The sequence below is a fragment of the Ammodytes marinus genome, assembly GCF_949987685.1.
Source record: "Ammodytes marinus genome assembly, chromosome: 9".
NCBI classification, from domain to species: domain Eukaryota; kingdom Metazoa; phylum Chordata; class Actinopteri; order Uranoscopiformes; family Ammodytidae; genus Ammodytes; species Ammodytes marinus.
In genome coordinates this window covers 23006940-23079028 of record NC_137213.1, presented here as the reverse complement: position 1 = coordinate 23079028, position 72089 = coordinate 23006940, and the positions used below count along the sequence as shown (strand labels likewise).

Genomic DNA, 72089 nt, shown 5'->3' with positions numbered 1-72089 from the left:
CAGCTGTGCCCTCCGCTCTGGCTTTGGGTGGTGAGCCCATGGCGACTGCTGTCGTGATGCAGCTCTTGATGAATTAGCTGAGATCTGGGGGGTTGTCCTGTTAAGGAGCTGTTCTAGGAGCTCTGTCTGACGCCTAGCGGTTTCACTTTGCTGTTTAGCCATCTCCACAAGCTGCTGCATGAGGCTGGTAGGTGGACTGGGTGGGCCTGGGTGTTGCCTCGTGATGCAAGGTTGCTTGACTGGCTTGCTTCACGCCTGGGGGAAAATGTTGCTCTTTCCTTAGCTCCATCTTCATAATCAACCACATAATCTTGAAGGTAGGCAGGCTTCTGGGTCGTCCTGCTGGGGCGAGGGCTAGGAGTTCTTCTGCCGTAATCACTTGTAGGACTTGCCATGGTAACAGCTCTATCCGGCTTGAAGGACCAATTTGTAGATGAGGGAAGGTTTATAGGATAATAGCTGTCACCACGGAGTGTCAATCAAAACACTGGAATACTGCTTTCTTGGTTTGTCCAATGTAATGGCAGATTTATTTAGTTTGTAGGGTTTGGAGCAGTGGCGGCTCGCCCATAGAGGGCGATAGGGCGCCGCCCTCCTTGAGCCATATCAGCAAAAAACGAAAATATAATAATGAATAATAATGATGTTTTTTTTTTTTTTTTGTATTAATAATCATAATTTATGATTTCAATACAGTTTTTACCTGCATCTAAGTCTGAATATCATTGTACAATCAGCGTCTGTGCTCTGTACCGTCACTCTGGGGCGATGTCGGGCTGGTTGAAAATCGCCCCCAGCGCTCTCATAGACATCAATGTAAAACTTTTTTTTTTCAAACTGCAAGCCTCGCAATGCAATCTCTATGGGTTCCGGGGGTGCTCGCCCTAACGTGTTGTCGTCATACGTACAGTAAACAATAAACCAATTACAGTGACTGATACAGTCACATGTCCAGTATGCAGCCCAGAGCGGTCATATTCAAGACCAACACAACTTTATATCAACTCAGGCTAGGCTGGCAAGCTACTTACTTGATCGGACTCGGACTAGGTCTTTCCCAGACAAAATGTAACCATCAAGCAAGTATCTACCAAGATGGATTGGGGGATCTTATAAACGCGGATTTTCACGGGGCTCGTTTGAACGGCTAACGAGGCTAGCAGGATGCTAATGCGCTAACGCTCTGTCCTGCTGCCGCTGCATGATGATATGGACTGTATACTGGCTTTTTATCCATCCTGATGGCAGCACAGAGACCGCATGGATAACTTTGGGTGTCACCCCTATGCATCATCTCTCAGAAAAGGTAAAACAAACATTAAACATCAATCTGCATATACGAGCCAGCGCCGTTCAACAGCTGATCGGCTATTGAACGGCGATCAGCTGTTGATCGTCGTTTAGCTGACAGCTGCTTTCACCGTCCGACATAAACCCGCCTACCAAGTGCTGTAGACAGTAGTAACCCAAACCAATGTGATGATTAGCACTGTTAATGTTGCACATGCTATGCCAGCATCCATTTTTGTCTCCTAACTTTTAAAGGAAGCCTATCTGAGGAGCACACTGGTAGATGACAAGTTATCTGTGATGGCCACAGCCGGATAATTAAATCATTTTAGAGCTAAAATAATTTTATTCAAGAAATTAACTAACTTAATTTCCAAAAATACTGTACAGTGCAATGCTTGTCTAATGTTGCCAGAGTGGTTATGCCAGATGAACAGGAAAAACAAACAGTTAAATGCAATATGACATTGTCATATGCTATCTGATTTAGGTTAATTTTGGGTCATATTTCCCATCATGGCAACAATTGCCCCCCCTGAGATTATTGTCAGGAGCCGCCACTGGTTTGGAGGGTATCTGTATGGGTGTGTGTGTGGTCTACAGAAACAAGGGAAACAAATAATCACGTCATAACCACATTCATAATAACCATACATTTCTATAATGCATGCACACTACAACTAGCATGAAAGTCTAAGTGATTAACATAGGGAAAATGATTATACAATTCAATAACAGGATATGCATTAATGCCAGTAGGCCTTCACATGGGATTAACATAGTTAACAGAAGATGCTAACATTCACCTAACAGCATAAATGCCCCAGTAAAGTACTAGGGAAAAATAACTGACATCTAATACAAACGGCATCAACGACGGTAAGTGCGCGAGGCTCTAAAACGGGACTTTACAACATTCAACAGTTGCTTAGATACTTAACAAAAACATACAAACAACTCAGGTTATCGTCACTTACAAATCTTCAACGACGCACACTTCTTATTGGGGAAAACTCCAAAGTCCAAACTCCGTCCGCAAACACGATCGCTCTGCTGCCTTTCTTTCTCTCCTTTTCTCTCTCTCCTCCTCGGCAGTTAACGGCTCCGCTCCTAATCAATAAGCGCGCGCATGAGCATGCACCGAGCGCATGATCGGCTCATGCCAGTGATATGGCCAGGTCCTTTATAATCGCGGACCCTCTTTAACACCAGTACTCTCAGCTTCACTTTGGGTAAGCCCGAATTCGGTGCAATGCCAAAAATTGCAGTGAAAGGGTTTGGCTTAATTTGATGCTGAAGTACTTCAGAAATCGTTTGAAAAACTGATGTCCAGAACTCAGTCAAGGTGGGACACAACCAGTACATGTGAAAGAGTGATGCCGGTGTGCTCTTACAGCTATCACATGTCGGGTCTACATCGGGGAACATACGAGCTAATTTGGTTTTAGATATGTGGATACGATGTACTACTTTAAATTGCACAAGAGCATGTCGGGCGCACATGGAGGTAGAGTGTATCCGATCCAGGACTGAATCCCACATGTGATCTGTGAAGGCAGAACCTAGGTCCTGCTCCCACAGGGTTCTTATAGCTGCTAATGAGGGGCTATGCAACTTCGAAATAAGGTTGAAAAACACAGAAATTGAGCCTTTTAGTCTTGACAGTTTTTACACCAGTGGGGGGAATTGGAAAGGGTCTGCTTGGCTTCTATTTATACCACAGGGACAGCGAAGTACCACCTGACCCTTGAATTCATGTTAGAGAGGTTTTCAGCATCTCTCAGCTCATTGTTGTGGTTTACTGCCACAACTTTACGTATGGTTAGCTCCCAATGCATTGTTTTTGAAAACAGCATGCAGCTGTTTGGAGCTAAAATGCTCAAATTAATCCAATATACGTTACAGCAAAGTAACACATAGCTCATGTTCAATATACAGTCATGTATTTTTCTTAGTAGTTAAAGTCCTACTTCACCGGTTGGAATATGAAGGTGTATTGAACTCGGAGATCCTATATCTATAAATGTACAAAAAAAAATTAAATCTGATCATCTTAGCCTGAGAAAAGGCAGAAAGAGTGTGTTATGGTCTCACTGTCTAACCCTACATTTTCCTTACTGTGACATCACAGTAAGGGTTAGGATTAACAGGACAGCTGGGCCAAGGGAAGACTAAGGGAAGACTGAGGGAAGAAAAACCTAATTCATTATATTATAATAGTTATTTTATAATGATAGAATGCTGGTTCCGTATGGGTGAAGTATTCCTTTAAGGTGGAGACCAAAAAGCTAAAAAGGAGTGTGAATTTTTGGCTTACACAAGATCATATATTAAATATAAAATAAATATCCTGCATGTGCCATCAAAATGGATTTTTAAAATTGATAGAAAATAGCTAGGTTCCATAACAGAATACTTTTTTTGTTTTATCTCATCAGAGGATTCTGTTGCAATCCTCATTGTGGAGTATTATTCCAACCTCTAGTAAAGTGAATGGTAACAGTAGGGTTGCAGTGTTACTTAATGGATTGAATTTCTTCAGCTGTCATGGAGGAGTTTTTAGGAAACTACTGTTTCCAAAGTCTGAACTGTCACATTCAATTATTAAATCATTGCCCGCAGTGAAACTTGCGTCTAAACCCCAGTGTTCATTTAAAGACACATTCTTCATTGACCTGTTGTTCGGAACAGTTGGAGGTTGAGACAATGGGGTAAGATGTGCAGTGACATGTACACTTGATTTGACACTTACCAGTCTTCCACAAGATGCTGTGTTACATCATGCATAGCATCTCACCGGACTATCCAGTTCAATATATTGGACAGCTTTTCCCCACCACCCACTCCTCACCCATCATCCATAATATATTCTCCTCTCCTGCATCATGTCATGACAGGCTGTGTGTCAGGCATTTAAAGCATGGGGCTCGAGTGTGATCGTGTCAAGATAAACTAAGGGCTGTGGTGGACCCCGCGTATTAAACCTGAGGACGATAAATCTGAATGATCCATGACATTGAACTCATCTGAGCTTCTTCAAAGCCCGGGGCATAATAAGTTGCAGAGCAACAGTGGCCACTTTCCCAAGGTCTGAAGGGAAGGCAACAGTGATGGGGAGGATGGAGGGAGTAAGATGGGCGAGAGTGGAAGAGAAGGAGAAAGGCAGAGCGAATTTCCAATGCGATGGGGGTCCAAAATAAACTTTGGAACACAGTGAAAATGTTTGTGTGACAAAAGCATTTGTGTGGCAGCTGCAGCAAACTCTTCGACACAGCAGTTCATGTTTGATGACCTTTCGTTCCTCGCCTTGCGCCCGCTCACTCTGGTGCTCATTTTGGTCTCCGTCTGTTTGCAATCCCTCGCCTCTGTGATATGTCATCATGTTTTCTGTTCTGACAATATGGCATTGGTTGGTCCCGCATACAAATGTCTACTGTATACACTCTACTTGTTGTGGATTATTCGAATGCAGGGCCTGGTGACACTTTTGCCGTGAGTTACGCAGCCTTTGGGGCCAGCACAATGTCTTGACAATCCCTCAAGCACAGCACCTAGATCTCCATAATCCTCTAGCGTGTAGCAAATGCAAAGATTTCAAGACCTGATTTTGAGACAGTCTGGGAGAGGAAATACAGAGATTTATAGATATATAGAAAATATGAAACCAAAATGAAAATTACAAAAATATACAACCATTCAATACAAGAAAACCAACATTACCTGCATCAACCATGAACTCAAAGTACCTGTACCGTTAAAGTTAGTGTCAATATCAAGTTGGGAGAAATGATAGTGCAGTGAAAGTTGTATCCTGTTTGACTTAAAGCTTTGCTTCTGTCTAAACATTCCTCATTCCTCCTTGCATAAATAACTTTTGTATCGGTTTGTATATGAATAGAAGTTTAGCTGTAGAAAAGCTGTTTGTTATTCAAATGTACTGTGCACTACAGCAGACATCCAGTTGGTCTATCCATCAGATCTGGCTTTAGATCTGGCACAAACCTTTGAACAAAAATTGATGACGATCACTTTCCGACTCAGGTGATCCCCTGACTTTACCTCTGGCGCAACCACTAGACCAATGGTGTGGTGTTCATTGGAATGTCTCGCAACTATCAGATAGATTACCATGAAATTATGTACACATCCATGCACCACTCAGAATGATGTGCAATAACTTTGGTGGTATCTCGACATTACACCATAGCGCCAGCATCAGGTAACTTATTTTTTTTCAAACACTTTTTAACCAAACACCTACCAAACTAATTGCATTTTCTAACAACCTCAGCTGTACTTCAGCGCTAATTAGCAAATGTGATCATGATACAACACACAATTTCTGCAGGGCTTAATATTATTTAATTGGAGTCTGACTGTGGTTGTCCTCTTAACTTAATTTTAGGTTCAAATCTGGATTTGTAAGTGCATATTTGTGCTTCGGGACAGCACAGGAGACCATATTCAATACATCAAACAAGGTAATAATGCAGAATCATAATGCACTGTAATTGGATCTCTAAGTGCACATGAAGGCAGGTCTAAAGGTGGCACTTGAGTTCATGGTAGAATGAACAAAGTCTACAAAAAGAGACTGAAAACTGGTGTCATGGACATGCAGGTTGGAGGTGAACAAACCCCTTTCACTTAATAAGGATGCTATGAACAATTTATACATCTCAGATTGGAGATTGGGATGTAGCCTTGATAGTATTTTATAAAGGCTGCAACAAATACGTGATAAGTCAAACATTAAGTATACCAAGAATGTGCGGCCCTACAGTGCTTTAAGTTAACATTAAATAGTGAAAATCACTCAAAGCACCTTTCAGCAGATTTTTGAGAAGCCAAACAGGGGGATATCTGAAATAGGTCAATATCATTATTTTGTTCATGTGAGATACTACTTATAATCTAGAGTTCCTTAACCACTGTTATTACAGCACCCAGACCCGATATCACAGGAAAAATGCAGTTTCACCAAGTTATTTAGACAGAAGTTCCTTCAGAGGAAGAAGAAGGAATGGAGGAAAAACAGTGATGCCCGTGTCTCGCCCATTTTCATGTTTGCACTGTCTTGTGTGGCAACTTTGCCGAAGTCTCTCTCTCTCTCTCTGTGTGTCTCTCTCTCTGTGTGTGTGTCTCTCTCTCTCTCTCTCTCTCTCCCTCTCTCTCTCTCTCTCTCTCTCTCTTCGGATTTGTTAGAAGGTTTCTCTCTAATTCTTGCTTTCAAAGTTGGTGGATGCTGCCCTACAGCACATTGTGTGCCACAGGATATAGCCGAGTTCCGGGCTGGAGTGTCCACTAGTAGAGAGCAACCCAAGAGGCACGGAGGGCATCAAGAGCTGATCGGTCCAGCAGACTGGTCAACTGAGACGGGGGGAAACCAAAGAAGCGAAAAAGCAATAAGGGAAAAGGGAAGACTATTGGACTTGTTCTTGTTTTATAGGCTTCTGTCAAAGGGGCCGATGTCTGATGTCAATGCCGCAAAACTTTATTACTCCCATACAGTACAGATACCTATTGAATGCTGCTGTATTGAGCTCTGGGTGTTTTGGCATTTTACAGTTTGGTGCAAGGCTTGTTGTGTTTTAAATGAGCAAGTTGTCGCTAGGTTTTTCCATTAGTGTCCTCCTTGAGTTATGGCAGGGCCTGTTTCATGACCCAGAGGCCGTGTGAACAGTGAGGTCAGAGAGTGGATCACTCTTTACTTGCTGTAGTTTGGTCTGGCTTTGCGAGACTACTCTTTCACCAACGGTAGATACAGGGGTTAGTGGGACATTTAAAAACAAAGCCAGAATGAATCGATAATATAAGAAACTACTACAAGGGGTCTTAGGGTGTATTCACACATGGAAAGTCCGTTAGTTCACTTGCTTTGGTCCAGACCAAATAGAATTTGGATTTTTTTGTTTGGTGTGGTCCACTTTCATATTGCCCCTTTTGCAAGTGAACCAGCATTACGAAGCAAAACCACACGTGATCTAAGGTCATTCATTCATTGGACAGACATTCTGGGGTGGAGAGAAGCAGGAAGAACGAAGTAAAAACTGCGAATTTATCATTGATATAATATGGAGTTAAAAATAATAAAAATGCCTACATCTAGCCTATAAATAAAGAAGAAAAAAATCTAATTATTGTTGTTTCATATGTTTATAATATGTAGCCCTATGACAATGCCACGTTATGTGGCTTCTAGCCTACGATGTGAAACATAATTTTTACTGTATTTTTGCTGCTGGACGCGCGACTCGCGTGAAGAATAGGCTCAAACTGAAACACAGCTGATTAAGCTGTGTATCAGCTGGGTGTCAGTTCGGCGCAGTTCAGCACCAAACTGACACGGGGACAGTATTGACGGTCCCGTTGGGAAGAACAATAAAAACACACACTTCATGCAAAGCGCAGCGTGAACCTGTTGGCACTGTAGGCTACGGGAGACGCTCCTCTCCATCTGATCGCTGATCCGCACGCATCATTATCAAATGTAATATTTTCGCTCGGGGCTCCCGGTCAAACCACAACTAATCTTCCTAACAATGGCGACAACAACACTTTCCCATAATGTGAAGCTGATGGCGATTTATTAAAAAAGAAAAGAAAGAAAAGGTGCAGTGCTTCCTGCAATTGGGTCGGATCGAGTCCGGCCAAATTCACACCACAAACGAACTGCAGCAGAGTGCGTTTTGAAGCGCATCGAGACTACCTCTTCAGCTGGGTCTCGGAGCGTTTGTTTGGTCCGCCCCCGAGTGCGATTGCTGTATTCACACCTGTCTGAAAGATGCGCACCGAAGGTGGAAGTGCACCTGAGTTCGTTTCAACCGAACTAAACACAGCATGTGTGAATACACCCTTAATGAATACACTGCATCTGGGTTTCCTATCTGTTCTAAACGTAATAAAGATTGTCTGTGCTGACCGTCTAACCCCATTTGTAGGGAGACCGGGTACAGTTGTAACACGGGACGGATGTAACACCTTGAATTCCTCCAATCAGAAACAAGCTAGAGTGATGAAACTCACTGTGCTCGTGCTCCGTCAGTGTCCCTCCTTTCATTCAAAAGGAGAGCCACATCAGATACTTTAAGACGAAGTTATCAACAAAAGTCTCTTTTTGAGGTAAACAATGTACTTATTTTTCAGACGCACTTTTTTGGATTCTGTCCTCATATCAAATTTCTATGAATCCAAACAAGTATTATTAGAATCACTGTTTTGTAAGCTAAAAGTAAAAATGGCTAACAAGTGTCAAACTAGCATTCAAGCTAGCTCACATGAGATGAAAACATGGTTGGTGATACTGGGACAGTTGTAACACCCTGTTACAATTAACACACAATTAAATAACTTCATCATATACCTGTTTGAGGTAGTGAATCTTGGTCTTCATCTCATGTTTGAGGTTGTGTGTTATAATCATTAAATCAATCTCATGTTTGAGGATGTATGATCTATAATCATTAAAACATTTCTTGCATTGTAATTTGATGGCTTCTTTTTTGTCATGCAGTATGAAAAAAGGTAATGATTACTTAAAAACATGAAATTAATATTCATAATAATATGACTGATCAATAATATATTTAATTTTGAGTATATGATTGATTCATTCTGAATATTTTAGACATGTTACAACTGTCCCTGACATGCGTTACAACTGTCCCTGTATACTGGGACAGTTGTAACAGTAGAGAGCCTGTATTAGAATTAATTTTGCAACCGTTACACATTTCATTAAACCACTTAAATACATTGTTTCAGTAGCTAACAGATTGAAGTTTATAATATAACAAATTGGTTACTCTAGTTTAAATAGTTTTGGATTTATCGCAAAAATTGCAAAAAGTGTTACAACTGTACCTGGTCTCCCTACTTTATCTTCCTGAACATCTCAAAGAATGAAGCCGCCAAGCTGAAATTTAACTAAATACCAACTGTCCAGTCCCGCTGATATTATTTAAATGGGGGTGGTATTCACAACCGAACTCAAGTGTGTTAATTCAACACAATTACAGGTTGCAGCACTGTATATGGGGGACGGTGTCGGAGTAAATGTCACTGTACAGATTGCACGGGTAATTACCCAGTGTGACAAAGGGGGCTTTTTGGTTGGATTACAACAGACCGTGAAGAGGGAGAGGATGTTTAGCATGGGATTCATAACTTCACATCAGCTTGCAAAGTCAAGCGTTGCAGAGGGCACATTTTTACCCGAACAATTAGCAACATTGCTTTGGCACAAAATGCCAGTGTTAGACCTCAAGGATTGTCTTTTAATTAACAGCTAATTGCTGACATTTCGAACCCATGCTTGACTCTCTGGATGGTTCACATTTTGTGAGAGCCTGTGCTGCACTGTGCAAAAGTGGCAGCAGCATACACATACACAGAAAAGAGACTTGAAACTATGTAACATAGATGCAAACCATTCACTAAGGAAGTCATTAGAGCACTCTCTATCTACTTAAAGACAAACCAATTTAAAAAAGAGACACCATATTCTTGATCAGACACATGCCTCATTAAAATAAAAACATGCTGCTCTTTCCCAAAACACTAAAAAGTGGATACATTTAATAGCACTTTCAGACATGTAAAGTATAAGAGAGGCTACTTTACACTGCAGTGTACCTTGTGGTTGGTCCAGATTATGCTTGTTAAGGAGCCAAGGTTCAGTAGGACAGGGTGTGCTATCTGCAAACAAGGACGGCTGCTTCCCCCAGCCTGTGGTAGAATATATGGACACAATGAGGCTAGATGCCTGACACTCATCATGTTTTAGCATTTCGCTGCTTCTCATTCTGCTGGTCTGTAACTGCCATCCCCAGAGTTTATATTGCCAGTGCTGACAGATAGAAAAATTATGATTACATTTCACAGACAGAATCCACCATAACAGAAAATAATTAAGCCATCGGACAATGGAAAATCCACTTAAACTGATTTCCTCTGTGGAAACAAAGCTATTAACATGCCATGTATCCAAACATCTGGACGTATGTGACAGACCAAAGCGATGCAGTTTACACTACGCCTGGAAATCTCATCTTTGACACTGGTGTGATTCAGTCCATTGTGTATGTGGCTAAATGTAGACAATGAGTCAGTGGCTCATTCGTGCCAAATAATTTTTCTTAATTTAAAATAAAATTAGCACAGCTTTTGGAGGCATAATAACATTCTATTTTGACCTGTCAGCATCAGTAACTCACCAAATGCATTTTAATACATTACACTTAGCTGGCACTTTTGTGGTATATGGTCCTGAGCTCATATTTAAATACTGTATTTATGTCTTGAATCAAAAATCAAATCACCAAATCAAATGAATGCTCAAAGCATGGTCCGCGTGTTTATTTACTTCAAAACAGCAATTAAAACGCACCACGGACCAGAATAAACAGTTGATCAGTGGAGACTGCGCTCAGCACCACGGACAGCTCCGTGCATCAATACTTCCACAGCTGCACCGGGAGAGAGAGAGAGAGAGAGAGAGAGAGAGAGAGAGAGAGAGAGAGAGAGAGAGCTCCTACAAGTTTAACTTGGACTTCTTGATCTGTGAGCACAGCGGTATGACTGCAGCGTCGTGCTGCTGCTGCCTTTGAACCACATGACGATTGTCTGTATCTCGTAAAATTCTTTCTGTTGAGGTTCTTTCCCACACCAGCTCGCTCCGCCTCCGCCCCCCCCCCCCCCCTTGCATCCAGACGTCAGCTGGATGGAGAGCGGCCAAAAGTAATTTAAATGCGGACAGAGAGGGAAGGTGTCCGTGTGAGACACAGTAGCGTTTCTGGAAAGAGCTATAGAGTGTATAGACTGCCACACGGTGGAGAACAGACTTACAAAACTTTTTTTTTATTTTTCATTTTATTTCGAGCTCACCCTCCCCCTGATCTGAGACACAAAGTTTTGACTTCCACAAACAAACACACTTTTTTTATTTTTTTCTATTCCACTAGCCTATACCACATTTATGTCTGCCACTTTATAGACTTTTAATCAACACAATGTTGCTGGCTACGAGCTGTATCTTTTCTTTTGTGACATTTTACCACGCACACACATTCAAATAAATGCCAACAACAAGATATTAGCTGCCGCTCAGTGACACCGGACTGCGATGATCGTGTCCAACGTGAGCTTGAGCGGCTGCGCGGGGGTCAACAGCGCTGTGTGTGCCGGCGCCGGGGATGGCTCATACCGGACCACCCTCTCCCCGACAGGTAACGTGCTCGTGGCGGTGTGCCTGGGCTTCATCGGCACTTTCGGACTAATTAACAACCTGCTGGTGCTCGTGCTCTTCTGCCGCTACAAGATGCTGCGCTCGCCCATCAACCTGCTCCTGGTGAACATTTCCATCAGCGACCTGCTTGTGTGCGTACTGGGGACTCCGTTCAGCTTCGCGGCCAGCACACAGGGACGGTGGCTCATAGGAGAAGGGGGATGCGTGTGGTACGGCTTCGCCAACTCCCTCTTTGGTGAGTAGGAATGCAGAATCTAAGAGGTAACGTTGAAAGGTATAGGCTACGTTTTGTTTGTGTGGATAATGTTACATGGGTAAGTCCGTAGACTGCTTAGTAGTCCTATGTTTATGCAATATTTTCATTTCTGGCGTGTTTGTGAGTGACGGCGGTTTTACTGTCTTTGTGGGTCTTTCCCAGTTAGATTGAATTATGTTGTGCATCCTTTCTGCGGTCGAAATTGAGGATTTTGGAAAAGAAAATGAATGAATTTGGTTACGGTGCGTCTTAATGATCATGACAAACTTTCAGAGAAATGCCGTATAGGCTATAGCCCAGATGAATTAAATAACTAGAAAATGATCATTAATTATGCATAAAATCGACATCAGACCTATAATTATATTTGAACAATAAAGCATATACCTTTTTTTTGTCTTTCTTTGTCCTAATGCTGGATGTGGTCGCCTTGCTGTCCGTCATAGGTCGTAGGGTCTTGGTAAAGGTGCAGAATGTCTTATAAATTATAATCTATATATTTGTCGCGGAATACCATGTATACCCAATATTATTTAGGACAGCTAGTGGGGGCCATGTAGAAGATCATAAACTTACAGTGTGCACATCCACTATCACGGTCATTCAAGAAAACTGCACAGGCAGATGCGCAGGTTTTATCCAATTTTGACGAGTTGTAGAAAAAAAAGTCCTGTGTAGCTCTTCGTGATGTCTTTTAGGGGAGATCATTTGGTGTCTGACGCTCCCTCACAGATGCTTAGTCACTTGTTAAAATGCCATTTTCTGAAGACCTCTCACACGCGGGTGATTTAGGTGCTATAAAGCATGCAAACAACACCGGCTGCTACTAAATGGCCGCTAAATGCTTGTTAACATATAGATGAACCGCTGCGCCTGAGGCAAGGGAAGGCTCATAACTGTTCATTTATCTCTGCGGTGCACGGACTGTGAGGTGTGAGGCGACCCTGTTTCTCTCCATGAGCGGGCTACGGAAAATGCATCACCAGCATTGTTACCAGAATAAAGTCCCCCGGGGGAAATGTGTTATGTGAAAGGGGACACTGGTCTACCTTTTTGCTCAGGGGTCCTGATATTGATGCAAATGAGGCACGCATTTACTCAGGTGGAACCAGGCCAGGCATGGATACTGATCCAAAAGAGTACAAGAAAGGAAAAAGCTTAGTGTTCACTATTTGGATGGGCCAGGGGAACTGAAAGTTAATGATGAGTTCTGCACTGAGCATAAATGACCAATATCCATGCCTCCTGATTAAAATGTCGTCAACTATGTGTTTTTGAATCATCAGGATGACATTTGTCTGAAACGTAATTCTAGAGAAAGACTCATTTGCAGAATGAATGCATCACAATGCTCTTCTTTCACCAGAAGTCAGTGGCCTGACATCTGATTTAAAAGGCCTTTCATTAACAGGCTTCCATGCTATCTGTCCAACTAATTCCTTTTAAAGCTTTCTAAGCCATTCAGACATCACTCGAAGACCAGGCAGCCTGAGACATTGACTTTTGAAAGCAGCAATTGCTCAGCTGTTTGACACTGACACGCTGTTCTAGCAATTACACACAGCTATATATTTATACAAGGGCATATTTCAATGCATATTTGGCAGTTTTGTGGAAGAAACACACACAGGAGACAGGAGAAGAAATTAAGTTGGAGGTCAATATAGACTTCAAAACACTGCAGTGTTTGCAGCCTGATTCATAACCATCAGAGTTCTTTCTGTTCATGCTGCTTTATGCTTTTTGACTGAATGGAGTTAAGATCAGATGCCAGAGTTATCCATCCCTGTGCACATCACATTGAATTGACTGCATGAAAAAGAGGTTCTCTCTGTCAAACTAAAACTGACAACTGTCACTCTTTCAGCCATGTTTTAATAATATATCATGTTTTCTTTATTTTGACACTTTTTCCATCAATATAGTCCACATAAATAAGATACATGCATCCATTTATATTCATGGTCATCTTCTTTCAGAAACGTCCAACCAACTTCATTAATCTACTTTGTGAGAGGCACTTCACAGGATAAAAGAAAACCAAAACCGTTTGATGAAATATTTAGTGTTTCCTAAAGAGAGACCCCCACCTTCCTTTACATTTGCACATTGACTGCACATTGAGTGCTAGGCGTACATATGAAACATCCATAGCATTATACAGACTTCATAGATGAAGCCTGTATAAAGGGCTCATGAAGCTTGCACAGAACATACTCACTCCGGTGCCTGTAATCTGCGTTTTTATTTAAGTAAAGCATCTATCGGTTGCCACCCACAATTCAACCACAAACAAACTAATTGTCAGAGATTCTGTTAGCCTATACCTGCCGTAACTACATACAGGTCCTTCTCATATAATTAGCATATTGTGATAAAGTTCAATATTTTCTGTAATGTACTGATAAACATTAGACTTTCATATATTTTAGATTCATTACACACAACTGAAGTAGTTCAAGCCTTTTATTGTTTTAATATTGATGATTTTGGCAAAAAAGTAAAGAAAAACCAAAAATCCCTATCTCAAAAAATTTGCATATTTCATCCGACCAATAAAAGAAAAGTGTTTTTAATACAAAAAAGTCAACCTTCAAATAAGTATGTTCAGTTATGCACTCAATACTTGGTCGGGAATCCTTTCGCAGAAATGACTGCTTCAATGCGGCGTGGCATGGAGGCAATCAGCCTGTGGCACTGCTGAGGTGTTATGGAGGCCCAGGATGCTTCGATAGCGGCCTTAAGCTCATCCACAGTGTTGGGTCTGGTGTCTCTCAACTTCCTCTTCACAATATCCCACAGATTCTCTATGGGGTTCAGGTCAGGAGAGTTGGCAGGCCAATTGAGCACAGTAATACCATGGTCAGTAAACCATTTACCAGTGGTTTTGGCACTGTGAGCAGGTGCCAGGTCTTGTTGAAAAATTAAATCTTCATCTCCATAAAGCTTTTCAGCAGATGGAAGCATGAAGTGCTCCAAAATCTCCTGATAGCTAGCTGCATTGACCCTGCCTTTGATAAAACACAGTGGACCAACACCAGCAGCTGACATGGCACCCCAGACCATCACTGATTGTGGGTACTTGACACTGGACTTCAGGCATTTTGGCATTTCCTTCTCCCCAGTCTTCCTCCAGACTCTGGCACCTTGATTTCCGAATGACATGCACAATTTGCTTTCATCCGAAAAAAGTACTTTGGCACCTGTGGCCCATTTCCTGCACACGCCTGTGCACGGTGGCTCTGGATGTTTCTACTCCAGACTCAGTCCACTGCTTACGCAGGTCCCCCAAGGTCTGGAATCGGCCCTCCTCCACAATCCTCCTCAGGGTCCGGTCACCTCTTCTGGTTGTGCAGCGTTTTCTGCCACACTTTTTCCTTCCCACAGACTTCCCACTGAGCTGCCTTGATACAGCACTCTGGGAACAGCCTATTCGCTCAGAAATGTATTTCTGTGTCTTACCCTCTTGCTTGAGGGTGTCAATGATGGCCTTCTGGACAGCAGTCAGGTCGGCAGTCTTACCCATGATTGCGGTTTTGAGTAATGAACCAGGCTGGGAGTTTTTAAAAGCCTCGGGAATCTTTTGCAGGTGTTTAGAGTTAATTAGTTGATTCAGAGGATTAGGTTAAGAGCTCGTTTAGAGTACCTTTTCATGATATGCTAATTTTTTGAGATAGGAATTTGGGGTTTTCATGAGCTGTATGCCAAAATCATCAGTATTAAAACAACAAAAGACCTGAAATATTTCAGTTGGTGTGCAATGAATCTAAAATATATGAAAGTTCAATTATTATCATTACATTATGGAAAATAATCAACTTTATCACAATATGCTAATTATATGAGAAGGACCTGTATTTAGGCATTTCTCCTTAGCATGAGTATAGGTTTAACAATTGAAAAACCTTTTTGTATGGTGGTTTCATGTTATATTTTTGTTGTTGTTTAATGTCATTTTGTGGTTGTTTCTAGTTTATTTGGTTGTTGCATGTCTGTGCTAGTTTCCTATCTTTGTAGTTGTTTCACGTCTCATCTAGTGACATTACTGTCCGGTTGAGTCGACCCTTTGGGCCCCTGGGTCTGCTGGGTAGGCTGATTATATCATTCATACGTGCAACAGTGGAAAAAACTAAATATTTATATGTGTATTAGGGTGTATTCACACATGCCGTGTTTAGTTCGGTTGAAACGAACTCCGATGCACTTCCGCTTTCGGTGCGCATCTTTCAGACATGTGTGAATACAGCAACCGCACTCGGGGGCGGACCAAACAAGCGCGCCGAGACCCAGCTGAAGAGGTGGTCTCGTGTGTGCCTTTTCTTTTTTAATAAATCACCGTCAGCTTCACATTATGGGAAAGTGTTGTTGTCGTCATTGTTAGGAAGATTAGTTGTGGTTTGACCGGGAGCCCAGAGCAAATATATTACATTTGATAGACAGGACGCGTAAACATGCTGATGTGTTCAGCGATCAGATGAAGGAGAGGGGCGCGTCTCCCGCACAGTGACAACAGGTTCACGCTGCGGTTTGTACGAAGTGCGTGTTTTTATTTTGCTTCCCATGTACGGGACCGTCAATACTATCTCCATTAGTATCCAGCCCCGGAGAAAAACACCCTGGTGTGACAACAACACCCAGGCATGACGGAAGTACTGTGGTGTGACGGACGTTACCTGTAGATTTTATTTTTGCCACAATAAACTTCTAAATTGTAAACAACGTTAAACAGTAAACAACGTCAAACAATAACAAGACCGCAGACCGATACTAAGTTTGTGTTATTTATATTGTTTTGGCCATTATGTTCAGGCATCACAGCTAGGTGGTTAGGGTTAGGGCAAGGGGACAGGGAGAGGTTAGAATATATATAGATAGAACATTAGATTAGCCACGGCTCAACTGCATGGACCTACTCGACTGACGGAACAGCGCGGCCATCTTGAGTAGCCTATGTCACGTCAAACAATAAAAAGACCGCTGACCGATAGGCTACTAAGTTTGTGTTATTTATATTGTTTTGAGGATTAGGTTCAGGCATCACAGCTGGGTGGTTAGGGTTAGGGCAAATTAGTGACGTAGCAGACATGTTATGGAAGCTAAATAGTCAAAAATCACGTCCGTCACACCACAGTACTTCCATCACGCCTGGGTGTTGTTGTCACACCAGGGTGTTTGTCTCTGGGGCTGCAGCTGGACTCTACTCCGCCGAACTCACACCCAGCTGACACACGGCTAAATCAGCTGTGTGTCAGCTTGAGCCTATTCCTCGTGAGCCGCGCGCGTCCAGCAGCAAAAATATAGTAAATATTATGTTTCACATCGTAGGCTACAAGCCACACATTGACGCAGGCCTACATATTATAACCATATGAAACAACAATAATTTTATGTTTTTTATTTTATTTATAGGCTAGATGTAGGCCTATTTATTTATTTATTTATTTATTTATTATTTTTAACCCCATATCGTATCAGTTATATATTTTGCAGTTTACACTTCGTGGTTCCTGCTTCTCTCCACCCCAGAATGTCTGTCCAATAATGAATGACCTCAGATCACGTGTGGTTTTACTTCTTTATGCTGGTTCACTTGCAAAAGGGGCAATATGAAAGTGGACCACACCAAAAAAAAAAAAATCTAAACTATATTTGGTCTGGACCAAAGCAAGTGAACTAGCGGACTTTCCCAGTGTGAATACACCCTTAGACAATTGAGTCAGAGTAACGTAGCATGCGAGTCCAGCAGGCTTCTCCCTCCCTGGCTTTTGTCATCAAGCCACCCTGTCGCTTTCCCTGATTGACTGTTTAAATTATCACACCTTACAGTTTACCGAGCTTAATTGAATTTGCCTTTGCCTAAGAGCCTTTTGCATGCCAAACTTTTCAATTGAAACAGATTGTCGAGCTCTATTTAAATTTTCTCTAGGATAAGTTGAGGTAACACTTTACAATAAGGTACACAAAATTGTAGTACCTACTACATAGATATGTATTACCTATTACATTACATATTACAATTTTGGTGTGTTACCTACTACATAGGGTTTTTTTTGTGCTACCAAACACATAGGTTCATTCCCTAAACTGCAGCCTAAGATAAGTCAGGATGGTGAATCTTATGTTAGGTAGCACACAAAAAAACCTATGTAGTAGGTAACACAACAAAAAAACCCTATGTGTTAGGTAGCACAAAAAAAACCTATGTGTTAGGTAGCACAAAAAAAAACCCTATGTGTTAGGTAGCACAAAAAAACGTATGTAGTAAGTAACACACCAAAAAAAAACTTATGTGTTAGGTAGCACAAAAAAAAACCTATGTGTTAGGTAGCACAACAAAAAAAAACCTATGTAGTAGGTACTACAATTTTGTGTACCTTATTGTAAAGTGTTACCGGTTTCACAGAATATGCATGTACTCTGGTTGTATCCCCTGTCTCGCTAACCCAAGTGTTATGCTGAGATAAAACCCCTACTGGAGTTGTGTAACACTGACATCCACAAGCAGCCAATTTATTTAAATCCGTCTGACAGGAGTTTGGCTTCTAAAAACTAAAACAGGGCAGGAAGTGTGTGTCTGTGTGTGTGCGTGCAAGTGTGAGAGTCTTACAGAGAGAGATGGCTTGCAGACATCATTAGAGCGTCAATTGGTTATGGATGAGTAACTCCTCAATGGGATCATGGAAACAAAGTGAAAGAAATAGTGTGGTTGGTCAGAGAGACGAACAATGGAGACGGAAAATGGATTGTTCAGATGAATAATACTGGGTTCTGCATTTACAAAGTGACTGTGTCTGTCTGACACCAAATCACTTCGAAGCTTTCTCCGAATGATCGATGTTTCTTCAAATTAGAGGGCATCACTTGCGACGACCAAAGGCATTGTTAGCTGGGTGTTATTCCTACTCCTTCTTCAAACTGATTTTTTTTTTTAAATCTCGCAATTCTCCTGCGGTTGGCCTACAACTTTTTTAAATTTTGAATTACTGACAACTGAAGATCTACCGCTTTGACTATATGCCAAGAGCACAAACTAAAGCCAATTCATGGAGATGTGGAAGTGTGTGTGTGCTAATACACACTCAAACCCTGTGCTTTTTGCTTTGCGATCAGCCTACTGGCACCCATTTAGCAGCTTCACCCCTTGACCAGCTTTATGCATTTTTCTCTCTCTCTCTCTATCTCTTGGTGAAGTTTTATTGTCTCCCATTATGCTGTGGGGGAACAAGAGAGGATCTTTTTTCTGTCTATATTTGAGCCCGGGTCTGCGTGTTCCTGCATACTGTTGGCTGCCTCTCTCTGCCTCGACTTGACTCTGCACACAGTCACTGGATTAACCTTGCACTGCTGGGTCCACTCGATACATACTGAAGTCAGATTGGCCTCCTGCACACATACACACAGGAATGGATGAATGTGTCCAGAGGAGAGGCAATGAATAAACATGTGCATCAGGCTGGCGCAGGCAACACCTGACCTGAGTAATTTGTTTTGATGGAAACAAGAAGTCTCAGCAGGGAGAAAGAAAATCATAACAATGCCACGTCGCCATAAAGGTCAGAGTGAGGAGCCAGCTAATGAGCCTGTGTAATATGCTTTGTGGGTGATGGGTATCTGTTTCGAGTCAGACATTCGAGTTGTATAATAATCTTTGTACACAGAGAATGACTCGCCAGTGCAGTAATCCTTAAAGCTGTAGTACGTAACTTCTGTTGCTCCCATGAGTCATTCTGAGTAATTACAACAACACTGGCAGCACATTTACATGAGGTAAGCCTTCAGTGAACGCATATGGGTTTTATATCCATTTCCTGGGCGCTTCTTGGGATTTTTCCAGAGCTCCTGCGCCAGTGTCAGTTGGGTGTACAGTTTATACAGAGAGATTTGTGGGACTGAGTAGTTCTGTGCACCTGCGATTACTGATGGGAATGATATTGGGATGGGATTTATAGACCAAACACGACTTTTTCGATCGTGTGTTTTTCATTTCAAACAGTCTTTTCCTGGATATACGGTATCTGCTTTATAACAAACAAATAAGCTAGATGCAATGAGGGAGCACCACAGAGAGAGCAGTAAAACAAATCAATTCTACTTTGTTTAATTTCAGACATTATCACACCATAAGATGTTTCATTTTGGAATGTAAGATCAAGCTGTTGCCTCTGATCTTGCGTGAGGAGTAGATGGAAGATGTATGGTGGGTGAAGTTGGAATTCAGTCTTCCCACATTACATTACAGTCCCTCGAATAAAGTTTCCCTTGTCAATCACTTAGATTTTACTCAACGAGAGATAGAGAGCTTCTGGTGGATACGTGATGGGGCCAGCTGAGATAATCAAGTATCTATTTTTAAAACGATTTATCAGAATCAACTACAGCACTTTTGGAGAGGCTTGGGTTGCTGTCAATCGTTTAAGCCAAATGATTACTGCCAGTATTCAATTGTGATGCCTCTCTTATGTGAGTCATGCTGCTAATTAGCTTTTGCAATTCTTGAGAAAGTATGATTTGATTTGGTTCCTCTCTTACAGCTGGTTAATGGGCTTTAGATTAGATTGAAACAATGGGCACAGATAAGTCAAGTTGTTAATGTCGTAGTATGCTTTTCCGCTGCCTTTCCTGCAATTATTTTATTAGTAAAACTACTGTATTTTCATGGTCGTACCATTGTGTTGGCCCAAGCCCTAGCTTCATGTTCCCTCACATGAAATCTGATATCTGAATTTGTATCGGGTGAGTAAACACTGGACTGATGCATCCCTACATACATGGCAACTTATCACAGGCACACAGAGACACTGTGACTAAAGTGTCATCCATTCTCTAACAACCTATCCAAACAACGACATTCCTCATTACCTTCCAAAAAGAACACATAGCCTATATTCACTCTCTCAACTGACACCTATCAGCAGCAAGTCAAGAAGATGTTTGCTCAATTGTCAAGGAGCTTATAGCCTTACTCGTTTTATCTAACCTTAAACTGCAACTGCTGTTTTCAGGGTCAAGAGTGGCCTGTTAAATATTTACCCATTAGTACAAGTTAAATGGCATCTTTTTTCCACTTTTTCTCCTGAGCGATAACAGTCACAATTCTCTTTTTAAAAAGTTTGTCTTTTTTTAGTTTTGCCCAGAACTATGCTGGAGGAGTCCTGTTAGGTGATATTGACGGCTACCTCCCAGCCAATCAGAAATAGAAGTGTCTTCTGTGGCCACAGAATAAAATGGGAATTAAAAAGTTTTAATTAATTAAATTAGATTAATAAATTCCTCCTGCCTTGACCGTCAGCTGTAAAGGATATTACAATAAATGGTACTATCTGGTATAGGTAAGTGTTGCTATATGGCGCCATACCTTCTAATGACACCTGGCATAATCACAAATAATTTTGCTTAAATATGGCCCACAAGTTGTGAGAACAGAGAGAATGTATAAATGTGTTTGCACAATTCAAGTGCACACAAACACGAAAACAACCTACAGAACCATCATCTTCCGTCACAAAGATAAATTGTGTTTCCATTGTGTTCCTCTGGATCCAACTTTTCTTCCCCTCTCTCCTTCCACTCCTCACATCTTACCATTATTCTTTCATCGTTCTGAGTGGCCATGGCTTTAGCACATCATTGAAAGGCCTGGGCAGCCTTCTTAAGGGAGTGTTCAGTTCAGGTCTGCTTACCTGCCATTGAAAATCAATGGGCATGAAATATGTCCTTGTGGATCATAATGGCTTTGCTTCAAATAACAAGCGGGAAAAAAATGGCATGAAACACCAAGCTTTGGGTTCCTCCTGCTGTTCTGACCGACACGCAGAAGGAAGGAAAGATGTAGAGGTATTGAGAAAGAGAGAGAGGGAGAGAGAGAGAGAGAGAGTAACCGATCAGTGAACCCACACAAAGATTAAAAGCTTCTTGAAATTGTCTGTGTTGTGTTTCACTGCATTGATTCTGTCAAGCAGAGACACTACAGGTAGTTACACATTTTATGATGTACAGCATCTGTATCTGTTGCAAGCCCCGGCATGTGAACTGAAATATTAGATGATTCCACAACCAGAAATGCTATGGTTTTATTGTGCTGTACTTCTAACTGCAGCAATTATTACTCTCTTTGAAGCTGTAAACCATTGAGCTCATTTGAGCCACACATTTGATTTAAACCACCTACAAAGAGCAAACTTTTAAATGTTAAAAATTCTAATTTTTCCCTCTGGTGATGATTAATGACCCGGAAAAAGAAACCATCAGCAAAAACATCACTAATTTTGTATAGTTATTACTGATGCATAAGCAAGGGCCCTGGAAACGATTTTTTGGCAGGCAGACCTTAACAGCCAGTGTTTCCTGAAAGGTACCTAATCAAAGTTCTATCTACTTTTAAATTCACATATAAATACCACCTCATCATTATCAAAAGGAGCCTCTATAATCAACTGACACACTATGTTCCTTGTATATACTCTAAAAAAAAGAGTTATGAAGCTTTATATCACAGTGACAGTGCCTGTTCCCCCAACAAAAATAAGACACATATTTGGCCAGGCAGAGCAATTCTTGCTCTATTCGATGGCCTCATTAAATGTGAAGCAAGTATAAAAAGGAAGGACACACTTGCAAAGGCTGTCTACAGCAGTACATTTTGTTGTGTATCGTATCCCTTTCTGTTAACGGATACCATGAAATGTAAATGCATGCTGTGTGCCTGAATCTACACTGCATTTAATGGTGACCTTTGTCTGTGTGTGTTTGTCAACCCTATAGGCATTGTGTCCCTGATCTCCCTGGCTGTCCTCTCGTATGAGCGCTACTGCACTATTATGACCCCCACTGAGGCCGACTCCTCCAACTACTGCAAGATCTCCCTGGGTATCACCCTGTCCTGGGTCTACTCCCTCCTGTGGACACTGCCACCGCTCTTTGGCTGGAGCCGCTATGGCCCCGAGGGTCCCGGGACCACCTGCTCTGTGGACTGGACGACCAAGACGGCCAATAACATTTCTTACATCATCTGCCTGTTTGTCTTCTGCCTCATCATGCCGTTCCTGGTGATCGTGTTCTGCTATGGGAAGCTGCTGTGCGCCATCAGACAGGTAAGGGCAATATGGCCACAGGGAAGGCTGCCACTGAACCTCACACAAATGAGCCTAGGAGCACCTTCATTGGCTACCGTGTTAAAGGTCACTTGTACCCCACAGGTAGAAACCCCACTTCCACCTCCCATAAACATATACCCTGATATCTAGAGTGTGTTGTCACCATCTTATATGCCTCCTGACCAGCTAAGCAGACAGAACACATATATTACCATGTATTCTTTAATTTGCTGCCTCATTACAAATAGTCTCCCCTTGTGCCATAAAGAATAGTATCACAAAACGTAACTGGCCATTTATATAGCACTATTATTCAGGGTGCTTTAGTATTCACCCACACACCCACACACACACACACCCACCCACACACACACACACACACACACACACACAATCACACACACACACACACCATCCTGTATACATCCTGAGCCACAGTTGCCCAGGGCGTCCCAGTGCTGCTCATTACAATATATTGTGTCATTATTTATGGTGATATTAACAATGACGTGTTTTTCAAAGGTATTGCTACCGTAAGATATTCTTGACCTACCTCTACCGGACCCCTCAGCTCCCTGCTATGCTTTCACAGCTCACACTTTACCGTTTCACCCTTAAGGCCCTAATGTGCCTCATTTGCACAGCTGTTTGATCTGACAGTCTCCCAGGCACAGTTACTGAGGGTAACAGTGGATATAAATAATAATAATAATACAAAATAGAAGTTCTAACAAAGCCACTAGATAAAATAATCAGTTAAAACTACAATATTGACTGCAGTCCAAACCATACAAGAGCTAATAGTTGTCATTATCAGTGACTATAGGGTTGAAACAGCATCCATATTAATGGTTGTTTGTGCAGAGCAGAATGTGTCTCGTGGCTTATGAAAACATTTCATTAAATACCATCAAGCCCATCTTTGAAAAATAGAAAAATAAAGTTCAAACATAAAGCATGGGGTAAAAGTTGTGTCTAAGTAAGCAAAATAAACAATGCTATGTAATAAAACACAGTATATTACATAAGATATCTTGCATAACAGAGAAGTATGCATTAGGATTTCCTTCATCCAACTTTTTCGAATCACGAAATGCAGAGATCTGATGTTACGTCTCTCTTCATGTAAATTAAGTGGATTCTCTGATTCATTTCAATTTCCAGAGCTGATGCACATCAACTTAATTGTCTTTATTGTTTTGTGTATCCTCTTATACAAGTTGAGTTTAAACAACTTTTTCCCCAAAGTTGTGAACAAAAAACTGCTTTATGAACTTTTTTGTTGCCGTTTTAATACATGACTTTTTATGTATTTATCACAACCTCCTATTCAAATGGCTGTTTTATAGCAGGGTTAATTATGCGTATGAATCACAAGTTGTGGCTATATAACACCTAGTTACCATCTTTGCTCACACTGTAAGTCCATAAAGGCAGTCTGTGGGTCTTTGATTTTTGATGGGTCTTACCACACAGGCCATTTGGTTTCTCATTTATCTAAATTACCTTACAGAGTGACTGGGCTAATGTTCTAAATATATTGGTCTCAAAATTAAATGAGCTCAATAGGAAATCAGTCTTCACTGCTCAAAAGTTCTCAGAGAGATGTATTTTTTTGTCCTACTTTTACAGCGAAGAGTTCAAGCTGTTTATCTCAGGAAAGCTCTCCTTTCAATGCTAACATTTAGGAGAGCCCCAGAGGTGTCCAAACTTATTAGGAGACAGGAGGAGAAGGCATTCAGGCAGAGACATGAACATGGAAAGGCGAGACATTCATTGATCCCAATGAACTCATAGAAATTTACCAAAATGTAAAAACGCAAACATTTTATATTTGTCTGACTGGCTTTAATCGAGATGCTCTCACTGAATGAACCAATGTCCTCACAACCACAGGGTAAATGTGGATATGAAACAATGATTATCTTAATCTGTAATAATCAATAGTTTGTGCAGTGATACGCCAGACTCTGATCACTTGCACAGCTCTTCAAATAGCGCACAGAATCATTCATTTACCACCACATTATTATGTCAAATTATGGAAAAACAAATAATGTGTCAAATTATGGAAAAACAAGTTGCATTGAGGCTTAGTTAGGCTTAGTTTATATAGTGATTAATTTATGTATTAATTTGCTAAATTACAGATGGCGGAGCTATAATTGAGAAATGTAATATTATGGTGTATCAATGGTAAAGCTGTAGAAAAATAAAGAAGTTCCCCCTCGGTGATTGTAGTTGAAAGTTACATGGACAATAGAACAGAAGATAAACTCCATGTTTTTTATAATGATGTGCCCAGAGTCCGTTTTGAACATCATCGCTGCGTCTGCAATACTGTCAACCATGCAAGACGTGGTGCTAGAAAACAAAGATTGAAACGATGGAAAAAGGTTGATCAACACAGCTGAATCAAATGATTTACTTTTCTAAATCATATACACACATGTATTGTTAAGCCCACTTGCCAATGTTCACGTACAGCCTATTATAATAGCCTATAGTAAATGTCAATAAAGGGACAAGATTTAAGCCATTTATTAATAGCTAAAATAATCTTCACATATAAACCTAAATAAAATGCTCAATATCCATTAAAATATGGTGCTATTTCATGCATTTAGAATGTCAACCCATCCAGCCCCCCACCCCTTTTATGTCAAACCATTACTGTCAAAAAGCGGTAACACATACTTACAATAAAATGGCAATGTCACACTGTCTTTGGGAGTAAAACTTGTCTTTGCTGAAAGTCAGTGTGGGAAGCTTCATAAATCATTCTCAAGGGGTGTTTTCAGTCCGAGGTTCATTGCCATTGGGATTCTGAGATGTATAATAAATACAGGCCCAGATCATGTTCATCAAATATTCAGCAAAGGACGTCTGCTGTGAGGTCAGGAGGACAACCGATCATGCAGAGTATTCAGCCCCCCAGACAATATGCACACAAATACAGACACACACACACAGACACACACACACACAGTTTGCAAGAACAGGTCCCAGAGCAATTTTTCCAGGGCAACTACTCACGCTGATTCTCTGAGCAACATGTGTCCTCAGGTAAACAATAAGCTCTGCCTGCTGTAATGAAGGGCTCAGCAGCCTTGTGTGTTGACACTTGACTCATCTGTGAGAGCAAAAGGTGGATGGCAATCAATATGACAGCAAAACATTCACGTTCATATGTAAAGTTTTCTTCCCGTCCCTTTATAATCTAACAACAATTGTTTTCACTTGGTTCTTTTTTCTTTTGTCCTTTTTCACACTTTATCTTCTTGCTGTCTTTCCTCATCCCGAAAAATAAATAAATACACATGCTACTTTGTATGGATGGAGAAGGAGGCAAGGGAAAGTAATGGTGTTTAGTTCTCTCTCCCTCCCTTTGTCTTTGTCAGTCGCTCCCTCTATCTTCCTCCCCTGTATCTATTACGTGTCGGCTTGAGCTTTTTTGCAGGGCTACACGTGCATTCATTATCTCTGCTGGTTTTCTACCACGGACAATGCAATGTGAAGTAGAGGCAGTAAAGGTAACAACAGCTGGGAAAGATAAAAGTTGTAGTGCAACATGTCAGCTTAAATCCTGAAATAGATCAACTCCCCTATCTAATTATGTGACACTCAAAGAAGCCTGAATCAAGTATTCACTGCCTCATCTCCATTCACAAGACACAGAGAGAGAAAGAGAGAACGAGAGAGAGAGAGAGGGTAGTGTGTTTAGTATGACGTGGTTCACTACAGTTTTAATGCAATGGTTGACCTACGTACTGTATATCCAGACAGGATTTAGTTTTACTTTGCCATGATGTGAAAAGGTCAAATGCATCACCCTGTCCATCAAGTGCTCACTGATGGGAAAAGGAAATGGACAAAGGGATAGAAAGAGAGCTCATCTCTGCTTACCCGAGTGCCTGTCTGAGTTGTCATAATTTTTTTCTTTTTATTGCCAAGTTTCTGAAATGGGACATTAAGGGTCTTTATCAGTAGAGAGGACAGGAGCTGTGAGAGACTTGAGTTGTCCTTTAACAGGCACTTCAGTGAGGGAAAGTTTGAAAACAGAGGCACGCTTTAGAGCTCTACTTGATGGATGATGGTTGTTCTGCATTGGCCATACACATAAATGTGTCTGAGTTAATCAAGTCTGTATGGATATGCAACAGGCCATTATAATAAGTCAAACAGAATTCACACGATGACTTACTCTAAGCAAATTGTGATCACCTGAAACAACCATTTGTACAACACCTATAATTATTAACACAGTGAAGATAATGAATACTTTTAATATCTTTGTGCAATAAAGACATTTTAGGTAAAGATTTAGGCAGAACAAATCTAAAACAAGCAAATGAATTGAGTCTTGTGCACACACAGTCAATTAAAGCACAATCATGATGAAATAAATTAACTTGTCAAAAACAGTTTGGAAATTTGTGTTTGGTTGGTCATATATCCGTTAAATGCGACCTTTCGTTGGATGGGTTCCAAGTGGTATGTGCCAAATTTTCTGTCATCACCAGAAAAACCAAGTCTATAAAAAAATAACAAGAAATAAACAGGATATACTGGCGATTTAATACTTTATTCATTGAACATTTCCGTTAAAGATAGTGGAGAGAATTGAATGACCTACTAAGTGCCCAGAACTCAACCACATAAAAACGTGTTGGATCAGCTTGGGCGAACTGTACGTACCCGAGTTACCACAAAACCACGTTGGCTGACCTGAGGTGAATCTTAGTTGAGGTATGGAATGCCATCCCACAGCAACATGTTACCAGGCTGGTCACTGGCATAAGGAGGATATGCAGTTGAGGCTGAGGATGGTTCTACCACCCACTGCTGAGGCTGCTTATCGCTGTTTGTTCAATCAATCAAGTGTAAAATGACCAATATTTCTTGTTTATTTCTTAAGAGAATTGGTTGTTTAACCCTGTTAAGCATAGATAATGGCAAACTTGGCACATTTCACTTGGGACCCATATGGTCATTACAAATTGGATTTTTTTTTGAAGATAAATAAACAGTACCTTTCCACTGGTGTGGGACAAAATATAAACTGCTCACAAATAAACGCGATGTGAAAGACAAAACACAAATCCAAACTTTTTTTGAGTTTACTATGTGCACAAAACACTGTCTATTGCCTTGAATGTAGCAAACTGTGGCCTCGGCTTTCTTGCTCCTGCAAGGACGGCTGTGCTCTTTGACACTCCCAGCTATGTAATGTGTCAGTTCCATGGCCTCAGAAATTTCTTTACAAATACTGTTCAAGAAACAAGATTAAACCAACACATCAACACATACATCCTAAATGACCGACTAAAGGTGTGAAATTACATTTCCTAGTATAAAAATTGGAACGTGTTGACTTTCAAACATATACTGTAAGTCTCTGGTTCCATATGACCAATTAGACACCCATCAGAATCACAAAATACACTTTAATCATTCTTGCCAGTTTCACATGATATATTTATGCTTGGATATAAATGTAAAGAATAACCCATTTTGCATTTTAAATGTCCTCACCAAAGCTGATGTACTGCACAATTACATGCAAAGACACATCTTACTGATAGGTGTGCAAGCACATTTCCACGTCTTGGTTAATGTGGTAAGAAAAACATATAGTACCTTTTAGGTTTAAGAGTGTTTTTCAGAGAGGCTTATTTAGGTGCAACATAACCATTTTAAGTAACACAAATTGAGCAGTTTTTTACACCAAAAATCCAGTGCACTGTTGAACTGCCTACAATGCTTCTTTTCCCACATATATCTAAAAGGCAAAGTTAAGGTAAAAAACGTCATGTGACACCAGTTCTTTCACCACAAAGGCACCGCATGAACTGAAAAATCAAGGATAAAGTTTTGAAGAATAATTACCTTTGACTACAGTAATTACACATAATTTGGTGTCTCGCTTCACATTTCAGATGAAATCAAGATAATAACTGTCTTGTTAGGCAGCATATTCTTAGAATTTGTTTTACAACTAATCCATGACTGTGTTGCCAGGGGGACAGTAGGCAAAACTAAGTGTTTGCAATGTTGACCCTTCACTCTGATGATTTATGATTTAACGGTTGAATCATATATCATACTGGACAGTCATTTTGCATCATGAAATCTAATAGCTTTGATGAACTGGGTTGGGTTGAATTTGAACACCACCCAGTTCATCACAGCTATTAGATTTCATGATGCAACATGACTGTCCTGTATCCTTCAATTATCCACAGCAACAAAGAGGAGAGCACAGCAATAAAGAAGAGAACACATGAAAACACACACACACACACACACACACACACACACAAACACCAGAGTATTACTGATTGGATATCCAGTGGTTCCCTTTCTTTTCTCAACATCTTTACCCTTAGTCTAAATTTATTTGCTAACTCATGACCCTTTGGATATCTAGTGACACTTTGAAGGGGTTCATAATTATCCGGCATGCTGTAGGCTTTGTGGTACAGGGGTAGGGCTGGATAGAAGGAGGGAGGGAGAGGAAGATATCAAGAGGGAGAGAAGGAAGTGATGAAAGAAGAAAATGACGGGCAAGTGACAGACTGGGACTGCTGGGGTCCTAATTTCATGCTGCCCCAAATCAGATGTAGTGACCTTGCCCTGGGCATGAGGTTATTTAACTGGCCACAAGCAGAATTTATTTTTACCTTTTCCTATTTGGTAACTCTGTGACCACCTGCAATCACATTACAGAGAAATAGGCAGGGAGTACAACGGGGAGGGATTTTAATGCAAATAAGGTGGTAAAGGTCGTATTAAGAAATTACAAATGGGTGTCCACCTACTTTGCTGACATCTACAAAGGTACTGTAAAACGGTAATATTTCATGAGAGTGGTGGTACCTCTGTTGCAGTCCATCATACACAGTAGGCCAAGTGTATTGGTGCATTGCCACAGTAGTGATTCTTCAGTAGTGCCTATATACTATACTTACTGCCAACAACATATTTCTCTGTGGCTGCAGCAGCGTCGTTCAAATCCTTGCCTTCTCTTATTAAGGCAACCATAGGGTTCAAACTATCACCAACCAACACCAGAACCTTGAGAACTTCTGACAGTGCAAAACATAAATATCAACCTGGAAACACTTCGAGGGCAATGGTATATTGCTTAGAGCTGAAACATACAGTCCTTTATAATAACAATGATTTATTTTGGTAATTTTCCCAGCACAAATGCCGAACATTCCCTAGTTTAAGCTTCTCAAATGTGAGGATTAGTTTAAGTATCCAAACTACATCTATGGCTTTTGGACGGTTGGTCAAACAAAATAAGATATCTGTTCTGGAAATAGGCATTCCGGCTTACAGTATTTGACTTTTCAGAGTCTAAATGGTGAATCAATTACTGAGATTATAATCAGCAGATTATAACATAATGAAGATAAAAGTTAGCTGCAGCCCTAATTGATGGGCTTTTGTATAAAACTTTATTGGTTTTTAGCCACGGGAATGTTACAAACTGACAACTAAGTTTATTGTTGCAGCTTGTTAAGGGGACCGCACACAGGCAGTGAGATCAAAGGCAAGTGATGGCAAGTATCTTGGATGTGTTACCAACTTGCTGAAAAGAAGCTCCTGCATATGTCTAGGAGCTAAGACAAGTTTAACCATAGAGTGAAGTTCCAAACTTGGAATTTTTAATTATCCTAAGAAGGCATGGATCTCAAAAATGAGAGTCTCCACCACCAGTGCAATGACAGAAACATAGATGTAGAGAGAGGGGATGCAAGTTTGAAACCACTTCTAGGCAACCTTGGACTGGAAATGGTTGGCACTTGTGCTTGAAACCATTTCTGTGGGGAAGTGGTGAGATGCTGGAGGGCACTTCTTCCTTGCTGCGGAGTAGGCTACTTGCTTGAAACATAGATTAGTTATCCATCAGACTGGCTCCAGGATGCAGCCCTTGTTTTCTTTGTATTTTACTACAAGTGCCTCGTCTTTGCTCATTTTCTTGCCGGGTCCTTGGTATCATACTTATATTTTATATTCTCTTTGTTCCCGTTGCCCTCTAAGCATCCATATGCAACTTGTTTCCCCTCTATGGCAAATGCCTTTGGAATGTTATCATTAATATATGTGTGTTCCTTATTCTCTTGCACATCTCCAGACAATCACACTCTGATTATCTTTGTCAGCGGCTTACTTTTTTGATCTGTGTGCACACGCACATAGTACAGCAATTCAGGAATTTTCTGCAGTGGATGCTCCAATCCCCGCATCGTCACTTGTTTTTTCATTATTTTCCAAGCGCTCTCTCTCTCTCTCTCCCTCTTATTTTGTCTCCATCTCGCAGCTAACCATGTGCCCTCCTCGCATATTTTCTCCCTTTCACTGTCCCATTATTATCCATCTTTTTCACTTTGGTTGTCTTGGTTGCCGTTCTCACTTCCATCCAATTTCCGACCCACATCACCTCTACACAAAGCAACACAAAATGGGCTGTTTTTGTATAACAATGAGACAGATGTTGACATCTGAGAGCAGGGAGTTACTGGTGCATACAAAACAAGCTAAACAAAATGAGGTGGGAAGCCTTAGTTTTGAATGATGTGCACATGTTCCAATGCAGCTGTGCCTTCCAACCCAATACAAACACTGAGGTGTATTGAATCATTGTCAAAAGTGCAGCAGACCTCCAAAATCCATTAGGAAACCTGAGATGGATTGAATCTGGTGGCAGGGAGGTGTAATCTGGTTTAAACTGTAAAATTGTCATGGATCAAAGGGTTCTTGATATTCTTAAAACACAAACACAGCTCCATATTACACTGCCCGGCCAAAAAAAAGTCGCCACCTGGATTTTACAAGGCAAAGAGGCAAGAGCCCTCCATGCTGTGGTTTTGGAAAAAAGATGAAACTCTGTTTCAGAGGGTGAAATTATTGGCCTGCAGAAAACAAAGAAAACTACTCAGGAGAAGATGAAACTACTAAAATCATGTTAAGAACTGTCCAACGCATTATTAATGCTAATTATTTGGTGAAATCAAAATTTTAAATATCGACAGTAGAACTCCCGGCTATGTTTAATAGTGGAAGTAAGAGCATTTCCACATGCACAATGCGAAAAGAACATAAGGGATAAGGACTTTCCAGATGTGTAGCCTTAAGAAAACTTCGCATCAGTGGGGCTTATCAGGATAAAATGCTTCGATATGCGAGGGACCATACAGATTGGACTCTGGAGCCATGGAAAGAGGTTGTGTGGTCTGATCAGGCCAGATTGACCATGTTCCAGAGCGATGGGTGCATCAGGGTAAGAAGAGAGGTGGATGAAGTGATGCTCCCATCATACCTAGTGCCACAAGGCTGTGTGGCAGTGTACTCTATGATCTGACGTTGCTTCCGTTGGTCAGGGCTAGGTTTTAAGCAATCAATAAAGCTTATCAAAATGTGTTACGGCGAATGTGCCTTAATCAAAGCTAATGAAGGTCCAACAAGATATAGGCCGAGCAGTGTATCTCAATCCACAGTTACCTCAGGTCTCACACAAAGGCTTTTGAGTTTAGGTATCTGTGACCAAACCCCAAAACATGTATGTCTTAGGAAGCCAAAGGAAACATCTAACAACAATCCTTACCATATTGCTCAACATGTTCAGTGTTGTATCATTATATTGAGTACTATTTTGTTGCCTGAAAACTACTTCCTATTTAGTGTGGAAGACAGTGACCAAGTTGTTAAATGTGGCAAATACGGAAAAGTGCAGCAATAACTCTGGTGGGAATATTCTGTTTGGAATACTGCAGCTGTCTTAATGCGATTATGGCCTTCTACGACTGTGACCTTATTCTGATGAAGGTGAGCACAAACTGCTCTTCAGATGGCGATATTTTATCAGGAAAATTATATTAACCTAGTTAAAGGTGAAGTAAGCGGTTTATTTATGTTAAAGATGTCCTATTATACTACTTTTCTGGTCTTAATTTCTTGTTAAAAACTGCTATAGAGCAACCTGACACGAATCACATCACAAAAAAACCATGTAGATTTTCGGGACACTCTTCCTCTCACCCTAGCGAGCACAGCAGTCTCTCACCACACTTGGCTTTGTGCTTCTCCGACCCCTCCCCCCCCCCCCCCTCCTGCAAACCCCACTCCGTTGTGATTGGTTACCTTCCTTCCGGAACATTTTCAGCAGCGCGGGGAGATTTGAGAGCAGGAAGGTGGGGGCATGGCCAGAGCCTGACTGAGCAGCATTACCATACATGGAAACATCCGCTTATCGTGACGACAAGAATATCAGGAAATTCTGAACCAATTTGAGCACGGGATTTCTCGATCGGCTGCCCTAGTGTTTAGTGCTCTGCACAGCCACCCCAGACGGTCAGCAGGGAATACGTCTAAATGCATGTATGTCATTATTTGATAAGCTAATATGGTTAAGCATGACTATGAATCATTATAACAACGTTTATAGGTCATACAAGTAAAAAAGCATCATAGGTCCTCTTTAAAAGTGTAAAACCGCTCTTTATTCATACAGTGATCACTTACATAATGTGCGCGTTTCATAAAGCCAAACTCTCAGTCAGCTGCTTTGCATGTAATTGGCAAATAAACTTATTGTAGTATCCCACATTTTTTATCCAATCAGAAGAGAGAACGCTACCAACCGAAACTCGCCTCACTCATATATCGTATATACACTCCATGGTCTCACTGCCGGTGCACGCCAGAGCAACAGATGGGTGAATGTGTATGCGCTTACAATGGCGGAGCAGGTAAAAATCCTTCCCAATGTTTGTTTTGATGGTTTTTATCATGTTTTATCACACTTATGGATCTGAGATGATGCTAGATAACTTGCTGCTTGAAGACTGCAGTACATAAATGTGGTGACGTAGGGACGAGCGAGGGGACTGTTAACTGCAGTAACTGACAGGAAGTTAGCTAAAAGAAACATTCTGCTTACAGCACCTTTAAGTATATATGTTTAACACAAACTGAGCCTTCTTTATCTGCAGTCCCATGTGAATGTCACTCATTCATTTGATTTCTCCCTAATACTAATGACACTGTTTCCGATGTTTCAAACTGGTTGGTTGACCCAGTTAGTCAAACCACATATACCACATAGGCAAACATTATTTAATTATTCATTATTACCATATTAATTATTGATATTTGAGCCAAAAGTTTCTGTTATGAAACAAAGTTTTGATGACCGCCATCAAAATGTTGTATACTGTAACTAAATTGAATCTGCATTATGCAATTCCCATTGCATATTCCTGTAGAGCAAACTGGGACAGAAAGATCTGAACACAAAAATCCCAGTTTTGCACTAATAAGTTTCATATTGGCACAGTGTCAGCACAATCTTCTTGCGTAAACTATTACTGGCCATAAAAATGATGTCCACTAGCAACAGTGAGCCAGTGCAGGAGGGAATGCGTCATTCCCCTTTGATTCCCCTTTTGTCCGCCATCAGTATCTTTGAATATTTTAATAATTTAACCTTGATGACTTTATTTCTTAACCTATCGCACCACATACCACTGTGTGAACTTTCTCTGAAAAGAGATTGTTAGATCAGACCTTTAAAGGCACTACGAGTAAGATGGCACGTTGGCGTCCCCTTTGGACAAAAGCGGTAGTATTTTTACGACGCCCGCTGTCGCAAATGCTCGTGCCAGGCGCGCGAGTGTGAACTGAGAAGGGCGCAATATAGTGCATGTACGTGTGTTGAAAGTGTGAGGACTCTTTTCGGCTCCGTGAGAGTGGTTTTGACACTGCATCAACTAATGCCAGTCAGTACACACCTGATTGCAATGAGTTGATGCAGCAGCGTCACCTAACTACCCTCTCTCACGGAGCTGTGTCCTCACAGAAAGCGAATGAAAGAGAGACGGCAGTTTGTATGGATCACGATGAGGTAATGTGTTTGTGTTGTTGATGTAAATAATGACTATTTCAGATAATGGTTATCTGATGATGGTGAAGCAAAGCAAACGTTGTGTTAGTACCAACCGCTCATTCATTTAGGAGTAAACACAGTCTAGTTTCGCTCTCGTGAAATTGTATACACGTTGCTTGGCAACGTCCTCGTCCCGCCCGTAGTCACTCTCTCTTTTCGCTTTTCTTCATTGCATTCTCTTTTTTTCTTTGATGGTTCAGCCTCGTTACCAGTCATTGTGACGACAAATAACTGTCTCAAACAAGGCTCCCGCTCCCCTTCCCTCACCTAGAGGGATAGGCTTCTCAAATCACGCTGCAGCGCCACACTGAAATCTGCAACTAATACGGATATGTGACCATAGAGCATGCACGAGCGAACCGAAAATCGGACTGGGTGTGCGACCAGACCAAAAGCAGTAATAAAAACTATATAAAAACGTCTTTCTTTGCACTGATGGTCCCGTTTGCTGTTAAAGGTAATTTATGATTATCAGAGGAAACATGAGGCTGTTTAAAAGATATTTAAATGTTACTCGTAGCCGCTTTAATCTTCTTAAGTATTCCTGATTCTGATTATACTCTCAAAATAAACTAAGACATTTAACAGTACTGTCATGACACAAGTAAGTGAATCCAGCTACTTGAAAGATCGATTGGTTACATTGTAACCCAGGTTCTCTGAGTGGAGAGACTATCTCTCCACCCTACATACTGTATTCCATATGTACGGGGACTGACCCCCACGGGAGCAGTTGACGTGGATACTCTTTAGGACACACCACTTGTGGCGGCCACATGCTATACAAGCCACATGCATGCGTGGCCTCTTCGGTTAACCTTGATTGGAACGCGTTTCTGAGCGGCATCTTGGCTGGAGAGATAGTCTCTCCACTCAGAGAACCTGGGTTACAACGTAATCAACCATTCTCTATTGTGTCTAGACTATCTCTCCACCCTACATATTCCATATGTACGGGGACTTCTGTAAGACACACCGCGAGGAAACCAAGCAGACCCAGCTGCTCCTGCGGGAGCCTAAATAAAAAAAGGCAGTTGAGTTCGAATGACACGTCACCACCACCAGAGTGTTCACCCATGTGCCCAGTATAAAGGAACTATTTACAATTATACATTATGTACACACCCATCGCCAAGGCGCCAGAAGCTACCAAGGCTAAGCTGGCCCTGCAAGACGCTAAGGCCAGCCATGACTGGGTAGATGGCCTAGCCCAAACGCGCACCGTCCTGCTGCATTGAGCCCCGCACTCGCTCCGAGAATGGGGTGCTGGCTGCCACATTCATGCAGTAAAACCGGATAAAAGTGGACGGGGTCGACCAAGAGGCCGCCGTACATATCTCCGATAGAGGGGCCCCTCGCCATAGGGCCCATGATGTAGCAATGCCCCGTGTGGAGTGCGCCCGCACCCCTACTGGGGTCGGCTTGCCTGCCCTCTCATATGCCTGCTGGATACCATCCACAACCCGGTGGGAAACCCTGGCATTGGAGACTGGCTGTCCAAGACGGTTAGGCTTGTAACAGACAAAGAGCTGGTCCGTTGTCCTATGGCCACGTGTCCGATGCAGATACACTGTTAGGGACCTGACTGGGCACAGTAGTGACCGCCTACTCCACCCTGCTTCACCTTCCTGAGGATGGTGGAAAGGGTGCAGCTCAATAGATCGACCGGCGTGGGACTCAGACCAGACTTTAGGGTGGAATGCAGGGTTCGGGCGCAGCACCACCCCAGCACCACCTGGCAAGAAGCGGCAGCAGTCCTCATGCACTGAAAGAGCATGCAGCTCTCCCATTCTCTTAGCAGACACAATTGCGGGCAAAAACGCTGTCTTGAGAGAAAGCCATTGTAGCCTAGCTGTATCCAGGGGCTCGAATGGCTCAGTCTGCAAGGCCGACAGCACCACCTCCAAATCCAATGGGGGGACAGCTGGCCTTCTGCGATGTGGAGTAACCCTACGAGCACCTCTAAGAAACTGAGCAATAAGGTCGCAACAGCCTTCTGCCAGCTTCCGAGGTCCACACGGGCTGCCTTTATGGCTGCCACTATTCCCCTCAATGTCGAGGGAGATTTGCCCACCTCCAGCATTTCCTGGAGGAACTGGAGAATGTCATGGGCCGTGCAGGCGAGGGGATCCACCTGTCTCAAATTGCACCATGATTGAAACACTCCCCAACGATAAGCGTATGCCGCCCTCGTTGATGGAGCCCGGGCTCCTTGTAGAGTGCTAACCACAGACTGGGGCAACCCCATAGCTAGAAACCCGGCCCTCTCAGGGGCCAGGCCCAAAGCCGGAGACCCTGGGGAAAAGGATGAAAGAGAGTCCCGTGGACCTGGGACAGGAGGTCCCGCCGACCCGGGAGCTCCCACGGGTGTCCCTGAAGGAGGGGTGCAATCGCTGAGAACCAGATCATCTGGGGCCAGTTGGGGGCCACCAGGATGAGGCTCACCTCTTCCACCTGAACTCTCTGTAGAAGTGGATGAAGGAAGTTAAAGGGAGGGAAGGCATACAGGAGGCCCTGTGGCCACTGGTGTGCCATGGCATGTGTGCCCAAGGGAGGATCGTCCCTTTTCATGGAGAAAAAGAGGGGACAGTGAGCTGTCTCCCTCGAGGCGAAGAGATCGGCTGTGGCTGTACCAAAGCGCTCCCAGATCTCGCTCACGACCTCCGGATGCAGTCTCCATTCCCCGGGGAGGGGTCCCCCTCTGGAGAGCCGATCCGCCGCAAGGTTCCCTAGACAATGCACATATTGATCATGACCGTCCTCCATTGGCATTTTTACCCCGCAGCCCGAGCAGGCGTGGCCCCTTGGGCTAGACATTTTCTCTGGACCCAAAATGTTTGAATGCTTTGTGAACTTTGGGAGATGTAGCTTATGCACGTGGCACTAATCACCCCACGCTGACACCGAAACTCTCGCTGTCTGCGGGGACGTGCCCTCTGAAACAATTTACTTTTTGTGTCCTGGAATTTACCCGCGGCTTAAAGTACGCCTGTTCGCTTCCTCCGACTAGGTCGGGCTTCACGAGGGAATATGGCTGCCTGTGGCGTTAAACGGCGCCCCTTAACCTTCCTCCTGTGTTAACTTTCTGCTACCATCCATGGTGTTAGCGGGTCGGTTTCGACCCGTGTCTGAAATCAGCTGTAAAAAACACTAAAAACAATCATCTATCATCCAGTTTGTTTCTCACCTCTTGGTTACATTGTTAGGCTTCCTTATCCATGAAAATATTTTTTTCAATATTTTTGGTGCAGGTGGCTGGGCCTTTTTTTTTGTCAGTATGCGCCTCAATTTCAATAAAAAAAATGGTAAAATGAACCTCAAGAGAATCATATAACTAAATATTTGGTTGTTGTGTTACCTGATCATTACTGAGAGGTATGAGAACACATTTCTTAACTAAATTTGTTTTATTTATTTTTTCATATTAATATTATTGACCTTTTTAACATCTATGGTGTTACTGGTCAATTACGACCCATATATATTTATTTCAGAAAACAGCAAAAAAAACTTCTATTTCAGCATTAACAAACACACAATGAAAACCAGAACAAGTCACAACACAAAATATACATTTGTAAGGTCAAATAAACAACAACCAATCAACAAATCAAACCAATCGAAATCAATTACTAGTTCCAAAACTAGTAAAAAACAACTGAGTAAAAGTCTCTGTGTGCATATGTTTGGTTGTGTGTACAGATGTGTGACAAAAAGCAACACTTTCAGTGTTCTTTGCAGAAATATTTCTTGCAGGTAAAGCACAATACTTTTATCTTTATGTCCTTAGTGCTTCGGCAGACCTGACACCTCTTACTTTTAGTATCAGGTGGCCATTTTCACCAAAAACATGATCCAGAACGTGGCTCACTGTATATCTCCTAATTTTTGAATACTGCAAATAGGAGATGTGCACTCTGCAAGTCACCAACTCTATACTGAATTGACCTCACATGTCTGGATATGCCCGTCTGTTTGTTTTGCTTTCATGCAGGTATAAGGGCAAAAAAAGTCAAAATGAGAACCTCCCCAGAGCTCACATGATTGGGAGAGGAGCTGACTGTCATTGTGTTGGCTGACAGTGCACTTATGATTTAAATTTTGGCTCTAGTTATTGTTTTTTACATCTTATTCTATAACCGGGTCGAAAACGACCCTAACACCACCAGTGTTATAATTTCCACCAGAGCATTTTATAATTAAGTGAAACATTTTTTATTTTTTTTATTTTGTTGAAATAGAGGTTCCTGACAAAGTCAAGAAATCTTGATGCAATAAACAAAATGTAAGTGGTTCTTTTATGCATTTGAAATCCAAAACGGGTCGGTGGCGACCCTAACACGAGAGGAAGGTTAATACACACAGCCACACTCCAGCCACTCTTTTCTCTCGGTGGTTCAGCGATCAGCTGTGAAGCACTCCGCCGGTTCCGGGAGACAATGGCTACAGATCGGCCACAACTCAAATGCTTTGTTTCTTTCTTCTCTATTTGTTGCTTTTTTCCCCTTATTCTCTCACACACGTCTACTGCTTGTCCGTGGAAATCAAGGAAGTGAAGTGGCCGCCACAAGTGGTGTGTCTTAAAGAGTATCCACGTCAACTGCCCCCGTGGGGGTCAGTCCCCGTACATATGGAATATGTAGGGTGGAGAGATAGTCTTGACACAATAGAGAACTGCTGCTCTGCAGTGGAGGGCAAAGGTGTGGTAATGCTGAGTGAGCAGCAACGACAGTCATAGGGAGAGAAAGCAGTTCTGTTCAAACAGACATTATTCAATGACAACTGGATTTACTGAGCAAAATTAGTCTTTTGTATTACTGCTAATATACTCCTACTAAAACTTGAAATTAGGTACCAATCCTGATTTCAATTTCCACAAAAAGTAAGGGCGTGGAGGTGGAAGTAGTGAATGGATGTCTTTGCATCAAGACACAGACCTTCAATTGAAATACAATAAAAAGATCTATTTCAGAAACTTTGAGATTGACCCATTACAATGTATCAAATCATGCACTTTAAAGGAGGAAGACCAGAATTAGCTCGGCTTAATATAGCTATGCCAGAAAATGACGAGATATGTTTTGATTAAATTTAACCATATACTGTATTTACTGAAATCTATTGGTCTTTCTAAAAACAACTTTTTGCCTTTTTAACATTAAAGGTTTGGCTGCTTTTGGATGAACAAATAAATGGTAGGACTACTTGAATGCATACAATTTTTACACGAAAAGAGATTAAATTGGCTAATTTATGAAAATAATTCAGCATGGATGGTAAAAACCTGCAGGAGATGCGTACTGCCTGGAAAAATGTATAGTTGCCAATCTGCCTGTTGTAGCACTGTTCTGTCAGTATGGTGGCCATTGTTTCACTTTGTGCTCATATTCTGGGCTCCCAGCGTGCCCTGACCCAGCAATTCATGGCCTAATTGAAGTATCTGAATGTGAGACAACCTCTCGCCTGCCAGTGCCAGCTTCTGCAGCCATCTGTCTTAAGGATGTAGCAGCGTTTCACTGTTGGCTGAAACACATACATTTGCACCTAGTCATTCATTAAAGAAGTGATGAAGAATGATTTATTACTTGAAATATAGCAGTCATATTTTATGAGCCACAGGTTTATTAAGGATGTCTGCTCAGTGTTACGAAAGTGTGTCCTCGCCCCAGCTCCACCCTGTCTGTGTTTCTCCCAGGGATGTAAATCTAACAAACCTCTTGAGAATTCTGTATTAGAAGTGGAGCAGCGGCCACACATATTTTATCATTTTGATTGGGTTTTTCCTGACCTACTTTCAGGTGTTCACTGGCCCAAATGCAGTGTGCCTATGAAAATGTTGACTTATGCTAGAGATTCCAAGTCACAACAAATTGCTCTTGAAACCAAAAGGTTTATAATTGGAAGCTCTGTGATTTTCTATCTGAAAATCTGGTCAGAAGAAACTACAAAAGCAATTTACATTTATGTCCAAGTTGAAATAAGTTGGTTCCTGGGTGATTTAGATTCAAATCCTTGAACTTAAATGCAGCTGATTTCTTTTAAGGTTCCACATTTGAATTCTGCGCAGGAGGTCCTCAGCCTTGAGCCACAGGCAGCACACATTTCTATCACTTTTTGCAAGCAGGGGTCATTAACAGAACAATAATTGTAGTAAAAAGGGCAAAAGTACATTATCGGAAACTACATTCATAGTATTTTCTAGCCCTGATATTGGATAAACTTTAAATCTATACATCAGTGTTGTTGCACCTTGGCTAATTCCCTTCCACCATATCATATTAAATATTCATGTAGATAATTAGTTCGCTGTTGGAATTTGATGTCCCCCTGATGTATTCAACTGGAGCCATGCTGGGACGATCAATTATATTCGTGGTAAATGTGTTTAAGACCATATGGAGGTGAATCCTACTGGTAAGGTGTGCTTGTGAAACTGCGTGTTTGTGTGCTATTGTTTAAGCAGTTACAGAACACACTGAGTGATGAGCTGCTAACCTCATGCTGGTAACTAATGAAACCCAAGGACATAACAACAGTGTTATTCTGCGACAACGTGTGTACCTGTTTGTTTTAAACGTGGGTGTTCATGTGTGAGATTCTATAGGATATTTAAGACTGTAAGAGTTTCACTTTAGAGTAAGGTTAGTGTAGTCTTAATATGAGTACTACTTGTTAAAATAATGTTTCTGCATTTGGTATAATCTCTTATGTGGCTCTGGAGACTTTTCTGAGAAAATAAAGTTGATGATGTCATCGGGGTCTGAAAATGGGACTCAGTTGAGTTTAATTATAGGAATTGTAGGTGTCCAGTGTTTTCACACTACTGGACATCATATTATGAGCATTCTCAGAATTGATGTTTGCTATGAAAGATCCCTGAAATGTCCCTTGTGTCCTCCTGCATCTTTCAACAAAGAGTTTATTTTACATATCAAAGTAATAGCACACTGCTACTATGGTTTTGCCAGCATATTGTGTGTCTTTCTGCATGACCATAGGTGTAACAAATTATCACGCCTATGCAGCCAGTGTCAGAAAAAGCTTGAACTTTCCAGAAATCCATTTATTCCTCAAGGCTTATGCCAGTTCTCTCATTTACACATATCACTCCACTGTTGTATCACAACAGCCAGCATTGAAGTTACATACATTGATGCTTTTAAGACAACAGTTGAGAATTTCCTCTAAATAATTTAATTAAGCCGTGAAACTCTGAATGAGAGTGTGGCCATGACCGGATGGATGATATTTACCTCTGTCTTTGTATGACTTCATATTTCTGTGTCACTACTTGTGTCAGTGAGATTGATTGGGCCTGCCAGCTATCGAGTCAAACTCAGGATAAACACACTCAAATGAGTTTAAATCAAACACTCAGTTAGAGCAATTTTGAACAAAGCATGTCACACCAATAGCAGAATTAAAAGGCTCAGTTTAGTTCTGAGAAAGGAAAGTTTCCCTGTAGATTTCCATCTTAAATCAATTTGTATTCTTCTGGGGTTCTTTTCCTTAATTTATCAAAGAGGTTCCTACTGAATATTTTAGGACCAGGATGTGAGGCATTCCTTGATGTCAAAGGCACCCCTTTGCTGAAAGTGAGCACATTATGTAAGGATTGTTAAGAACTCATCTTTGACACCTTGCTTACAGCCAGCAGATATGCTGTAATCTATTTTGTTCTCTCTATTTAGAGAACACTATCAAGACCTTAAACATCAGAGAAGATTGATCCCAGGACTCTTCTCCCCCTCCTAATACTGTATAGAGTCCATGTAGAGGAGACAGAACAAGAGGTAGCATCTCCAGACATTTCTAAAAGCAATCTTACTGAAACAAGCCCTTTAGGTCCACGATTCAACAAGTCAATTTCAGTGCTCCCCTTTCCTTGCGGTCCTTGGAGTGTTTTTAATCCAAATGAAAATGAATGTCCTGGCACACCATCTCAATGTATCAACACACACTGGACCCGCACCAGCCCTGCATTCAATATCCAACCCTTAATTGCCCAGTAGACCCACAGGGGGTCCCCCCTTAATTTGATTCTTGATTCTATCTCTTGTAAGTTATTTGTTTGTTTGTTGAAAGCAGCGGATTCTACGCTTATTCCCCGGGGTTGGATTTACGTCACTCACCCTCATTCAATTAAAGTTACCATCATTCTCCTTTTTTTGCACAAACCCACAGACACCTTGCGAGGAGGGGGAGGGGAGACGGAGCAGGTGGTGGAAAGGAGGGGATGAGGAGGAGGGAGACATTGAGTGGTTGTGAAGTGACTCAATGGAGCGTTGAGGATTCTTGCTGCGAGAGGCCCTTTGATAGGGGACAGGCGGGTGTAGCGTTTGGCAGGCCACATGAGGCTGCTGGTGTGCAGGACTAATGCGGCAGACACAAATCAATCATGTTAAGCAGCCAACAACTGCACTGGCAGAACATCTGGGCCGACTCAGGGGCTGGAATGCTGAGGCAAAAGAAGTCAGGGAGAAAAGTGCTGTGTCTACATGTTTTTCCCTTCTTGGAGATGTGTGTTTGCATGTGTGTACTGTGTATTTTTTCTCGGTGGCGGCCAGGTGTGTGTCTGACTGAAAATGTGTGTTCGAATTGAGTGCCTTTTGTTTTAGTTCCTAAATCTGGGTGCTTATTTTGGTATATGGAAGTTTCTTCTGACTTTATTTTTCCATAGAGTGGATGTATACATATAAAGGTATACTGTATTTCCATGCAGTAGGCCTGTGTGTGTATTTGTGTGAGTACAAATCCCAATGAACCGTCAGCATAAGACTGGATTTGTGTAGATCTGATTGCTACCACTCGCCTCTTCTCTCTCACTTCAAGTTAGTCATTTCAGAGGAGAGATGTCAGTCGTGCAATCTGACATTGTTTTAATGTGACTCAGTATTACAAGAAGTAGAAGGAAGTGCAAAAACAGCGTTCAGATTAGTGAGGATGTTGCTTTCTGAGGCGTTCATGTTCTGAAATCAGGATTCCACTTCCAATTCCGCGTTGATATTATGCTGCAGTTTCAGCTTTCACCGCCAACGGGGAAAAACGTCATGCAGTACAGAGAATTTTCCTAAATCCAACGCCAACAAAGTTTACTTTCTAACTTGCAATATATTCAGCTGTTGAGGCAATGCCTGAAACAATATGAGACAATTTCATTACATTTACTATTCCTGTACTGGAGGTCTTGTAAATCCCTGGCTTTCAGTCAGAAGCAAGTAGTCGGGGGAGTTGTGCAATACATGATATGCTTATGTTTAATAAATGTTTTGATAAAGAAACTCTTTCAGTTATGCGGGATCACAGTTTTTATGAGGGCAAATTGCCAAGAGCTGTACCATGAGAAGTTTGTCAGTTTCTTCCTCATCACATGATCTTTAAGAGACAGTTGCCGGAAACCACAATACATCTCCTATTTTGTTTACCTCTACTTTAGCTACAGTCAACAGTCACAAGTTAAGTTTTTGGTTGTCAGCTTTTTAAAGTTAGATGCAGCTGACTGACCTACGGGCTGAAATGGGAAACCGCTTTCCGTAATACAGAATTTACAGTAAAGACACTCAGAAAATTGCTTTCATGGTTGAGGCGGTATAATGTTGCAAAGCTGCTGCAGCTCTACCCTCTAAGGAGTTTCATGAGTGTTGATAGTATCAGCACTCGCATGGTAGCAGGCGCAAACTTGCAAAGAGACCAGGCATGGGATATACTTTCGTTTTGCATAGCTGAGTGCTCTTGCATGACAGCCTTCTTTTTTGAGGTTGTGTGTAGCTTGCATGTTTTCTGACTGGCAAACGATGCCATTCATTTCTCTCTATAGCCAGTTTCAACAACAACAAAAATGCTCCAAATGAAGATAAAAGCAGGACATGGGGAACTTGTCAAATTCATCGCAACAACACTTTGGCTTCTCTGCTGGTTTGCCATCAACAATTGAACTCATAAGAGTCTCCATTAACAGAACTCACTTCAAATACCTGCATGCAGCTCTTCCCTATATACTCCATTTTCATTCTCCAACTTCTCCTCTCTTGTTTCTCTCTGTGGCAACAATTCCCTCAGTATGCCTTTGCGTCTTGAACAACCTCTCACTCTCTCCACTCCCTCTCCATCTTCCTCTTGTCTGGCTCATTCAGCCTGCTTTCTGTTGCACCGCCGCCACCACCACCCTCACCACCATCACCAATCTCACACTCTAATAGCCAGTGTCTGTTGCCGCTGTGGGCAAGGAGCAGCTGGGAAAGGAGCAGGAGGCAATGACTGTCTCACGCCTCCCAGGGCAGAGGTGATTTTCAGCAGCAGCTCCTTCCATGTAATCCAGTTAGCCAGCCTGGAGACTCCACATTATCTGGTTATGAGGAATAATTAAGAACACTTTGGTACACTAATGTGGTTGTGTTTCTGGGTGTCAGTGTAGAGAAGCTGGGTGCGTCTGGTGTGATTGTGGTATATTTATTAAGATATTTATACTGGGTATACACAGTATATACAGTGTATATATGAGTGAACACTTAATTTGTACAGATTATATAGAAAGACAAATATAGGTCTAAAATGACAGAAGAAAGTGAGAGAAAGTAATGAAGTGAGAGAAACAGGAAAGATACATCAGACAGGAGAAAACAGGGAGACAGGGAGGGATAGATGAATAGATGAGACAGTAAGCTTGAAAAAAGGACACATAAAATCGTGTTTTTAATGTATGTAGGACAAAGATGGAAATAGCAGAGTTTAAATTTAAAGATCCATCTTGGCAGATCTTAGAGTATTCCATGCAAAGTAGATAATGCTGCTTTAGAGTCTATTATGCCTTGAAGTGCCGCTTGCAACTCAATTTTAAAGCTGGAAATTTGAGTTTTCCATGCATTCTTTTAAATAAACTCCTTCTTTCCTCCCCTTTGGCCAGCCGCCTCCAAATAAGGACAAGCTGATGCTCAAAAAGCTGAAAATGTTGTTTTTGAACAACAGCAAGATATTGTGAAAGACAGAGATTTCAGGGTTACTTTAGTATAATATAGGTCTTTGATTGCACAGTATTTTATTTTGAAGAAAATGTGTTCAACATGTACTTGCAACAGAGTCATTGGAAGTGTTGAGGTTGTAGTTAAAGTTTCACATTAAATGTGAGCCGTGAGCAACAGCATAACATGACTGTGGTGCCTGGTGTTGTTGCTCGAGAGAGCACACCCATTGGTTGTTTACAGTGTTCATGTCCTTTAACTTCCCTATTTGCATGAGCCAACCTTAAAGACTCACGATTATATCACACCCGTTTGATTTTGTCGGAACATCAAGACGGGAAGCAGACTGGCTGAAATCGGGTCGGATGACCACCTAACACCAAACGACTGAGATTACGGGCGTGCGCCACAACCAGAGCAAGATTTATGATGTCAGTCCGACATTGTAAATACATTTGTCAGCGACAGTCAAATCGTGTGAGATCGACATGTTTTATCTTAATAGTTTTCTGTTGTTGATTTAGCTCGTTTAGCAAATCGAAACAAACCAAATGAAAAGGTTCCCCTAAACATTTCTCTATGAGGGTCCCTCTGCCTAAAGTCATCAATTCAAATAGGAATTTGAAGTTAAAATTCAAAGACTGCTGAATGCAGTGAGAATCACGATTACATTTTTGGCTGCAAATCACTCAACGGATTTGATTTATCTTTTTAAACTTTCCCCAGTGTGTAATCCCAAATAAGGGCTGAGAACTTATCTCCTTGAAAACTAACAATACTTAAAAATGTATGTTAGGTCTCTGCTGCACTTTTGCCACTCCACAAGAGCTTTCGAACACCACTGACAAATCTGTAATGACTCCTGCCTGAAGCCTGATTCTAGACAATAACCTCTCATACAAAGCCCACCATGCAGCCACAACCCAAATTCACACTTAAAAAGAAATATAACCAGATCTGCCTTTACCACTGCAACGCCAACTGCAGTCAGGCGGCTGAAATATTCTTTTGAACTGAAACTGGTCCATGATTCCCCTAATCCCCTAATTTAACTATTTCCTCTGTGAACATGGATGATAATAATTAAGCTGCGGTCTGAACCATTCAGCCCACGCAGTACTCTAAATTCTGACTCTACCTGCTAATACACTTCCCTTGGTGAGGTGACCAAGTCATCAATTCCTTTGGCTGGGTTTATATCCACCTCCCCAATGTGGAATAACCTTCTGTCTCCATTCGGCAAAGCTGAATAGCCTCTTAGTCTTTTAGTTGAATCTCTTTTAAACGTACAGCATGTACCACGCTAAATGCTCTCTTCACATCTGTCCAGTGCTTAACTGATAAAAGGCTTGGAAATACAGAAAGTGATTGTACCATTCACTCATTGTTAATATCATCTGCCTAACATGAAGGGTGAATAGGTGAATGCCTCTACAGTAAAGTGTAACTGTCAACTTTTTCAAGTGACACAGCACAGAATCACAGTTTATCTGTCTCCCTTGCTGCACAAACCATTACTCATCCTCTCACATATGACGTGCTGTGATTAGAATAGATGGCTTTGCCTACAGACAGGAAATTTCCACAGTAGATGTCAGTGTGACAGCACATGGCCTCGGAGTGACTGTCTTTTCCCACAAGGGGATGACACGGCTGACACATACTGAAAGCACATTCTTGATGTCAAAATACAGTGTCATCTGGAGCTGCACAACGTCACACAGAACACACAGGCAGGCAGGCAGAACAATGTAAAACCCACAAAGCGGTTAACACCAGTAAATGGTACACACGTCTTTCCTTTGCAAGCAGGCACACTCACATCCACAATTTTTTTTTATATCTTATATTTTAGAAGGTTTGTGAGCTTCTTAGCAGAAATGTTCAATATCAAAAAGCATTTAACAGCTGCTTCAGTTTTTTTTACCTACTGGCTGTGGTATTTCAATAGCTCCCAATGATAATGGTAAAAAAAATTAAAAAATAACTGTTATTTTGATGCCCATTACTAACCTTGTCAACACTTGGAAAAAAGGCATCACATGAATGCAACACATACATATTGATTTTACAGCTTCTGCACTTGCTCTTCATTACCTAATTTCGTCTGCACTCTGCAAATTAATTTACTTAATCAGAGCCAAGATTGAAGCCATGATCTACTTATTATACAGGGCTGACAAAGTAAAACTAAATCAAATTTGATAGCAATGGGATAAAAAAAAATCAGTTCATCCAAGGGGCTTCAGTTGATCTCTTTTCCAGACTGTTCACTTAAAAAAGTTTCCCTGCCTCTTCTTCTGTCTGTTTCATTTTCACTCCACCTCTCTGTACGACTTTCAATCTCAGTTCATCCTGTGTGCTACTTCATTTTACGTCCTAGACTCCTCTTCAAACAGTTCTCTCCCATAGGAGAAAACTAAGATGCCTTGTGGCAGCCAAAGTCAAAAACCTATTGTCTGAACACTTTGTATCATTACATGAGATTTCCAGATTACTGAGGTCTTATTACTAATTCTCCCTTCCCCCTCTCTTCCCTTGCTGTCTCCAGGTGGGTGGGATCAATGCATCGGTGAGAAGGAAACGGGAGCAGCGCGTGTTATTCATGGTGGTGATTATGGTGATCTGCTACTTATTGTGCTGGCTGCCATACGGCATCATGGCATTGGTGGCAACTTTCGGAGCGCCCGGCCTGGTCACACCCGGGGCAAGCATCATCCCCTCAGTCCTAGCCAAGACGAGCACGGTCATCAACCCAATCATCTATGTCTTCATGAATAAACAGGTGAAGGTGGGAGGGAGGTAGGACTGTGGCTAAGGTCAGGTCCTTTCATACTATGGAGGTCATTTTGCCTCGATTGGTTTTCACTTTTGGTTTGAGGTCATGGAAAATAGTCATTGCTTCATAATCCTACCTGATGTTATTATGGTGCCTTGATATTACATCATCTAAATAATGTATGTTGGTCTGAATGATGAACAAGTTGTTTTTCACATTTCAATCTCTATTTGTTTTAGATTTGAGGAGAAATTTACTTTTAGACACGTGTAAAGAGACTTTCTATTTTTGTTATTGTGATGTGTATCAAGAAGAATCACAAGGTCCAATAATTAGCTGTCTAATCGTAAACAATTAAAAAGAAAAAGTGAGGAATCACAGCCTTAGACCCCATCCACAACATCTAGTCCAAGTTTGCATTCTGTTCTGTCGAAGGCCACTTCAAACAAATCTAATTTGTTCATTGTCGCCGAACCTCAGACTCCTATGTGATTCATAGCTTGTTAAACTGAACAAATGTCACAAAGGGACCTATCAACTGAAGTGTTGATAATTAAACTCAGAGTATGTCTCAATTAATCTAGGCCCATGCCCACTTCAGACAATATGATGAAGGTACAAAGAGGTTTAAAGGCTAAGGCTCTTTAATGGGAAACTCTTATTTGGAGGTTGCTGTTATTATGATGTTTATTGGCTTTATTACTGGTCGTTGGAATTTCATTTTCAGTTGCCTTTGCGGAATTAATAAAAACAGTCAAATGCCTCTCTTAGAACACTCATTTCATATTAGGTGCATCACCACTTAATATCAATATAACTGCTGAACATAAAACATATTTTTTTCATTTTGTTCAGACTTAGCATGTGATGCTTCAATGACAAAACATATTTAAAAACTTGGCTTCCAATTCCAGCATTTCCAGTATTAGTCTCTTTGGTCAAAAGGAACATTGTTTATTAGTATTTCTAAAAAATATAAATATTAAAAAAATTCACAACTGAATAAGAAAAAATCAAAGTTCCAATTCAACAACTCTCTTTATAACAGTCTGTGTTGCTGTGGTTTGATCAGTTTGAGTATCGGCGAGAAACACAACAATCTGACAACTGTCATCAGATTTTGACTAAATGGTGCTAAATCCTTATACAGTAGGTGCACAGAAATACACAACTTCACCATGTTCACACTAAAACCTGCCTAATTCAAACAAACGAGAGTACTAAAACAAAGAAAAAATATCAAATGAAAAATAACCAAAAAAGATATGTTTGAAAGAAAAGAAAAGAAGTTTGCAGGTCTACATTTGTGGCTACATTTGAAAATTCAGTACGGCAGTGAAAGAAAACACGGAACTGTACATCCGTCACAAGTTGAAAGACCATCAGTTTGGGCCATGACAGCGTATTGCTTTCTTAGCCATAGAGACAGGATGAAAGCTGAAGGGCAGTCAGGGTTAGAAAGTGATCTCCAGCATCAGACATGTTTCATCAGTCCTCGCGTTATGCCTCTAGTGGCCAAAACATGACCACATCTGATTAGAAACAAGATGTATGGAGTGTATACTGAATTGTTGATTACCAAGGGACACAATGCCATTGAATCTAAATAATGAATCAGAACATCCCATAAAAATCAGGGTCACATTCATGAAGCAACTCTTGCTTGTTTATGTTATTCTATTCTATTCAAAGACTGATGAAAAAAGCATGTGTTTGCTGACTTATTCAGTGGGAGCCTTCTTATTTAGCTATTAGGTTCCGCCAAGACGGAGCCTAGTGTCCAGAACAGTGCTTGAAATTGATCAGAGATTCCCTTACCTAACAATTTGATTAGACTATTTCCAATATAGGTCTTCTGTGAATTATGATTCTGAAATCTGATTTATTGAGACACATTGCCTAAGCAATGGCAGTACTGATTAATTGTTGCTGCAAAAAGATATCCAGGAGGGTACTCAAGTTTGAACTAAATCAAATCAAATCAAATCAGTTTTATTTGTATAGCCCAAAATCACAAATACATTTGTCTCAGTGGGCTTTACATTTCATACAATATGATATATGATACAATATGATACAATATGACACCCTGCCCTTACACCCTTAGCTCGGCTGAGAAAAAACTCCCAGTAAAAACCCTTTACCGGGAATAAAAAAAATTGAAGAAATCTCAGGGAGAGTCGACAGAGTAAGGGATCCCTCTCCCAGGACGGACATGCTGCAATAGATGTCATAAGTAGAGAAAGTCACGAAGGAATTTGATCATTGACCAGGTGATTACATGGTAATACTAAGTAAAGTGCGAATAGTGTGGATGCAGGAAGACTTCAGATGCTGCCAGAGGATCCACACCGCCTCATCTCCACCAGGAGAAACTAAGGTTTCCATCGCCGGGATTACATCCCACGTCTCCAGGTGGCATCCTTAACCACTGCAACATCTTTCGCGTTGATGGTCCATTCTCAGATGTTACCGGAGTGGGGACCAGATCCACACCGTCTCGTCACGACCAGGGAAAACTGGAAGAGGACAGACAGGCAACCAGTGAGCAAAGCAAAAATGAATTTAAAGATTGAACAAGCAAGCGAGTAGAAAGAGTACTATCCTGATGGACGGTGAATCAGTGCTGATGTGAGGCAATAGCAGGCGGGGAGCATCCGTTCCTAGGACAGCTGATTCCGCACAGAACTCAGAGTCAGTCGAGTAGCATGGAGAGTGCTTGGTAGACAGAGGGAGAGAACCCCCGGGGCAACGCTCAGCCAATCATGGAAGATAGACAGAGGAGAACAAATGTCTAGCTAAGGCTATAGCCTGAGATAACCTGGAACGAAAACGGCTAAAATTGACAATCTATATTATTACCTAATTCTGAGGCGCTGTTGTGTAGAAAGTTAGAATATAAGGCTTTAGTCAATTTAGTTTTTACCACAAACAAATCACAGAGTATAGATCCTATTTAATTAATGCAACCAATACACAGAGGGTGGGAAAAATTGAGAAGTCAGCAGGCCCCGTTGTGGTCTTTTATGGTGCTATTTCATTTGTATTCAGGTTTGCTTTACTTTAGTTTTAAATGCATTTGTTAATCATTTGAACATCTATCCAAAATTATTTATGATGACTAAATGAAACACAAATTCACCAAAGATGGCAGACTACTTTCCTCCCAGGTATGTGATAACGGCTACTGCAAAAATTTCCACAGAGCGTAATCCCCACGTCGCAAAGTTGACAAATATTTCACTTTACACAGAACATTCTTCATAACACAAATTTAGCATAAGCATACTTAAGCAGTGGAACATTTCTATCAGCTCCCCTATGCTGCAACATATGCACATTTTAAGCAATGGGTAATGAGTAATTGGATTTTCGGTTTGACAGCTGGATATTGTCCTGGCGCTATGGCAGTGATGAAAGGGACTGAAACAGGATCGACCAAAGTCACGGACAAACTAGGAAAATGTGTGCCTGGTTTACTTTGACATTTTTTATCGTGTCCTTTCAAACATTTGGCATCTCATTTGCTGCAGGATTTCTAACATCTAACTTATAAAAGAGTGCACAGGCTTAATTTCTATCATCTATCTTATAAAGGAGTGCATGAGCTAATCAATGCAGTCACTTAGATCTGAACTTTTTGGTGTGTTTCTAACTATGTTGACACACAACTTCCAAGATTTTATTCATCACTAGAAGAGACCAGTGTTGTTAAATGAATGCGCTTTCTAAATGAGATTTAATATGTTAATAACTTTTAGATTTGACTTATGACATCAATCAGAAAGGTAACTTCAGGTACATTTTGTCCTTGGTTGACTGATAAGATTACTTTCACAGACTAAAATGTTTTTTTTCTCATTCCTATTACTTTGATATATGATTTAAATCTATGTATTATTATGTTCTGGAACTTAACTCAAATCCGACTTTAGACTAGAGAGAGATCATATTCCACTCTTATGCTAAACTCTTAGCACAAGACAATATATTTGTGTGTGTGTGTGGCCTTGTGCAAATTCTGCAACTTATTTTCTGCTGCCTGTCTTGGCCAGGACTCCCTGTGAGAAGACTTACTGTAACTCAATGGGACCTTCCTGGTGAAATAAAGGTTAAATAAAAAAAATTAGAAAAAATTTGCACTTTAGATTGAAGATGTTTTGGTCCTTTCCTGAAGCACAGTGCATCATGGTGAGAGAAAAAAGAAACCCCTGTGGGGCAGACTGATAAAAATCATCATATTCTGTTTTAATAAGTGAGGCACAAACTGCGGCGTTAGGTTTAAGCAAATATTCCCTTCAGATCCAGTCAGATATTCCTTGTACTATACAGAAAAATATTTACGGGACTAAATTAAAGAGATAATCTTATCATGGTTTCCAAAGTCATTCAAGTGTAATACTTTGCTCTGAACCTTTCTCTGAGTTACTTTCAAGTGTTATTCTATTTTGAAGTTGGAAATCAGCCCAAAATGAACCCTTGTTCCAGATGTTGTTTTGTCATCTGGAGGGACAAGAGCCTCCACTTCAAATCTTGTCTGTTCTATCCAACACTCCCTTCCTCCTCAAGGTCCCACCACAGCTAACTGACTTTACAGGGACATTTAAGACCACACATCATCGACCTCCCTACAGTGTGAAGAGAGAGGGGAGAGGACACCAAATGTCCTGTATGTCTTTTTCAGTCTTCAATTCCTCCCAGCCCGTTACTATGGAAACAGTGAGTTGAGGCGAGTTGAAGACTAAAAATGCTGTACAGATACAAGTAGCAGCTGGTGTGTGTTTATCCAATCAACGCTCCACAGCACTCAGAGTCAAGAGGCCTGAGGTGGATGTGATGAACCTGGACGGCAATGCATTAGTGGTAAGATTAGACTGAATCATTTTTTTATGTATCTCATTCAAATGCATGGTGGTTTGTACTGTATGTGCGCTAAGAACAGATGAGAGCATGCTGGGAAAACTATCATTAAAGTGGAGAATTAAAGGGCATAAAGGGACATAAACTATTATCGTTGCCCCATAAACTGAGTACATTTGAAGCTTATCAGGTTATTACTGATACAGCTCACTGCTTCTTAGTCCACACACACACACACACACACACACACACACACACACACACACACACACACACACACACACACACACACACACACACACACACACACACACACACACACACACACACACACACACACACATTTTTTAATTAATTCTTTAAAACAAGGAGTGAAAGGATTTTCAGTAGGTTTGCCAGTATGAAACAGAAAAGGATGGACAACATACTGAACTTGATTATTTACTTAATAGAGCAGTGTGTTTGCGAGAGTTAATATATGGGTAAAATAGTTTTTTGTGGTGGATAGTACCAGGAATAGGAACACTGCTGATTTTATTACTATTCTAGTTCAATAGTTGACAGTGGGGATGGTTTTCAAGGGGGAAATCTTGTTTATTGGTAAGGTATAGGCTTGTAACACCGGGCTGGATGTGGAAATCCTGATATGGGTGTTTAAGGATAATCTGCCCACTCTGTGACTGGCAGATAAATCTCTCTCCCTGTTATCTAGAGAGCCTCAGAATGCTGATACTGACATACCCATCATATTATGATGAAATTAGGAAAAAATCATAAACTCACTGTTGAGAAGCAACAACAAACCCATGTTATTATGATAGGGTGGGGGTATATGGGATATAAATACAACTGTATTTATGAACAATATAACTGATTATTATTCATTGACTGCAGGCCTGTCCCAACCCTGGTTTTGATATTTCGAAGAGGAGCTTAGTGTTTTAAAATAAGATGTGATAGAATGAGATTCCAATATTTTGAAATTCTTATGAGGTCAACACTTTCCACTTTAGCTTTAGTTTCATGCTAACCACATGAATGAAAATATTAAGTATTTAATTAACTTTTCTTTTTCTTTTAAATGCTTTCATAATTTTTTTTTTAATATATTTTATTTTTTGCATTTTCAAGCTTTTTATTTGACAATACAGAGTTGAAATGGGGAGACAGAGAGAGAGGGGGGATGACCTGCAGTAAAGGTCCACGGGTCGGACTCAAACCCGCGACCACTGCAACGAAGGCCGGAGCCAATATGGTACGCGCTCTATCCACTATGCCACCGGAGCGCCCAATTCTTTCATCATTTGACCTAAATCGGCATTTGTGACATAATTTTAGGGGCCTTTAGGGCTGTCTTACCTCACAGTTGTAATTCACTCTACATGATTACTTTTTAATTGGAAAATCTGAATAGAACCCCACTTTAATGTTCCCCTTCATCAGATGCAGAGGTATTAAAACCAAGTATCTGCATGATGCATTTCACTTTTTTAATGTAATAAATTAGAGATCACAAAAACAAGCACTCAGTGGTGTTATGAGTCATTGCAGGTGAAAATATGTTTGTTTAGACTGGACGTGTACAACAAGAACTTACTTAGTTACCTATTGTAGCTCATAACAGCTAACCTTAGTAGCTACAGTATATGTAAGCATGGCAATCTTAAAAACCTGTGACAGAAAACCGTAACCATAGATTACTTCATAGTGAAGAATCAAAGTTTTTTGTCTGGTTTCCAGGGAGCTGATTAATTATACAACCATTCCAGATGTGTTTGCTGAAAAACCATGTGAGAGGCCAGGAACTGATCTGTCAGGAAGTTTGCTGTCAATGGTTCCCATCATCAAGCAAATCAGATGTTGCAGGGAATTTTAAATGTGACACTTGAAAGTTCCAATCACTGATTGCAATGTGAGGAGATGAGCGATACACAATATAAACATGCTGCATCCCTCCACTGAATTGCGAATGTGTCAGGAAATCCCAAGAGGAAATCAGATTATTGTCATTCTGCTCAGAAGTTTCTGTGTGAAACTCATAAATTGTTTTACATATTGTGATCTGCGGGATACTTCACGACAACAGCAGGGAGTATGCTGGATTACAATAAGTCACCTAATTGTCAAATCAAGCAGTGGGTTTCCTGCTGATAGGGGAGAACGGGGTAAGTAGGCACACTTTTTACTCTACTGAGAATTGCTCATCACCTAAACATATTTCGATAGTCATTCCTACATTACATTGAAGCTTAAAGTGTTGGCTTGAAATGTGTACCCCTCACTTTTCCTATCTTATTGTAATAAAGAAGAAATTAATCATCAAAGACACCCTAACACATTGTGACAATCAACCCCATCGAGGGGTCGGTTGTCATACACTATGGGGTTGTTTGTCACAATGTTATCTTAATGGGAATAATCTTGAAAAGAAGGAAAGAAAGTAGAACTAAATTTGAAAATGCAATTGCATTGTCAAGTTGACAAATAGGCCTATATAACTTACTGTAGCCTTGGCAGCTTGTCTAGTTTGGGATGCACTGGGTTGTTTTGATTTTGTTGCCCTTTTTTCTTTTGCATGCTCGCTGCCTTTTCCTGCTCTATTCTTTCCTTCTCTGGGGTGTCAGTGAGGATACAGCTTGACAATTTATTTTGTTATTGGGTTCCTTTTCTGGCTGTAGCCTTTGGATAACTTGTGACAACCAACCCCCCCAAAAATGTGACGACCAACCCCAACTTTAATTTTTTGCTAGCATCAATGCTAACAACCATCTGACAACTAATTAGCTTGCTAACCACAATCTAAACTATAGTTTACCCTTCACACTTTTTATGGGTAACAAGTGTTTTGTTATAAACGCATTCTGTAAAAGCCTAGAAGAAAAATACTGAGGAGCTAAATATTTTCAATTTGACATGAAAAACACAAACAGTCCTCTCACCTCAAATTCAGCAGTCTAACTCCAAGGAAGACTATGTAGGCGACCTCTTATCCCAATTCTGGATATTTACATACCAAAATTTCACAGACAGCGCCTTCTGGTTCTGAGATATAACGATTGTGACAACCAACCCGTGTGACAAATTACCCCGTTCTCCCCTACCTATAAAAAAGGTCTTTCCTGCCACTGACTCCCTTGATGTTAAACTGCATGAAGTATAATTAACTAATCAACTGTCCTTAAAGACATACTAAGTGATTGTAATCCAGAACACTGTGTCAAAATCAGCTAATATCTATTCAGCTTTTGCTACCTGTTGTGTGTGCACACTTAAAAATGTGGGTGTTTAAACACAGCCGTCGCTCCGCTAACGAACCTGGCTCAGAGCCAGCAGACGCCCAGAAAGTTGGGGATCGACCCGGCCACTCGCTCTGAAAGTCAACTATTGCCGCATTAAGTATAAACTAGTGCTGTCAGATTACGCGTTATTAACAGCTTTAACACAAACCCATTTTAACGACGTCAATTTATTTATCGCAAGATTAATGTTCTTTTTGGCCTAGCAAACTTTGTAGTTTTTTCACATGCTGTTGCAACAACTAGTAGACCACAAACTATAAATGTAGCTTGCAGTTAAGTTACTGTCAATTCAAACCGAACATATCCTACAGCCTAACTTCACATTAAAATCATTTGGAAAACGTGAAAACGTCAAGTCAATTTTAACTTTTATTTTGAAGCATAAATCGGAACCTAGCGCTTCCTAGCCCCGCATCAGTCACTGGTAGAGTCTTCCGTGTGTGACTGGGACTACGCGGTGAAAAAAATGAAAATAAAGGTTGTCCTTTGCAATAGGCCTACTTGTAACACTGCGCACACAAAAGCATCATGAACATTAGTAGCAGCCGGCAATCATTAATTTTCACTTTAATTTTCGCAACGAAGGGCGACTTGAGCCGTGACTGCAGCAGCGCCATAGCAAGATTGCACAATGGCTTTATTTAGCCTTAATATAACCTATGTTGTTTTATAGTTTGGTTTTTTCAATAAAATAGGAAGTTCCAAATATGTTTGTGTATGCTGTTCTAGGGGTGGGGGTGGGGATCTACATTGTGGGCTTTTTGCACTGATTTGGAAATTGTGATATTTTGGAAAAAATACACGGAATTACAAGGATGTAGAGAATGTGTGTGATAAGAGCATTACAATTAGAAAAAATAATGGGACAAAAAGAAATCAAGGGACGTTTAGAATAGATAAAAATGTGCGATTAATTGCGATTAATCGCAAGTAAATTATGACATTAATGCGATAATTGCGATTAAATATTTGAAACTTTTAACAGCACTAGTAGGGGAAGGTGGGGTGATTTGTGCAACTTTTTACTCAAAGTGATTTTAAAGTGAGGCCTTGACAGTTATGTCTCCAACTCAAATATGTACATATATTTCAGGATGTTGTGCATCCCTGGCAATAAAAACTTTGGATCTGGAATAAACTGTTTAAGAAATATAGCTTTCGGAAAAAAAGTTGTCTTGTCGCACAAATCACCCCACGTAGTGGGGTGATTTGTGCGTCATTGTGTCACAATGACAAAGTCACCATCATCATCTTTCTGGCCATCTGAACTCTCATCAGTGGTGTCGTTAAGTGGAATTGAGATGTCACTCTCTTCTGAGCTACTGTAGACAATCACTTTCTTTTGGTGACCAGCGTATACAGCCATGCCACTGGCACAACTCTCAGAAATGTACTTTGCACTAGTTGCTCCGTGCTTGTGGAACCAACTGCCACCTGACAAATGTGATTCCCCCTACATTTCTGCCTTTAAATCAAGGCTCAAAACCCATATGTACACCCTGGTGTTTCCTCCCCATTAACTATCTTACCTCTGCACTACTATCTGTGTTTATGTGGATGTATGGGCTTTACGTCTTTTATTTTGGTTATTGTTATTGTACCTTCATTGTTTACCTACTGAATGCACTATGTACAGCACTTTGGACAGTGCAAACTGTCATAAATGTGCTTTTATAAATACATTTTACTTACTTACTTACTTATAACTCACCCAGGCCCTTGCGCACAAATCACCCCATCCCCAGAATTTTGGATAATAGGCATGATGCAGCAATTTAGGGTTGACATTGTGCTAACTATATAGACTCAAAGTGTAGCATACCAAAGCACTAAAACATGTGTCAAATGTTTTCAAACGTGTCTATAATTGTTCAGACACAATAATCAAAAAACCTTGATCATGGAAATTTTACTTTGAAAGGCAAAACACAGTTTTTTGAGCTTAAACGTGCTTATATCTTATTCCTTGTGTCTCCCTTCTTTACAGGATGAGTCAAATGGACGGCTCTTCTTAAATATGTGGTCACATTTCCAATTTCTTCCACGGTTTTCTAGAAACAAGGGGTTTTGCAACTTCCAAAATGCACAAATCACCCCACCTTCCCCTATAAGCATAAACAAACGATCGGCAAACGTTCGCTGGAGATCACTATGCCTTTAATTGAACTCTGCTTAGGCTGTTGGGAGAACACTGCAAAGTTTGGATGTCAGTGACACAACCAACATATTAAAGGAGAAGGATCAATACATTTTTGCATCAGACCTGCAGTCTGGATATACAAACTGATTGAATATGAACACTTGCCAACCCTGTGAATAATTTTAAATTATGTTGGACTTTTATGCAACACATACAATGGATGTGCAAAGACAACACGTAAAAACTGTTAGTAAAAGTCTCCTTATGAACAGTCAAGTACAAGTAGAAAAATATGGAATCCGTGCAGCTACCCCACGCTGTAAATAATTGATGAACGGCTCATATGAAGCCTGACCTTTGACCCTCTTGTTGTCATCTTCTACCCGAAGAGCATCAGACTAGATCAACTAAAGCATCACCCAAGCTTCATGTGACTGGTCTGAGATGCCCCTTACTGAGTCATCTGCAACCCTCTCTCTCTCCAAAACACTCTGTCAGAGCTCTCCTGCTTCTTCCATCTCTCTGTCATGCTTTATTGATTTATATGTCATCACCTTCACCTTTCTCATGACTTTAGCCTTGATGCCTCTGTATCTTAACTTCATCCTCTTCCATGTATGTGTTGTCTCCATCCCCCACTTTTCCATCTTTCAAGCACTCTTCAGTGTGGTGTTTGGACAGCTAAGGGGAGCAGGGAGTGTGGATCAGCACTGAGAGGTATTCATCTCCACCTTTTTTTTTTTTTTTTTTTTTTTAACCTCTCCTCGCCAGCATTCGCTCTGACATGACAAAGGTTATCAACAGACTGACATAGGGCGGGGGGGTATTTGGTTATCTCCTTAGGCATCTCTCTGTCTCTCTGCATCTCTCAAACCCAGCAAGCATTGTACTGATGATAAAGAACTTCCCCACAACTTCCCCAGATCAACCCTGAATTGTGTCCCGATCCCTCTCTCGATATCTGTCATTACTTATAGTATTTCTCATAGTTGAAATACTTAATGTGTGCATTTGTACAGTGAAAGAGTTTCATCATATTTTGCGCTCATGAGAAAATGTAGTAGACTATATGTATACATGAAACTCATAAGGTATACTAAGTATACTACGTTTACTCAAGAGTGGCATCTTCAGAATGAATGTTAATGGGAGGTGAGAAGGAAGACTTGGAAGTAGAATAAGGTGTGGTGCCTGCCTGTGTTGTGCATATTTCTTGGCTATGGTTGTAAGTGTGTAGAATTTTAAGTATAGCCGCATACAATGAATGTATTGTTATGCTTTCACCCTGCTGCTGTGGCCCTCTATTATTTAGTATCTCCTATCTGTCCATCAGCAGATACCCTGACTTTGAGCCTAGCAACATGGGGGCTCTGTTATGTGTAGAGGTTGGTGAAAAAACCGGAAGATATGCATGAAATAGTAATCCTGACACTTCCAGACCTGTTTTTTGAATTGAAAAATGTATCCAGGGGTCTATTCACTATTAATATACCCTGACAGATGGTATATACATTTCAATGCATTTCCTTTGTACCTAGGAGACAACCTATCCTTTCTTTTCTATGACATGTTTGACGTGTTCTGATTTCTGGCGCAGGTTAGAATACAGTATTTGTGGGGGTGCCGCCCTATAATAGTTGATTTGAAACCACTGGACCAATGTTATCAGCTTCAGGATATGTTATAATGGTAACCTCTCTTGTTAAATCTTGCATAGTAGAATTTCAAACTAAAAAACCTTTTGTGGGTGTTTATCATAATGAGTGAATTAATGATGTAAAATGTGTCATGATGAACTGCCACTTGTTTAACTTGCTGCTGATGAAGAAATCATAATTAACTAGATGATAAGAAGTTATTATTCATCTTCATACATTGGTGACACTGATTTCCATCATTTTCTTGATTATCATCTTACTGGGTTTATAATACTATTTCAGGTCAGGCAGCTAATGATGGCATTTTCCCAATAGTGCGTCCTCATTCTTTGGCTGTGATGTGCAGAAAAAGTAGCCTAGGCTTAAGAGCTTGAATTGCTTGGATAAATTTGAGGCCCAACACAAAAATAATGTATCAGCGTATGATGGAATAATTGATCTACAATTCAATTTGAATTTAAAGCTGAGAATAAGGTGCAGGTGGCAATTGGAAATTGGTTTTGAGATGATGTCTGTGCTATGTACATACACTTCAAACAATGATGCTTGTTAGATTGGATACAATAAATTACGTTAGCGTTCTCAGGATAAACTTTCAGAACGTTAATCTGATATACCCAGACCTCCGTCTTGTCACACAGTGGCTTTCACCGAACTTGAAACTACCATGCTAGGAATAACAAGGGTACATAATGAAGGTTACTGATAAACAGGCTTGTGACTGCAGGGTTGATGGTTTAATTCCTGGACCCCCATGATAAAGCTGAGAGGTGTAAGTGAAAAAGCAGTAGATGCCTCTTTCTTCTTACCACATTCAACCACATGATGAGCAACATAAACCAATGTTCTATGTGCCCTTTTTCTGAGCAGCCAGTATATGTATTACTGCAATATTCTTAAGTTAACAGCCTTTTAGCCTCTTAAATTTAGAGATTGTCTCTCTCCCATTCTCTGTCTGTTTTTCTCTTACCCTCAACTTTCAACTTACATAAGCAAAGATATGTATTGAAAATGCAGCAATGGTCCACACTCATGATTGAGAATATAATTGCTAATATATTTTAGAAATTCAGCAAAAAATGTGTCCCTCTGCAACACCCCTCTGAGTATTACACATGGACAGGCAGGCTACACAATAACTCAATAGAGAGAAGTAGGGGAAACAGGAAGGCAGGGAAAACAAAGGGGATATTAGGTGAAACATGTATTAATTGTTATCATACACCAAGCTCTTTGGTAAATGTTTCGGAATGAATAAATCTGTTAAAATGAATGTATCTTTTATATTGTATTTGAAATAATTGTTGATATTTGTATATTGTATATGTATTGCTAATCATATATCTATGTTAATGTCATTTTCTGTGTTGCTATGTCAATAAAGATGTCTGATCTGTCATGCCTATAAAGCTTATTGAATTTGAGAGACAGGAACTTCCTCAACTAACCCATCGGCAGGAGCATCAAATTCAAACAAATGTGATAACTGTTATTTAAAATATGATATTTATATTCATTGTATTCAGGCAAGGTCAAAGCAACATATTACATCCATACTCTTCTTGGAAAGTTTTAGAATTCCACCCTTTGATCACATGCTTGTGTTGTATGCTTGCCCCAGTTTTACAGATGTTTCCAAGCCCTGCTGCGTTGTGAGGCCCCTCGACGAGGCTCCAGCATAAAGAGCTCTTCCAGGGTCGCCACCAAGGGCTTTAGGGGTGTAGCAGTCACTGCTCCCCAGCGTACCAACAACTTCCTATACATGGTAGCCTCCCTGGGTCAACCGGCCGACACCATGCCCCAACTGGGCCCCTCCCATGAACCAACCATTGTCTCCTCAGACATCAACAAACCTGTGGTATTATCACTAGTGGCCCACTTTGATGGCTGATGATTGGCCGAAACCGTGCAATCCCAAATTCCCAAGTCGTTAATAATGAGAGAGATGGTATTAGTGAGACTTGGAGAACAGCAGCCTGCCAGTCCCTGTTGATTTAATATGACTGTTGCATCAGCTCTGCACCGTCTAGTGGAGATGATGGACAAGTACAGCAAATCTTGGACTGCCTCTGGACAATGTAAGCAGAATTCACAGGTGGTAAATCTGCAGAAACAGGCTGTGTTTTTTTGCAAAGAAACAGTATATATACGGCTTGCTGGGAATAGGCATTTAAAGGATGTTTACTGTTTTCGGGAGAAAGCACAGTCACAGACTGTTATGATAACCGAAGAGGAATTGAATACTGGCATGGTTATGTTAGCGGCCTTAATGGTTACATTAGGAATAGTGACTGAGGTCAAAGAAATAGGTGCATGTTGGAGAATTACTCTAGTTCCTTCAATAATGAATGTGCACATACAATGTTGCAGTATGATCTGCAAATGAGGTTGGACAAATACAGTTTATTGTATTGTTCAGTGGATAGCCCTGGTACAGATATTTGATATTGGCAGCATCCTGAAGATGTATGCCTCTCTGAAATCATTCTTTCATGGTTAATTGGGCCATTTCACATGCACTTACAGCAGTGAAAGCTGTTTTTTTTGTTTTTTATGGTTGTTTGTTTGTATTTTTTAGCTGTGCCGGATTAGGTCCAGCCACAGTAGCTTGTCCTACCTTTTCTATTATTGAGGTTACAGGTCCAATTATGTTTTAATTTTTTTTTCATTTAACTTTTATTTATCCTCGAGAGACCAATTGAGGGGTGACCCTCATTTACAATGACGTCAAGATCAAACAAATTCAAAGGAAAAACAACAATACATGAACAATATTCAATGCAAATACATCAAATACACAACAACAGGTGAAGAGAAAAACTATTGAAACATTTACACAGTGGTGAAGAGTGGCAGCAATTAAAATGAAATGGGTGAAAGTACAATATAGCCTAATTAAAACAGTTACAGGTAGAGTTTGGCAGATTTAAGATAGTTTGTTTAAATTGGTTAAAGGATATGAAGTTATTTAGTTTAATTTGTTGCTGTAAGTTGTTCCAGGAGTCAGGGGCACTGAAGCTAAAAGCTGTCTTTCCCAGCTCAGACTGGGCTTGTGGGACATAAAGCATAAGCATGTCAGTGGAGCGGGTCTGATAAAGCCCATCTGAAATTTGCAGCATTTCTGTTAAATAACGAGGAAGCTTCCCGTTCAAGGCTTTGCAAATAAAAATGGGTAACACTTTAGTTCGATAGTCCACAGTTGACACTCAACAAGCCATCAGTTGATACGCAGTTGCATGTCAACAGTGAATGAGTTTACATATCTCAACAGATACGTAACATAAATTCAACTAACTGTAAGTTAACTATAAGTTGCACTATTAGTAGATGATTAGTTGATATTCAACAGAGCTTGTTCAACAGATAAAAAAACAAGGATTCAACTAACTGTCTGTTAACTATAGGTTTCACTATTAGTAGATCTTTAGTTGATATTCAACAGTGAGTAAGTTGATACATATTTAGAATGCATTCAACTGTCAGTTAACTATAAGTTGCATATTTAGTAGATGTTGTTTTGTACACGTAGCATGCATTCAACTAACTGTCAGTTAACTATTAGTTGCATTATTAGTAGATGGTTAGTTGATATTAAACAATGAGTTAGTTGATACTTAACAAAGCTTGTCATCAAATATGTAACATGCATTCAACCAAGTGTTAGTTAACTATACGATCATTTTATTTTGTTAATTTATTTTTACAAATAGTCTGCAACAGACATTGTACTTTTTATTACATGTTCTTTACAAATATTCAACTATCAGTTGAGTGTCAACTTCTAGTAAGTTGACTATCAACTGCTGTTATCAACCAATTCTCAACTTACGTTTCATATGGATCAACTTTCCCCCACTCACAAGGAACACATCTAATGAATGAACATTCAACCCTCTGTTGATCATATATGTTCATTGTAAAATAAAGATGAGAATGTTTTATCAATCAATAGGCACCCTGTGTAGGTGACTACCTGTTGATTGTCATATGACTGTCGACAAACTATCAGTCAATATTCAACTTAGCATAAGTAGACAGGTCTTGGGACTGTCAAATTAAAGTGAAAACAGTTTAGTGTCTACACACTATTAACAGAGCAAAACAGAGAAAATAGTTGATTCTCAACAAACTATCAGTCGACGTTCAACTAAGCATTAGTAGAGAGGTCTTAGGACTGTCAAATTAAAGTGAAAACAGTTTAGTGTCTGTAGACACTCTACAAACTAGTAACAGTAGAAAATAGAGACAAGTTTTGCTCAACTGATGAGTAACACTGGATGACTCCAAAGTAAAGTTAAAAAATATATAGGCAGCATATCTGAACAGGAAAGAACATTTATTTAACTTTTTTCAGTAGTTACACAACATGTAGGTACACAGCAAGTACCATCAATACCTCTAAAAAAGACAATAAAACTAATGCATGTATTTATTTAGGTGTCACTTAGGCAATTGTTTAACGACAGATCGTCCAAAAATTGACATTCAAAAAGCTCAGTAAAGTGTACCATAACACCCAGTACCACTAGTTATGATACTGAGCAAACATATGTAATATATAACATCAGTTCTCATGAAACGCTTTGTTATGGTAAGAAAAAGATATATAATTTTGTTATGGACCAGAATATCTGAAGCTCCTAGTAGTTCGGGAGAAAATGGATTAACAGCAATGGTGAAACAAGACACACTGATTCAGCAGTTAGGTTGGACAAGTAAATGTAAAATACTTATTTTCTACTCTCTCTTCCTTGAAGTGTATGTCATTGTTGATTCTCAGTAAAACATAAAAAAAACACAACAGTGCCATTTTTTTCATTATGGACTCAAGATAAAACAACTTAATTATCACTCTCCTGTGACCAACCACTAGTTTAACCTGGTCCTGCCACTGTTATTTGAATGAGCACATTTGAATAATTTTTCGCTCTCTTTAGATCCAGTTGTTGGGTTACTAGCCACTCCAGGCCTGCTGTACTCCTCTTCAATTGAAGCAGTCGGGCTGAAGAATCCAGGAATCTTGTCCTATCACCCAGTTGATGAACATAGAAAGAAATGATCTGAGAATTACCACAAAATAGTTCAAATGCATTTTGATTTCCTTTATCTAAATCATTATAGCATTGTGGTTCCACATTAAAACACATAATGCTTTATATTGCTTTAATAAAATATATTTGGTACCCTAATCAAATAAAATTCTCACTGAACCTTGTACAGATTGAAATTATTTTTTAAGTAAAGAAACATGTAATCTCTATGACCATTCTACACAACACCACATGCATACTCAGTTTTTGCTCACTTTAGACTGAAATAGCAATGTGCACTTTGAATGTGGAACATGCAGACATTTATTCAAATACAGTTTAGTGTCTATAAACACACTTTATTTAGACAGATACTTGTGAAGCTAGGCAGCGCTAGGCTCATGCTAACGTTGCTAATATAGCTAGCGCGCTAGGCGCGGCGCTAATGCTAACGTGGCTATGCTAGCGGGAGGCCGCGTCGCTAATATATATGACATTATTCTTACATACACAAAACGATATCTCACAAATACCTCAGTTAACTCACCAATTATTCCCTTTGGCTAATGGCAGCATACTTGTGACCACCACGGGTCTTCAGTGTGAGATGGATTGGTTGGTCAAGCGGTCTTTAGCATATAGCTGCTGCTTTTACTGACCAGACACACAACCTTCTCTTTAGCTGTCAGTAAAGAACGAGACCTCTCGCTTAAACAGCCCTTACCAACCAAGCTGGGGGAGTTCAAGTGCTTGAAAAAAGTGGGAAATCGTAATGTCGATACAGTTAGAAATGAAATATGTTTCCTAAATAAAGTCTCTCCAAACATATTTTCACCTTCCCAAAGTTTAAAATACACATTAATAGATCAATATATATTTTTTTCATATAATTTCTGCTCACAATATTATCAATAATGTCCTACAGGTTATAGTTGTTATTTATCAGTAACCACTATACGTTCTCATTGTATTGCACACCACTCTATGTAGGCCTATTTAGGTCCTCTAATCTTGAGAGGTTTATACAGCCATTGCTGATATTAACAATTATATAAAAAAAACATAGATACATCTATAAATATGTATTTAAACTTTGGGAAGGTGATAATATGTTTGGAGTCTGGATTTTCGAATATTATAGACATTACGATTACCCACCTTTTTCAAGCACTTGAACTGCCCCAGCGTGGTTAGGGCTTTTTCGAGACCAGTGTTGCCAACTTAGCGATTTTGTCGCTAGATTTAGCGACTTTTCAGACCCCTTTGGCGACTTTTTTTCAAAAAAGCGACAAGCGACAAATCTAGCTTCTTTTCTGGAGTTATTGGTGACTTTTTCGCCGAAGCAAATATCACTTTTAACGCTTCTCAACGAGCAGCGGGAGCCTCCCGGCCCGTCCCCCGTCACAGAGCATTGACAGACGGCCCGGTCCTTGCGCAGCAGCCCCTCCCAGCTGCGGTCAGAGCCATGGACATATAAAGAAATGGACACCGTATTGAAACATGGCGCCCATTCATTCCTATGAAAGCTGCTCATAGGCGCAGAGAAGCAACAAGGAAGTATAATCCGGAAATTCCATACGGCCCAAAGCATGACGTAGCATCGACGTAGCTGCATTATGGACCTATCAAGAAAGAGGGCGGCAAGCGTAGTGGACTGGAGGCGGGAGTAGAATCATTCTCGTTCTGTAGCATCTAGCCTGGCGAAAACAAACTGAAAGCCGTTAAAAGCCGTTGGGCTAATAAAACGCTTGAGGTGGCGTTTTGAAATGAGAAAACTTCAGTTTTAATAGTATATGGTCTAAAGATAAGTATGAGCCTATGATTGATATCCAGAAAATTTTTGCAGAGACACAATCTTGTTCGCAGCTTGTACTGTGTGGACAGGGAAATCTGCCTACGGGCCGTATGAAAATAAGCTCCACCCCTCACCATGCAATACTAATGGGTTGGCCACATGTCCATGCTGGTTGCTCGGAGAAGGCACAGTCCTGGGGGCCTGGTCAGAGCAGGAGATACACCTCTCCGCTCGTGTTCCGTTAGCATCATTATTAGCAGTTAGCAGCTTTTCCCACCTCTTCTACAGTCTACGAGTAGTGCAATTCAAAATGTTATGCAGTGCTTTTTTAAACCATGAGCATGTATGATTACTGCTAGACTTAACATTACCACGTTGGTTGTTTATGCGATTGTCACGTTCATAACACTAGAACCTCATCTATTCAAATATTACTGTATAAAACCCCTGTCTACAAATATGCATATTAGGCGATGACGTCATCTACAAATATGCAAATTAGGTGATGACGTCATCTGGCGACTTCTAGCGACTTTTACTGAAGAGTTGGCAACACTGTTCGAGACAGAGAGGGCTCGTTTTACTGACCTGGGCAGCTAAAAAATGGATGTGTGCCTGGACAGTAAAGCTATGTGCTAAAAGCCAGCTTGACCAACCCATCCATTTCACACTGAAGACCCGTGGTGGTCACAAGTATGCTGCCATTGGCCAAAAGGAATAATTGGTGAGTTAACTGAGGTATTTGTGAGATATCGTTTTGTGTATGTAAGAATAATGTCATATATATTAGCGACGCGGCCTCCCGCTAGCATAGCCACGTTAGCATTAGCGCCGCGCCTAGCGCGCTAGCTATATTAGCAACGTTAGCATGAGCCTAGCGCTGCCTAGCTTCAAAAGTATCTGTCTAAATAAAGTGTGTTTATAGACACTAAACTGTATTTGAATAAATGTTTGCATGTTCCACATTCAAAGTGCACATTGCTATTTCAGTCTAAAGTGAGCAAAAACTGAGTCTATGCATGTGGTGTTGTGTAGAATGGTCATAGAGATTACATGTTTCTTTAATTAAAAAATAATTTCAATCTGTAGAAGGTTCAGTGAGAATTTTATTTGATTAGGGTACCAAATGTATTTTATTAAAGCAATATAAAGCATTATGTGTTTTAATGTGGAACCACAATGCTATAATGATTTAGATAAAGGAAATCAAAATGCATTTGAACTATTTTGTGGTAATTCTCAGATCATTTCTTTCTATGTTCATCAACTGGGTGATAGGACAAGATTCCTGGATTCTTCAGCCCGACTGCTTCAATTGAAGAGGAGTACAGCAGGCCTGGAGTGGCTAGTAACCCAACAACTGGATCTAAAGAGAGCGAAAAATTATTCAAATGTGCTCATTCAAATAACAGTGGCAGGACCAGGTTAAACTAGTGGTTGGTCACAGGAGAGTGATAATTAAGTTGTTTTATCTTGAGTCCATAATGAAAAAAATGGCACTGTTGTGTTTTTTTATGTTTTGCTGAGAATCAACAATGACATACACTTCAAGGAAGAGAGAGTAGAAAATAAGTATTTTACATTTACTTGTCCAACCTAACTGCTGAATCAGTGTGTCTTGTTTCACCATTGCTGTTAATCCATTTTCTCCCGAACTACTAGGAGCTTCAGATATTCTGGTCCATAACAAAATTATATATCTTTTTCTTACCATAACAAAACGTTTCATGAGAACTGATGTTATATATTACATATGTTTGCTCAGTATCATAACTAGTGGTACTGGGTGTTATGGTACACTTTACTGAGCTTTTTGAATGTCAATTTTTGGACGATCTGTCGTTAAACAATTGCCTAAGTGACACCTAAATAAATACATGCATTAGTTTTATTGTCTTTTTTAGAGGTATTGATGGTACTTGCTGTGTACCTACATGTTGTGTAACTACTGAAAAAAGTTAAATAAATGTTCTTTCCTGTTCAGATATGCTGCCTATATATTTTTTAACTTTACTTTGGAGTCATCCAGTGTTACTCATCAGTTGAGCAAAACTTGTCTCTATTTTCTACTGTTACTAGTTTGTAGAGTGTCTACAGACACTAAACTGTTTTCACTTTAATTTGACAGTCCTAAGACCTCTCTACTAATGCTTAGTTGAACGTCGACTGATAGTTTGTTGAGAATCAACTATTTTCTCTGTTTTGCTCTGTTAATAGTGTGTAGACACTAAACTGTTTTCACTTTAATTTGACAGTCCCAAGACCTGTCTACTTATGCTAAGTTGAATATTGACTGATAGTTTGTCGACAGGCATATGACAATCAACAGGTAGTCACCTACACAGGGTGCCTATTGATTGATAAAACATTCTCATCTTTATTTTACAATGAACATATATGATCAACAGAGGGTTGAATGTTCATTCATTAGATGTGTTACTTGTGAGTGGGGGAAAGTTGATCCATATGAAACGTAAGTTGAGAATTGGTTGATAACAGCAGTTGATAGTCAACTTACTAGAAGTTGACACTCAACTGATAGTTGAATATTTGTAAAGAACATGTAATAAAAAGTACAATGTCTGTTGCAGACTATTTGTAAAAATAAATTAACAAAATAAAATGATCGTATAGTTAACTAACACTTGGTTGAATGCATGTTACATATTTGATGACAAGCTTTGTTAAGTATCAACTAACTCATTGTTTAATATCAACTAACCATCTACTAATAATGCAACTAATAGTTAACTGACAGTTAGTTGAATGCATGCTACGTGTACAAAACAACATCTACTAAATATGCAACTTATAGTTAACTGACAGTTGAATGCATTCTAAATATGTATCAACTTACTCACTGTTGAATATCAACTAAACATCTACTAATAGTGAAACCTATAGTTAACAGACAGTTAGTTGAATCCTTGTTTTTTTATCTGTTGAACAAGCTCTGTTGAATATCAACTAATCATCTACTAATAGTGCAACTTATAGTTAACTTACAGTTAGTTGAATTCATGTTACGTATCTGTTGAGATATGTAAACTCATTCACTGTTGACATGCAACTGCGTATCAACTGATGGCTTGTTGAGTGTCAACTGTGGACTATCGAACTAAAGTGTTACCTAAAAATGTGCCAATGTGCGTCACGTCTCACGGAGGACCACCCAACCTTTTCATATAAAAGACAATGGTGTGTGTCATAAGCATCTCCTGTAATGGATCTTAAAGCAGAGTGCAAAACAGAGTCCAGGAGTTTAAGACATGAATGTGATGCATGCCGGTAAACCACATCACCGTAATCAAGGACAGACATGAAAACTGCCTCAATAATCCTTTTCCTACTAAATAAAGGGAAGGTGGTTTTGTTCCTATAAAAACAGCCAATTTTTTGTCGTAGTCGACAAACAAGATTTTTTATATGAAAATTAAAAGTGAGTTTATCATCTAACCAGATGCCGAGATATTTGTACTCTGTGACTCTTCCAAATAAAAATCCATTCTTTGTAAAAATATTAAAATCATTCAAATTTGTAGTTCTTGCTCTGGAGAAACACATATATTTGGTTTTGTCTGTATTTAGAACCAGCCTGAGGTCCACTAGACAGTACTGCAGGGTGTTAAAAGAGCTTTGTAGGTTCTGAATAGATTGGTGCACCGAATCGGAAATGCAATACAGTACTCTGTGTCGTCAGCGTATAGATGGGCGTGACAGTTTTTTAGCGATGAAACAATGTTATTTATATAAATTGTGAAAAGAACTGGACCTAAAATTGAGCCCTGTGGGACACCATTTGTAACAGTTAAAAACTCAGATTGGTATCTTCCGAGTTTAACTGACTGCTGTCTATCAGAGAGATAATCCCTAAACCAGCTACATGCAGAATGATCAAAGCCAATGTCATGCAGCCTCTGTAAAAGCAAATGGTGGTCAACAGTATCAAAGGCCTTTGAAAGATCAATAAAAAGTGCTGCACAGTGCTTTTTCTTGTCTAATGCTCTAACAATGTTGTCTACAACCAAAGTCACAGCAGAGACAGTACTGTGACCAACCCTAAAACCAGATTGGTACGGGCTCAAAATGGAAGCACTAGTTAGAAATGTTTTTAACTGATTATTAATAAGTGATTCTAGAATTCTTGCCAGGCATGGTAGTTTGGAAATTGGCCTGTAGTTATTAAGATTATTTTTGTCACCACCTTTATGTAAAGGAATTACGTGAGCTTTTTTCCAAATTTTAGGAACTATTCCAGAGGAGATGGAAAGATTAAAAATATGGGTTATTTGTTTTGATAGTATATGTGACGAAAGCTTGATTGAAAACGGGTCCAAATTGTCCTCTCCCATGTAGGGGTGGGAAAAAAAATCGATTTTCCGATTAATATCGATTCTCTCTCGAACGATTCTGAATCGATTCAGAAAAGTTAATAATCGATTTTTTTTTTTTTTTTTATATAATTTTTTTTTTATATATATTTTTTTTTTTTTTTTTTTGTAAATACTAATACTTCCTGCGCCATTGCGCATGCACACCACACATGTGCGAGTTGTTTCCAAAGTGGCTTCAAAAGGGCTGAGAGCAGCAAACCCATGACCTGCACCGGCTTTATCTCTGTTTACGTTTTTGTATGAGAGCTGAATTCCAAGCCATACTTTTTGTACAATGTGTTGAAATGACATAGAAAATAGATAATAGAATAGAAATCCTATAGAAACATGATTTA

The 72089-nt window shown here is 40.4% G+C and overlaps 1 protein-coding gene across 1 annotated transcript; it reads left to right on the top strand.

The window, feature by feature from the left end:
* Window positions 1–11413: 11413 nt before the first annotated feature.
* Window positions 11414–62426, top strand: LOC307255882 (pinopsin-like; the record flags this gene model as incomplete). The annotated part of the gene is made up of 4 exons (XM_080034694.1): window positions 11414–11771; window positions 22554–22882; window positions 48351–48584; window positions 62157–62426. 4 exons carry the CDS (start codon window positions 11414–11416, stop codon window positions 62424–62426), a joined length of 1191 nt encoding a protein of 396 aa, XP_079890820.1.
* Window positions 62427–72089: the final 9663 nt, after the last annotated feature.